At 33.1% G+C, this 60,948-nt stretch overlaps 1 protein-coding gene and 3 long non-coding RNA genes across 8 annotated transcripts; 2 read left to right on the top strand and 2 right to left on the bottom strand.

The window, feature by feature from the left end:
• Positions 1-269: 269 nt before the first annotated feature.
• On the bottom strand, positions 270-1,222 carry LOC117692709 (uncharacterized). 2 transcript variants are annotated; one of them, XR_010709828.1, is made up of 3 exons: positions 872-1,222; positions 601-664; positions 270-328 (listed from the first exon to the last, which is right to left on the bottom strand). It is a non-coding gene; the product is annotated as an uncharacterized lncRNA (long non-coding RNA). The 2 variants fall into 2 exon arrangements; XR_010709827.1 differs by having other exon boundaries at positions 270-664.
• Positions 1,223-6,248: 5,026 nt separating this feature from the next.
• Positions 6,249-6,884, top strand: LOC136271835 (uncharacterized). Its single transcript, XR_010709826.1, has 2 exons — positions 6,249-6,364; positions 6,641-6,884. It is a non-coding gene; the product is annotated as an uncharacterized lncRNA (long non-coding RNA).
• LOC117691853 (uncharacterized) lies at positions 6,487-31,349 on the bottom strand. Of its 4 annotated transcripts, XM_066072379.1 has the most exons (15): positions 31,295-31,349; positions 25,124-25,183; positions 23,516-23,596; positions 21,290-21,305; positions 18,607-18,659; positions 18,333-18,445; positions 14,675-16,400; positions 14,052-14,469; positions 13,365-13,760; positions 12,581-12,676; positions 12,412-12,466; positions 11,376-11,510; positions 8,427-8,666; positions 8,197-8,256; positions 6,487-7,776 (listed from the first exon to the last, which is right to left on the bottom strand). In XM_066072379.1, exons 6-15 carry the CDS (start codon positions 18,391-18,393, stop codon positions 7,580-7,582), a joined length of 3,384 nt encoding a protein of 1,127 aa, XP_065928451.1. In that variant the 5' UTR covers positions 18,394-18,445; positions 18,607-18,659; positions 21,290-21,305; positions 23,516-23,596; positions 25,124-25,183; positions 31,295-31,349; the 3' UTR covers positions 6,487-7,579. The 4 variants fall into 4 exon arrangements, 3 of the variants coding, with proteins under 3 accessions (XP_065928451.1, XP_065928450.1, XP_065928452.1); XM_066072378.1 differs by lacking the exon at positions 21,290-21,305; XM_066072380.1 differs by lacking the exons at positions 18,607-18,659; positions 21,290-21,305.
• A 21,567-nt stretch (positions 31,350-52,916) lies between these two features.
• On the top strand, positions 52,917-57,033 carry LOC136271134 (uncharacterized). Its single transcript, XR_010708975.1, has 4 exons — positions 52,917-53,089; positions 53,517-53,768; positions 53,980-54,162; positions 55,874-57,033. It is a non-coding gene; the product is annotated as an uncharacterized lncRNA (long non-coding RNA).
• The last annotated feature ends 3,915 nt before the right edge of the window (positions 57,034-60,948 follow it).

The raw sequence follows: 60,948 nt of genomic DNA, 5'->3' as shown, positions 1-60,948 counted from the left end.
GACAAGTGTCAGGAGAAGGAGGTATTTTAATGAGACTGATGGACAATCCTTTCGCGACACGAAGTTGCGACGGAAGACCTACTCGTTGCTTTGCAACGAGCTCGGCTCTAGTTATATTTACTATGCTATTATAATTGTAGAATGTCAATCATTGTTTATAATTAAGAATCATTTCTTAAAAAACAAAAAAACTTATTAACCTGGACTCTTCTATAATGTTTATTGCATGTTTATTGTAGCCGGTGTTTTATAAAGGAAAACAAGTCCGGTTGTGGGTTATCTCACTTTATTGCCTGACCCCAGGACTATATTATATATGGGATCAGCCCTACAATAATCAACATAAATATTAATATACAATATGACAAACAATAATTTCATTTGCACGCTAACATGTATTCGTTATATAAGTAAAACACACAGTCCCACAGACTCTAACATTGGTAATAAAATAATTACGTTTATGTTATTGAACTTGATAATTTAAAATGGATATCAGCAACTATATACTCAGTTACTTGCTATAATTGGCTATAAAATAGTGCTCTAGAATTACATATAATATAAATGTAATAATGTGCATATCTAAGGATATCGTACCGATTTATGGAATCGAGCTGAATCTAATCTAACTATATCTGGGCAATGTAGCTGTCACATATACCTGGAACAGTGCCGTATTTCAATTAAAAAGTACATGAAATATTAGAGGATAGAATACAGCGTTACAAGTAAACATTACGTTTTCATTATTTATAAAGTAAAATTATCAGAATACTAAATTAATATATACGTCTGGCAGACTATAAAACTATTCATTCATTCACTCATTCAAAAGAGGAAATATTAGTAGGAGATAAAAACTACTTACTGTGCGTTCTGTATGAAACTATTTATATGTACGTAGTGGCTAGAATATGCTCTGCCTACGCCCTGAGTCGTAACTGGTCTGGTCACTCTCAGAACCTGTTAACTGGTTTTTATAAAATGCACGACCCGCCAAAGTGGCTAGGCCAATCAAATGCGTTGATATTTTTACATACAACTGTCTCGTCGATCAGGTCGTTTAGTTATTAATAGTAACATGCAAAAGAAGAAGATGAATATAGAATGAAATGATGATTTGATGAAAACAACATGAACATGAACACATATTTTATTTTATTTAAACACACATATTGATCTTTTGATTTAATAAACAAACACACGCAAAATCAACACTACCACATTTATGTTGAAAACTAGGCCTAGTGCAGCTGTGATTCTTGCAGTCAGAAAGTGTGAAGAAAAGACCTTCACAAACAGCACATTGATATAAAGTTTCATTACAATACTTATCCATCTTATTCATGATGCGGTAGCAGACGATAGTGACTTACGACAAGGAAACCCCTTGTTTGTAGCACTGAATAACTTTTTGAATCACAGTTAATGCAGAGCCAAACAATGGTCAGATTGTCGAAAGTCTGTTTTTCTCCCACAATTTCATTACTACTTCGTATGCAGCTTTTCCTGTTGTCGTAAATGTACACAATGCATATATAATGAAACCCTAAACGATCGAATATTCCGGATTATCAAATACCTGTGTTATAAAACGAAAATTGTAAATGTCAAAAACAAAAACCTATGCATTGTCATCCATTTTGGATTTTAGCGAGCGCTTGCAGTGCGTTCAGTTAACCAACTCCGTTCGCATTCATATCCGATCGCGAGCGTTCGCTCTGTTGAACACGCCTCGGATCAATGTGTAAACGTTTGTGACGTCACACGATTATTTTTGATTGAAAGTGTACTGAGATGAACTTTAGAGGTAACATTGACTGTATGTCGCTTACATCGTTATTGTTTTTACTGTCTAAATTTGTCTTGCTGATTCTCGTGAGAGTGTGAAGTGATAAAAATTGCCATGATTACTGAGAACTACTGGGACGATTAAAACGATGCATTACTGGTCCGATTTACTGACGCCAAAAAAATCCGTTGAATGAATGTGCAACTAATATGTTTTACGGTGTGACCGTTGGGGCGAGCGCACAAGCAACCACACATCTGTCATCATTGTTAAATGCAACCCGTGGACTTGCCCTAACCAAAAAACTTGGGCTTTGTCTGAAAACTTTTACCGCCACATGGAACCCAAAGTTATTAAACTTTTATTCCAATGGTCCCTTCCTAGGCTTATACACTTAAACAAACTACAATCATGAACAAAAGGACCACCTTTGGTCCTAAATACGAGGACAGGATTATTTCTGGTCGTAAGCTCAGGGATATGTTCAGTAGTGAACTTAAACATGATAAAGGGGGATGGTCACGATTTTGGTAAAATTTTATTTTTAAGTTTTTATTATTTAAAACTCTTTAGAAATGCTTTTCTAATATTAAAATGAAATTTGAAGTCAGTCGTGGAGTTATAAGCAAGATACACGACTCACAAATCTTTGTTATGTAAACAAGACACGTGTCGTGTTTGTTTATATAGATTCAATATACCAATAAAAACTTTTTCCAGCTTATTTGTCTATCTTTTTATTTACTTTAAGCATAAATAAACAGTTCCTATCGTTTAACACATTCATTTTAGGTTTAAACAAAATTGTTTAGTTCATCGTTCAAAATGTAAACAAAAGCTTTGTTTACATAGCGAAGAATTTCAAGCTCTGTAACTCGCTTATTACTCAACAAATGACACTTGAATTTTGGTTACCTATTAAAAATGCCTTGAGCAGTCAATAGACCAGAATATTTTTCTCGAGGTGCAGGGAACAGCTCAGTGTGTTCTACTGCCCGAACCCAACAGATTCCTTTCGTCCTTACGCTACTTTTCGCTCTATTTTATAACACTCGGATTTTAATTTTTTCTTCAAAATCGCCAATCCAAACGGGTTTTTTTCTTAAAAATCATTCTCTTCAATTTTCAGATTTTATAATGAGTATACGATTTTACACCAATTTTCTACCAAAAGTCACAAACTTTGGGGTCGAAATCATGGATAAAACTGCCTTAACAAAAATAAACATTTTAAAAACAAATATCTAGTTGCTTTCTGACCCGCAGCAACTTCGGCGTTATAAAATCTATATTATTGATTCTATGGTGATTTCACTTCCAGAAAAAAAACCGAGCAATTTTACAGTTTACAATTTTATTAACAAACAAAGAACTATAAGCAGCAACTGTTGGATATAAATGGAGTTACTTTAAACTTGGATGAACATAAAAATAGCAATTTAATATGAAGTAAATACGTTAACTTTTGTTCTTTAAACTGGGATGAACATGATGAACATAAAAATAGCAATTTAATATGAAGTAAATTAGGTAACTTTAGTACTTTAAACTTGGATGAACATAAAAATAGGAATTTAATATGAAGTAAATACGGTAACTTTAGTTCGATACATGTATATACCAACTATACTTGTATCATCATATTTTACACAATTTTAAGCTGATGTAGTAAATAATAATAATACTAATAAAAACAAAACCAGTTAAATATTAGTGTATTAACAGAAATAAGATATCCACAACAATGAAACTAAAATTTAAAGAAAAAATGAAGTTACATAAATGTATACATTAATTAAATTAAAGTATTATAAATTGGATAATTCAACACGGCTCAATCATTAACTCTAACCTGTACAAATCAATCCAGAAAGCATTTATTTTTTTAACTTGATTTTTCAGGAATTTTTTTTACGTAGAATTGCAAATCTTCTACAAAAAAAATCTTGATAATTATTATGCTATACTGATGGATTAGCCAATGCATATTTACATGCTTCTCCACATCTGGCCATGTCCTGCAGTTGGCTTACGGATTTTAACCGTTTTAAGCTGGATTCGCACATTAAGACACTCTGTACTGCCCATTATGGTTCTATGGGTTTTCTCCAGAAATTTAAAATACACGTAGAATGTACACATGAATAGCAATATTTCTATCACTATCTTCACACCTACTCGTTATTTTATTAAACATTTCTAAAACACCCATAGTTTTTCTAACAGGCTATGAAACAACTGGTCTTACTGAATATATCAAGTGAAAACTGGTAAGAATCAATAAGATAGCTGTATGGAATGACGTAATATGGACAAGTATCAAAGGTCAAATGTGTATTGGCAATCCATCAAACATAACCATCCATAAACCACTAACTATAAATAGTTTTCATTTACTTTTAAATGCTTTCCTTTTTGTTACAGATTATGTACATACCAACATGAAGTTTCATTGGGGCTTGCATTATACTGTTTTCACAAAGTTCTCTTGCAGATAATGTGAAAATAAAAGAATGACGCTCACAAAGGAAAAAAAGGAGATTTAAATCTTCTTTGTCAACAGAGCTGCTTCACAAAAACCCCACAAAAAACAACAAATAACCAAACACCACAAAATGAACCCTAAAATGTTCACAGGAAATATTCAATTTGATTTTAAAACTTTATAACAACATATACAGAAGAAATTACAATATTTCCATACATGTTACAATATCTAGCCCACAAAACACATTGTCAACATAATGTAAATCATCTTGCATGTAAATAAATCTTGTGATTTAAAAATAAAACAAAGAAAACAGCAACTGTCCATGATATCAGTGTCATTTATATACACATTCCTTGGTGATCCACTGCTGTTTTATTGGAACATATTCCTCACAGTGATACATTTATACAAGTTTTTCCTTGTTTCCATGTATGCTCTCCTCACCATCAAACTGAAGAGGTGAGCCTTAGTTTTGAGTGTACAGATGTATGTTAAAAAAAAATCAAATATTACTCACAAAACATGTTAATTTTCACTGATAACTCTTATACCAGCAAGTACCTCATCATGTACTGGGCTATAAGTACCTCATCATGTACTGGGCTATAAGTACCTCATCATGTACTGGGCTATAAGGGTGCTCATTAGTTCACAGAGTTGTGACTCCATACAAAATGTAAGGCCATTTCACTGTTTTTGAGAATCATAAAAGTCAAACCCAGGTTTGTACATGAAACAATTCGCTACACATAATAAATCACTGAAACACTATAAATAATAGTTAGAGAAAACGCATTTCACAAGGGGATACAAAACACAAAATATTAAACAGAAAATTTTACCTGAAAAATAAACCTCTACTCTTGAATATTAAAAATAAAAGTTGATACTTACCTGGTAAAAACCATCAAAAGAATGACCCAAATAATGTCTATATCCAGCATTTATATTATTTTACCATTTAACATACCAGTATTCGTTGACATTATGATAATTTTTTGCTAGTTCACAAATCCTATGATCTCCAGATAATTGATATTCTTTGATCTCCAGATAATTGATATTCTTTGATCTCCAGATAATTGATATTCTTTGATCTCCAGATAATTGATATTCTTTGATCTCATATCCACACTGCTAACATTCCATGTTTTCTGACGTTGCTTTAATGAAACCCCTACAAAAGAAGTTTCTTTTCTTGTCCTTCCTCATGCAAATTTCCTGCAAATATAACTATCCAATTTTCTAGCAACCTTCACGAGGTTATATAAATATCCTTTCTATTATTCTGTACACTAGCACATTAAGTAGTAATATCATTATGTGTACTCATCAGCACAAGCAAAATAATACAAAAATCAAATTACAAATAAATTTCCATCATAGGTAACAAACATCCAATGCTGTTAACTTGAACATACGTCTTCATTGACTATCATTGTTCTCCCCTCTTGGTGGCTTAAATGTTGAGTAACAGGTGTTATTTGACCTCGAAAGTCTGGGATGGACGATATCCTGATGTAAAAATGTTGATTTTGCAGCTTCCTGATGCTGTTTTAATCCTGAATTACCTCCTTACTTAAATGTTTTCCGGACTTACAGTACCCTGTTGTTACTGTTTAATTAATTTTGGCATTTGTGCCAGACGTTATAATAATCTGCATCCTCCAAACGTTGTTATAATCTGTATCCTCCAGATGTTGTTATGACCAGTTCCCTCAAGCTTTGGTATAATCTGGATCCTCCAGACATTGGTATAATCTGCATTCTCCAGATTATGATCGTAATCCTCCAGTCCTATTTATAATCTGCATCCTCAATATGTTGTCATAATCAGCATCCTCCAGAAGTTGTTTTAATCTGCATCCTCCCCACGTTGTTTTAATCTGTGACCCCCAGGCGTTATAATAATCTGCATCCTCCAGACATTGGTATAATCTGTATCCTCCAGGCGTTATTTTAATCTGCATCCTCCAGACGTTGTTATAATCTGCATCCTCCAGACGATTTCATCTGCAACCTCCAGGCTTTGTTATAATCTAAATCCTCCAGGCGTTATAATAATCTGCATCCTCCAGGCGTTATAATAATCTGCATCCTCCAGACGTTAGTATTTAATCGACGTTATTATAATCTGAATCCTCCAGGTGTTATAATAATCTGCATCCTCCAGACGTTAGAATATAATCGATGTTATCAAAATCTGAATCCTCCAGGCGTTATAATAATCTGCATCCTCAAGACGTTAGTATAAAATCGATGTTATTATAATCTGAATCCTCCAGGCGTTATAATAATCTGCAACCTCCAGACATTAGTATATAATGTATGTTTTTATAATCTGAATCCTCCAGGCGTTATAATAATCTGCATTCTCCAGGTGTTATAATAATCTGCATCCTCCAGACATTAGTATATAATCAATGTTATAATAGTCTGAATCCTCCAGGCGTTATAATAATCTGCATCCTCCCCTCGTTGTTATAATCTGTGTCCTCCAGGCGTTATAATAATCTGCATCCTCCAGACGTTATAATAATCTGCATCCTCCAGGCGTTATAATAATCTGCATCCTCCAGACGTTGTTATAATCTGCATCCCCCAGACGTTAGTATATAATCGACGTTATTATAATCTGCATCCTTAAGACGTTGGTATAGTATACATCCTCCAGTCATTGTTAGAATCCGATAAATCACTGAATCATCTGTTGAATTGTTAAAATCATTTTTTTGTATAATCTGGATCCTCCAAACGTTGGTATAATCTGAATCCATCAGGCGTTATAATAATTTGCATCCTCCAGACATTGTTATAATCTGGATCCTCCTGATATTGTTATAATCTTGATCTGCATCCTCCTGATGCTTTAACCTAGTCTTGCATAAAGGTGGCTTTGTGTGACATGGAGTGTTTTGACGTTGTTTGCTTCAATTCATTTGGGCCCGAGTTATTTATCTAGGTCTAATTCCTTGTTGTAAATTGTCCAATATAGTTACTGCATAATAAACTTTTATGTCTGATCTTTCAGAATCCTAACAACTAACAGAAATGGAATGCAGGGGAAGTTGTGTCTTAAATTATGACGTTAAAATTTGAGATCTATAAGAATATACCCATACCTAAAACATTTAGAATTTCAAAGCATTGATATTTCAGCTGTTTCTCTGTTTCTGTCAAAACCTATTATATCACATTTTGAAGCTCATGAAATGAGGTCTCCCCCCTCCCCTCCCCAAAAAGAGACTGTTATCTTGGAAATAGTTTTTTGTATTTTCTCTATGAGAGCAATTTTAAACAAGGAAGGTTTTGACAGTGCCCCTGACAAACTCCCTACAGATCGGACATTTCCTCATGGCGGGAGCGCAGTCCTCACAGCAGGCGAGATGTCCACAGGGCAGAAAAGCAATGGACACGTTCTTCTCCATACAGATCTTACACAGAATCTGATCCTTCAGGCTTGTGTTCTCTTGTTTCAGGGAAGTCAGTTCTGTTCAAAAGTAAGATTTTAATTTTGCATATTTAAAAAAAACTTTTGCCACAATTCTTCCAGAAAATTCAAATACATAAGGATTAATTACAAAGTCAGACTATCATATATTGATATAATATGTAACATAATGCACCGTGAATGAAAATATTTCAACTCGGGGGGGGGGGGGGGGGGGGGGGGGGGAGCGCACTTAAACTATAGAGTTTTTAAATCTTTCACAAAATATTGATGGCTTCCTAAACAATATTTTTAATAGCTGTAGAAATTAAACATTTTTTTGGCTGATGGATTTGTTACAAAGGGAAAAGATACCATAGTGGACTGTAGTGAACATTAAGAGTAGAAGAGTTATTCCTCTTGAAATTTACACCATCTAATTCATCAGATTGAGGTTCGATATTTCTCTTGAATGCTTACCATCAAAATATGGATTTGGGAGAGAGTTTCTATTTTCATGTTCATCAAGGGATGCTTGATCTACAAAAAAGCAATATCTACAAGTAACGTTGATAAGGAAGAAACATCTCAATTTCTTTAATTTTAAATTGTCTATTCTCTATTTGAAAGACATTTATATTTCTTTATATATTACACCCCTCCCAATTACAAAAATAAACACTCTTAATATTTTAAGATTATTTGTTTACCATTATTAGAACCCTCCATTGCAGAGGCAGCCTCATTTGTGGAATTTTGATTTCCCTCTGGAGCAGGGTCTGATTGGCCCATGTGATGAGCTGTGTTCTCAGCTGTGGAATCTGATTGGTTGGTACTGTTGGTAGGGTTCTCAGAGACTCTTTCAGATTGGCCAACAGGAGTTCCTGATTCTGATTGGTTCAATTCGAAAATGACCTCTAGAATTTCTTGGGCTGATACCTTGTGCTTTCCTGGGAATAAATTATAAAAATAAAGAATGATAGGATGTTTGTAGATGTTAATTGTTTGAGCTCATAATAAATGAAATGCTCATATATGGTCTATAATTATCATTCTGATTTGTATCCATCCCATTACATGCATCAGAGACTACATGTGAGCTGGAAATTGATTAATTCAAAAAAATGAAATCCAGGATTCTCTAAAAATCAAGAAATAAAACATTGAAAGTTTGTAGAAAATAATAAATTGTAGTCTTTATGATATGACTTGATGATCTCATTTCTGACTGCCCCTGAGTGATTCCTCTTGTTGATTCAATCAAAAACTCACTTATGACCTGAAATCCGATTGCTTCAAATGGAAATAGGAAATGGTCTTCTTGAGCTTTCATGTGAATCACTGTTTATCAATACTATATGTCACAAAGCATTAATCGTGTTAATCATATACAAATGAATGATTGTCATAATAATATAACAGAATATCATTCAATTATTACAAAACAAGAAATATGTTATGTAATCTCCATTCTTAGTTGTTTCCTCCCATAGACTGAATCAGTGGAACATGTGTTACAGCAGACAAGAAATTGTCCAAAGGTGTACACCTGTTTGACTGAAAAGAATTAAAAAATTAACTGTTAATAGGCTGGTTGATAACATTGCCATTACAGTTAAATGTACAACACAATCAAATACTGTACAATCATGACCTTCCTATAATCAACCAAAATCATTGTTATTTAGTCCACCTCATAGCCAATCTATTTCATGGTTAAATATACCATTAAATAACAACATATAACATTATTTAGTGCAAATACTCATAAATTTTGTGACATTAAGGTAACTCGGAAGTTTACTGATTATGAGAAAACCTACCCTGAAAATTTGTCCACATGATCCATAGGTTTCAGAGTTTTATTTCTAAATTTATTTGAGATTTGTCTGCGCAGTAATATACAGCATTATTGTAAATAATAGCTGGTAATTCGTATTATGACTGTTTGAAGACCTCCCCTTATTGCCTAATTTTTCTTATTAGCAAAAATAAATGGCAGTACATACACACAACCATGTTTTATATTTTTCTATCAATCCTAGACAGATCAACAATATTACATAAATGTTTTTGTGTTACAAATACAGTGTCGCTGATAATATTAAGCACAGAATTTCAATGAAATATATAGCAAAAATGCAATTAATGTAATGTTGTGAAGAAAAATAGCTAGTTTTCTTTTTATGAAACTTCAAGTCAATCAATGCAAAAATAGTTGCCATACAACTATTGACAGAATAAATTCCTAATCATATAAAATTAATTAGCTTAAGTCAAAAGAATTTAAATTATAGTTAGATTTGTAGTTGAAAATACAGAACTTATATTTGTAAAAGAGGCGAAGTTAATGCATAAGGTTTCATCGATTTACTTATCTAAACATGATTTTAAATGAAGAAGTTCCAACGAATACTCATACCTTATACAACAAAATATGACAATGTAAGTCATATATTTAAATTTTTAGCACTTAATAATTATAAATGTTTGTAGAAACTACATTTAAGCTTTTTGAAATATTTCCTTTTTTCTTACTAAAGATCATTTGTTATTCTAAAAAATTGTACAAGTTTGTTATGACGGTCAACTCTTTATGTCAATTCCTATTGTGACGTCAGAAAAACCTGCGTGCTACGTTAAGAAACCCAACAACCATCTTAATTTATATTTTAAATTAAAAATAAAAAAACTAACTAAACTGCACTTCTTCTAGGTCCTGTAATGAATATATCATTGCTACTTACTAGATCACACCAAGTCTTACAGAAAATCAAAATTATTGTTATTTAACGCCCTAAAACTTTTAATGACCAACAATGTAGCACAATAGAATTCAGCATAAGGTTTGCAAGTCATGAGTTTGAAAACCCACTGAAACGTTCACAATTTTTACCTTCATAGGAGATTTTTGATTAAATATTGCAATTGCATTGGTTAATACTGCAATTCAAAAATTTTTAAATGGAGATTAAATTTTGAAATGATGTTTTTTCACTGACTTTAATACTGAAGTTGTTTAAATTCCACGGTGCTAAAATTTCATGATTTCTCAAAAAGAACCAATCGCAATGGTTTTAATTTCATGCTCCGAGAAAACCAGTTGATCACAGTGTAAGCATTTACACGTTTTAAAAACTTCTGTTAGTATTTACGATGGGTTTAAATTAGAGGCAAGACAATAAATTGCAAACATAGTGAAATTAAAACCATCATGATTATTTGCCAATCTACAGTTTATCATTAAGTGTTCCATACCAATTTAAATATTTACATTTGCAAATATGCTTCCTTGTATGAACCTACATAATAGCAAAAAATATTCAATTTTGTATGAATGTTTTCACGACGTCCCAACGATAACCGCATGCACTAAACGCTTGACGGTTGCAATTATGTAAACATGAAAACACTGTTATATTAATGATTTTGAACGTTTTACCATTCTCAAATGTAAATATAAGTTATAAAAAAGTTCACCTGGATATGAACTTGGTTGGTACGTGACCAAATCTCCTGAGAACCCCTTCCGGCTTAACAGGATTTGATCAGGTGACCAACCAAGTTCATATCCCAGTAAACTTTTTCAATTGCTGTTTATTTCTTAAATAAACCACAGAGACATCATCATTTTAACATTTTTTGACCGACAGTCCTACCTCGGGGTAGCCGGCTTTTGATGGTGTGGATGGCGGCTTTAATCTTGTCCTCGCTGTAGCCCATCTCTTTGATGGTGGTTACCGCCGGCGACTTCATCACCTTCTCTTCCTTTGCCTGGGCGGAATTTGGGTCACCTAAGATAGACCACATCATGTGAATGTCAAAGCAATTAAAAATACAAAAAAATAACCTAGTTAGTTGTAGTATCTATCATAATAAAAGTTGAGTATGAAAACAAGAGTTACGAAACGTAGATGTACTAGAGTTTATCAATTAATGTCTGATAATAAATCATCCTGTACTGACATGTTTTCAGTACGTGTATCTACATGTACATACAATTGTACTTCCTTACCAATCAAAGATAACTCTATAACTTTATCATTGTCAGATGATTTTGATAATCTACATCAATTACCCTTCCAACTAACGGCTCCTTAATAACTTGTCTGTATAATGTACATGCATGCCTTGACTGTTTGTTGTTACTCTAAATACTTTCTCTCACTAACACTATTTTCCAGCTTTTCTTTTTCTACCCCTCTCCCTCTCTGACATTATTTTTCTCCTCTTTCAATTTCTACCCCTCCTCATTCTCTGACCCGTAGTTTTCATTCCTCTTCTCTCTAGCATTGCCACCTTTCTGTCTGTTCTTTTTCTGTCTTCTCTTTCTCATTCACCTTACCCCCCTTCTCCCCCAACCCTTCTTGTATCTTTTTTCTGTCTTCTGCTCTTTTTTCTGTCCCTCTCTCTTCTCTTTGTTTCCTTTTCTGTCTTTTCTCTCTTCTTTTAGTCTCCTCTCTCCTTTATCTGTCTTATTCTCTGGCCTTTGTCCTCTTTTCCTGTTTCAATTTGCTCCTTCTCTATTTTCTTTCCATCCTTCTTTCTGTAACATACTTGTTTTCTTTCTGTCCTTTTTTTCCTCTCTCTCTCTAACATACTTATTTTCTTTCCATCCTTCTCTCTCTCTCTCTCTCTCTCTCTCTCTCTCTCTCTCTCTCTCTCTCTCTCTCTCTCTCTCTCTCTCTAACATACTTATAGCTGTGTTTGTCTGTTGGTTTCCCACTTCTTCCTGATTTCCCTGTTCATCCTGAGTGGATAATAACACAACATATTTGTAATAAAATGATTGAGCAGTTTTCTTGCAACCACAATGACTTTAATATAAACAATGATTTTAGAGAATCTGATCAATGCTTCTTACCAATTCCGCTGCACGTTTCTGCACCAGGTCTATAAACTCCTGCCCACGATTTTGTCGAACGAAAGCACATTTTTTGAACCATCTGGCATGTTCAACCTACGGAAAAGACACAAAAAAGAGATGTTTTATAAAAATCTCAGAACATGACATTATGGAAAGTTACATGTAGGGAAAAAAGATTTCATTAAACTGAATCATCATTTATTCATTAAAATCTCTTTCCTTTCTCCGTCCTCTTGCTTGTCTCTGTCTTTAACTGTCTCTTTTTTCTGTTTTTGTCAGTCTCTATTTGCTAACTGTTGCTCTGCCTGTCTCAGTCTTAAATTGCCTATTCAATATTTTGTTTAAGAAATAATATCTGTCCACTTGTATGTCCTTCTTTCTATCTCTCTACACCAGTCCCTTGCCGGCATCTCTTTATTTGTCCCTCTGTCTTTCTGTTCATCTCTATTCTAATTTGTCTCTTTTCAAACCCCATGAGTTCTTTAATCAGATAACTGGTATGTCCATTCTTTCCCCATTGTTCAGTCCTCCTGTCTGTCTGTCATTCAATTACTCTTTCTCTTTGTCCATGTCTCCTTCAATCTTTCATTTGAGTCTTTAAATCTGTCCTCTGGCTAGTCTGTCATTCTTTATTTGTCATTACATGTATATCACTTTCTCTCCAACCAAGTTTTAAACTTCTGTCCATCCAAGTTTTAATTTATCTCCATCAAACTTTGAGTCTGTCCTTCATCTTTTCTGTGTTTCCACCTCAAGTCCCTCTCACAAACCGGTCACTTACCCAGGGGTCGTCCCCAGCCTCCCAGTTCCTCAGTCCTCCTCCACAGAAGAAACACCTGGTATAATCTCCATATCCAGCGTAGAAGAATCCCGCCAGGGCCATGTCGCGTGGAGTCTGTGTCATAGCAGCGGGCCAGTCAGTGTAGGAACTGATTCTTACTGCTAGGATGGCGTACGACGGGTACTTAGGGCGGTCAAAGTTAATTCCCATCGGGTCCCTCTTGAGGGCCTCTAGCTGGGCCTCTTTACTGTGGGGTGAGGGAGCCTCAGCTGCCGCAGTGGAGTGGAGATTGTCTGTAGGAACCTGTGGGGTGGGGGTGCCAGTGTTTCTGGATGAGTCAGTGTTTCTGGGGGTGGGGACAGCAACTGCTTCACTGGTAGGTAGTCCTGCTGAAAGCTGCAATGCACATGTACATAAACTATCATCATGTAGCATAAAACATCCTGCTTTGTGATTATTTTTTAAACACAAAGATATCATCTCCTTCAAAAGAAATATTCATAGCAAAGAAAAGAACAGAAAAAAAGAATCCCTACATGGGCAGCAGGCTTGGAGCCTAATCTTCAGAACTATGTGATTTCCTTGTAACTTTGTTGCGCTATTTTTGCTGTAAATTAAGGTTTATTTAACAGCAATTTTTATTTCATGTAAGGCACATGCATGGTTACCTGAGCGTTTTTTGCTTACCTGTTGACTAGGTATGACATTCTGGTTTTCAGTCAATGGGGCTGTATTAGTATCTCTCGTCTCCTGGGGTCGAGAAAAGTTCCCCTGGGGTAGAAGGTTGTTCTCCTGGGGTCGAGTAAAGGTCCCTAGTGGTGAACGGTACTTCTCCTGGGGTCGAAAGGTTGTTTCCTGCTGTTGAAGGTTTGATTCCTGGGGTAGGAAGGAATCCTGTTGGGGCCTGTTCAATCCTTGGTCACTTAATCCCTGTACCGGGTCAGGGGGGCCAACAGAGGAGGCCACTCCTGATAAAATCTCTGGATATAACAGATTCCCAGGGGAAGGAAATTGCTGTTGATCCCGTGAAATCTGCCCCAGATTAGGGGTCTGATTGGAGGTCCCACGGGAAATGGGTATGTTGTTTGATTGACCAATCTTAAATCTGAAACAGAAAGAATTCAGTAACATTGCAGAATCATAGGAGTATCATAGCATGCAGAACTACTTGGTACAAACAATGAGATGAGCTGTAAAACCAATTTACAATGTATTTTAAAGTTAAAGATATATTTTGTGCCTGACAAATCACCCTTAGTTTGATACACTTACCTACAGTTAGGGCTGTGGTATTGGTCTGATACACTTACCTACAGTTAGGGCTGTGGTATTGGTCTGGGTCATCACCAAACCTCCATCCCTCGTGGACAACATGACAGCTGTAACAGCGAGCTCTATCCCCCTCCCCCAGCGAAACCCAACCGTTCTTAGCGAGAGTGGTAGAGAAGATGGATTTTAATGGCCAGTCAGAAAACGTCTTCAGGCGGATCCACTCAAAACTAAAAGCTTCATCTTCCCCAACAGAAAGCAGAGACATGCTGTCGAAAAAACTACTGAGAGTCTCTGTTGTCATCAAGGAGAAGCCATTCAATGCGGAGGCTGATAAAAGGGGCGGGAAATATGAGGCGCCGTTCTCTCTGTCCTCCTCCTCTGTCGCTGGTGTAGATTCGTTATCTACTATCTGTGTAGATTTGTTATCTACTATCTGTGTAGATTTGTTATCTACTATCTGTGTAGATTCGTTATCTACTATCTGTGTAGATTTATAATCTACAATCCCATTCTGGTGTTCTAGGGGAATCTCTAAAGTCTCTTGGACACCATTAGCATGGAGGTGATTTCTTTCAATACATGGTTTTCTCTGTCCAGCAATTTGTGGCTGGGCTTCTGCTACAGAACCATTCACTATCCCCCTGCTGTCTTCACAATTTTCATTGCTGCTACTGTGAGCTATCTCATGGAAGGTGGTTCTACCGTCACTGATACCCGGTCGTACATCATACAGTACCGTGGGGTTCCTCCTCAGACTGGTCTGCCAATTAATGATACCTCTCAATGATCTCTGTATTCGTCGTTTGTTTCTTCTTCTTCTACCCTGCCTGTGTCTTTTTTTTGGTTTATCTTTTTTTACTTCTAATCCCTCTGTGCATTCCAGAAAGACTGCAGTTTCCTGTGAATTTGTTGTTTTACATACTGTAGCTTCAATTCCTTTACTCTTTTTACTGTTCTCTGGATCATTTTCTGGCTGTTGAGTTGTGTTAGCATAATAACATACAATATCATTGACCATTACATCAATGTAGTCTCCATCTATCGAATCAGGTGAATTATTCCAAGTTGTGACCTTATTAGAAACATGCAAACTATCATGCATACTTTCATGTTTTAAGTTAAAGCTTGAGCCCACTTCTGGCGACTCTAAAATACTATTGTAACAATAGACATGGCCAGGAACATAAGAATTATAGAATTCTTCATTAATTTTTTCCTGTTCAACATCCACTTGACGAGACTGGCCAGGTACATGTACTTGTAGAGGTGCATTAGACTTGTAACCATTTCTTCCAGTGTTTGATTCTCTTTGCTTCTCACTCAACCAATCATCATCTTTGGTGTACTCAAAGTTTTGATCCATTTCAAAGTTTCCTAGGATTCCTGCTCTGCACCTTCTAATTCTAGGTATCTGACAAAATGATTGCTCCGTTTCTTCAGGCAGTTCAATACTGAATTCCACTATACTATCATCTTGAAGTTCTGTGACCACTGTTTCTTCATCAGATGCGAGGTTATCATCCAAATCAATAAGGTCCACATAATTTATTTTCAGAATATCATCTTCCCAATCCGCAGGTTTCTTTTTCCTTTTAAACTGCCTTTTTGTTTTCGTTTCAATCGAAAAATGACAATGTACAAAGTTAGTGGCATCTGTACAGTCATGTAATTTTCCATTCATCAATTCTGTATCTAGGATTTTCTCCTTTCCTATTTGACTTATGACAAGAAGAAGCAACCCCATGATGCATATGATGCAAACAGCTGAAAAAATAAATACTAGCTGTAAATCAGAGACCAGAACATTTTAAACAGTCACAGGCTTTATCATATACTTTAGGTACAAAAGTCACTAACAAACTTGGTATTTGCGATTTTATATTCTCACAATCTGATACAAAACGGTTTAATCGCAGAATAAAGTACTTGCATAAAATAAGGCATCTACAGTATTTGAAATTGCCTACCAATCTAAATAAATCAGACCTGTAAAATTGCTCCTCTACAATATGTCATACAAGATCTAAAAGCATACAGTACAGGGTCATCCCAAAGCGACCTTCAAAACAGCCAATAAAATCACTGCTGCGGCTGTTGAAATTTCAGCTAGTAATTTGGACATGTGTGTCTTTATCACCAAAGAACATAAATGCTCGACATGTCTTGTGTGGTGAACAAGTGCATGCATTGAATATGCATGAATTAAAGTTTATGGTTTTTTGGGATGATTCATGAAAGAACACTCTATTCAACCAGTTTTATGCACAATTTTTGCAGGAAAACCCATATTAATTGGTATCAATATACACTTTAAGTATCAGAGTTGTAAGATATTATTAGAATCATTCATTATTACAAGTGTGGGATAGTGAAATTCCACCTCGGGGCCAAGATTCACGGTCTAGGACGGAATTCCAAGGTGGAATTTCACTTTCCCACATGAGTTTATAATGAATGATTATTTTTCTCGCATTATTTTACATTAAAAAATGATGCCTGACAACTTTTTGTTACAACATTCAAAGATTACTTTCGGTTTATCCCTCCATGTGCTTCAAATAGTGCAAGTCAAAATGAGAGCATACAACAGTTTTTTCAATAAAGTTATGATAAATTGTAATTAACTAAGCAAAACAATTACTTAATTGATAATTTCAACCAAATCAGACCTTTGATCTGCTCACTTAGATCGCTACACTAGGATCTGAAGTAAGTCAATAAGGGGTCACCTCCGAACAACCTTTGTAGTATCCAATCAAACAACGGTTTGCAAGATTCTGTAAATCATTAGGAATTTAAACACTTTTGAGTAATAGCCGATGCATTACGAAGAGGATTTAAAATGAAAGTAGAAAATGAAAGTGTAGCGATCTAAGTGAGCGGATCAAAGGGTCTGATTTTAATCAAATTGCGTAGTAATACACAGTGTAAGACAGAAAAATCTCACACTGCTGTCTCCCACTGGACAAATCGACCTCACACTGGTGATAATGCGAGAAAAAGCTATCAAAATACTGTATACAGTGTAATTTTTGCCCCCCTACACTTGCAAACAGTTTCAGCCCATCTTGAATTTGCCCAGACACAGTTATGAATAAAGAGAGTTAGTTTGAGACATTGGAATTTTCCCAGTCTTAAATTTGCCCGCTGACAACAAGGGCAAAATGGGCAAAAATAAAAATGGAGGTAAATATTTTCTTGTACTGTGGTTTCATCAATATTCGTTGAACCAATTTTCGTGGATTTCGTTGTTAAGTTGATCCACGAAATTAAATGTTCATTTAAGTTTAATTTCAACTAACATTTTGTATTGATAGGATCATTGGCCACCAAATTACGTATCCTTGAAACTGTGGTTTTCAGAAAATCCACGAAAATTGATACCCACGAAAATTCATGAAACCACAGTATATAGTATCATAAGACTTGTTTACGAAAGCTTTACTCTGATTGGCTAACACAATTTTGTTCATACTTTAAAATTTGTTCCGAGATGACCCATTTGTACTGGGTGTTGATAAAAAAAGACAAATAAAATGACTCTCTTGTTATTACTCAATAGTTTATCCCACTATTGGGATAAATGTGATACATGTATCAATACGTTAATATTACATGATGCATTACCAAGTAATCTGAGTATATTGTGTATCAGTCACCTCCAAAACAAATAGAATAACTCAAATTGTGGCTAACCTGAAAGCACAGAAACTAATACTGTGTAGATAAAAGATGTTTGTTCTTGGACATCTTCCATTTTTATGATATATTCTGGTTTAATCCATTTATTTCAACGTCTGGTCTCAGTCCTGATCAAAATAGAAAACAAAATGATAAAACATCACTAAACAATTATAATAGTTAACATTCATGGATAAAATTTTATATCAGATTTTAATTTCAACAATCTACTGTACATCCAGTTGGCCAAAAATGTAAGAGATATTATTCTAGACAACTTGTAACACACCAGTCAACATAACATCCAGTTTTAACAGTCCAGCTCAATCTTTGTACAAGTTCCTATTTTAAAGAGAAAAACCCACAATAATTCATCCAATTTACAAATATGCATGAATATCAACAATTTTATTAAATTCATGATGTATTAGAACATTATTTAAAACCAGAATTTCCTTATCAATTAACATGATTAACATAATATTAAAATTAGATGAAATTTATATCATTCTCTCTTTGTAAAATCAAGGAAGAACAGACTAGGTTAAAAGAACATTTTCATGATTTGGGTTGAAAATTTTCAAATTCAATTTTCTCTTTTACATGAACATGATGAAAATAAGTAAAAGTTTGGTTTATCTTTTCTAAAATTAGGTAGATGTGATACCATGAAGTTAATATTGAATGCAGAAATCAATTTAATTATGTTTTTGCCAGCCACTCTTACAAAAAAATTTAAAAAGAAGATGACCAGTGATGGGCGAGACTGAATTTCATCATTTTAAAAATCATGATGACTTCTAATCATAAAACTGATTTTTAATTACGACTCGCTGAAACTCATCATTTTCAGAATAATGATGAAAGACAGTCATAACTATTTGGAGTTTATTTTAAAATATAGAGTGACCTCTGAAAATTAATAAATATGACTATTTCATCAGGTCTGGGCATATTTAAGCTGACATGAATTAATAAAAGCATTTGGTCACATTATTATTTAGATTCCATCTGTTCTCAACTGCCACTGGGGTATTATACCGGTCGAGAAAGTTATGGTTAGTTGGTTTCCGATTGAGTCATTCAGATTGCATGGACTTCTAAATAATTGAACAACACATTGTAGTAAATGTGATTGTGAAAAATTAAGAATAAAGTAAACTACATTCAATATATTCTTTGAAAGAATTTTCAATGGGTCTTATTGTAGAGCCAGCTGGCTGTACTTCCTCCAACATAGTAGATTAGTGATAGTCAATCCAAGAATGTTTAAACAGTGTAACATCGCTTTTATCAGAAACACTCTGTTTTCTAAAATCCATGCTGTCACTGCACAATCTGCTTCAATGTGTTGTTTGTTCATATGCAATATTATTTAAGCAATGGATTTTTTAAAAGATATAGTCTCATAACTGCAGCGGTGTGTGCATACAAATTGAGTAACACACATTTTCATTGCTTATATTTACATTTTTTTTAACTTCTTGCCTTGTCTGCAAATGTGATTTATACCTTTAAAATGCTATTTTATCCTAATGGTAAGATCAAGTTAATGGAAGAGCCACTGTAACAGCCACAAGCCTGAACTTTGTTTCTCGCTTGTGATGTTGCATTTTACAGCATTCAACGTTTGTCATGTCATAATAAAACTTGTCATTTTAACCTTTGAATACCCTGTGTGTGTTACAGAGTTATAACTGCAGTAGCTTTCCACACACTTAACTTGCAAAAAATATGTGGAATGTAAATATAACAGTAGGACACTGGAAATGTTCTACAATGATAGTGGATTTTTTAAATATGTGTGCCTTGATTTCGTCTTATTTTTTTTCATATCCTTCAATGGATATTCCTAACCAGTGCAGTGGTTGTCATAATTATATTATATTTGTTCAAAACATGTTCTTACAAATCTTTCCGTCCAATGTAATGTGTTCGGGTGAATGAATACCTGAATGTGGTGAAGCATGAATAGTGCTCTCTGCCATATGTAGGGGGTGTGTAGCGATGAGTGGATAACAGAAATCAAAAACTGGCGGTTACTATGTCTGAGATGAAAGGGAAGTAAAACATACTTATGAATTCATGTCAGCTTTTATTATTTCATTTGTTTTATGGGGCACACACTACTTTATTTTGGTTCAATTGTGGGCCAAGATGTTTCTCTACACATTGGACCATGCAAGGATGGTGTACTTTATCTCATAAATGAAGTCAAAGGGTTGGAAGAATTAATTTTGGAATGAAAAAATGATAAAAACAAGACTTATTAACAAAAATAATAAAGATGTGTATATTATGTAGTCAGGAGATTGTCATTTCTACTTACTACATAATGTACACATCTTTAATTATACATCAGTTATTTTTCAATATGATAGATTTCAGTCTCACCCCTGGGTGATAACTGTAAGCCAATTCTCATTCTCACTAGTGAATCACCCCCCCCCCCCCCCCCCCCTCCCTTGATGTGAAAATACAAAATAAGCAATGTCAACATTTAACAGGAAGTTTACATCCAATATGTTAAAAAATGAATCTCACCATGCCTAAACAAAAAGATTCTTAAAATTTTAGGCATCTGCAAATACTATAGTTGCTGAGAAATCTTTGACAAAAATACGATAGAATATCAAGAATAAACAAAAAAAGAAATTTAACTAGAAGTTTATGTCCGATTTGTACAAAAATAAATCCCATCATATAGCATACCTTAGCAAAGAGTGTGTTAGAATATCAAGCATCTGCAATAAACAGTTGCTGAGATAAATGTGACAGAAATTTGTTAGTGATGGTCAAACAGAAAAACAAGGGTAAAACAGTATATCCCCTCTCCTTCAGAGCGGGGGTAAACATTTGAAAAAACATATGCATCATACATTACAAAGGTAAAGGTTGATCAGTCAGGAGAAAAACAGAAACTACTGAAAAATCTGCAATAGACTTATAGAAGATTAAACTGTCATATTTACCTTCAAATATTGTACACTATATTTAAGTAGAAACTTATCTATTCTGATAACCCTATACACATTACATACGTGTTTCATTATTCATATGACAAGTTTAAGGACAATGTAATGATAATGACACTATTCATATATAAATACTGAGTTGTTTCAGCACAGGATAATTGGCTTGGCAATCTACTTTAATTTATACAAACTGTTACACTAGTGACTAATTTTCATCCCTAGATGAAATAACATTTAGAAAATAGTCGGAGGCTCATGTAATACATCACTAGCTCGAGCAAGAATGACTTTTGACCAAAGAATACTGCTTACTAATTTTACTATATTAAACATGTTAAAGCTGAACACCGCTCATCTTTTATCACCACTATCCCTACAACCCCTATATATGCTGCAGACCTCTTACACCCCTGCGAATGTTAGTGTCATTTAAGGTTTTATTTGACCCTTAAGTTTTAGTTTTGCAGTAAAAATTGTGCCTCGTGTTTAAAGTCTATTTCCTAATATCTAGGTACTTGTAATCTAACATAAAATCTAGAGGTTTATTGATTTTAAACTTTTATTATCTTCCTTATTTGGTGGATAAAATGTATTCTAGAAATAAATGTGACAATATAGAGAATATATGTTTTTTCTGGTGTTGCAACAATTAACATGCTAAGTAGCAATCCCCCCTAAGGATTAATTTTTAATTCGCGCCTGACCTAGTAATATAGCATCAATTAATATTAAAACAGACTATATTATTTTTTGCAAAATGTTACTTGAAAATGGCTCTATATACTAAGTTTTTATACAAAACAGACATCGATTCTTTTTTTTTAAAAGCATGATATTGCACATCAGAAGCATTAAACATGGCTATGATTTTATCAAGCAACCCAATGTTTACATTTTCAACCACGTGAAGAGTGGCTGAACACGAACGATAACTCTTCTGAATATCATCATTTAGTTAAAATAACCTCTAGATGATGAAATAGACATATATGTTAATAGGTTTTCTTGTTTTAACATAAATCAAAGTAGGATATGATATGAAAAACGACCAGTACTTATGTATTTTTAGATTATTATCTGAACACTATACTTCCGCTCAAAACTTCACAGGAACTGAACAAATCTCGGTGAAGTCTCGTGAAAGTTCATTCGAGCACCTCTGGATTTATTACATACTTAGCAACGATAAAGAAAACATTTTGAACACATTCCATGGGTGTCTTAGCAGTTTAAAATATTTGGCTGTAGAGGTCTAACCTGTGTGGATGTGCATCTTGCCGTGCTATTCTGTCCCGATGAAATTATCAAATTTTAGGCATTTTTTTTCAAGCCAGAAGAATACCAACATCAAATAAACAGGTTAATGCATTATTTACAAACAGAATATGCACATAAAATAAGAAACAAATGCAAAAAAAGACAATAAAATGAATACTACACGTCGGCCACAAGTTTCAGGTGTGCAATTGGGTGTAACGAAATCAAAGGGTTTATATACCTGTGTTAATGCATTGGCTATTTGCGAGCGGTGTTCAGCTTTAACATAGCTCGCGGGTTTGCTGATGTCACAATAGGAATCGACGTAAAGAGTTGACCGTCATAGTAAACTCATAATTTTTTTTAAAATGACAAATGAGATATTTAGAAGTATAAAAGAAAATATTTTAAAAAGCTAAATGCGGTTTATGACTGTTTATAAAAAGATTTATACTATCAAGTGCTGAAAATTTAAAGATGTCACATACATTTTCACATTTAGTTCTATAAAGATAAAGAATGAGTGTGCGTTAGTGCATTTAAAGTCATGTTTTAAAATAGAATGTATGCATTAACTTCGCTTTTCTTTTTTTACAATTATAACTTCCGTAATCTGTACTACCGATTAAATTCTTAAATTTCTTTTGGCTTGAGATAACTGTTTTATTCGATTACTTACTTATAATGTCAGTAGTTGCCTGGCATTTTAATTTTGCATTGATTGACTTAGAGTTTCATAAAACAAAAATAGCAATTTTCTGTATCTTTACAGCTTTACATTAATTGCATTTGATAACATTCACAATAATAATCTCCTTTGCACCAATTTGTTCAATGCCTTTTTGGCACTGATCATACTTTACATTTATAGACTTATTCAGATTTGCTGGCCTCTGTTCATTATACCTCTACACACTGTCCGTTTCTCACACCTTTATAATACATGATATATATACCGGTACTTACTTGCTTCATGCTCCTAGCAAATTCTTTTTCAATTCTGATAAGACTCTGTGGTTTATTCTCATTGTTTAACCTTAACATATGCTAACAAAGAGAAAAGTAAATCAGGCTGTTACAATATGTTAACTATGAAATATATATACAAATATAATAGTGTTATCAAAATAATTATGTAATGCGCAGATAAACTATTGTGAAAACTTGATAAAGACCGCCTCCACCCAGATTGTTCCTACTAATCTAATCCAACTAATTTAGAGGTGGATGATATGTGCCTTTTAATTATTAATTGTAATGATTGGAGTTCTTATTTCATCACATAAAACAACATAGCCAAAATTTGCTTAATGTTTTTAAACAATCAGAGTCAATGACTGTGTATTTATAGGATGTGTTGCCTTTTCAAGTGACAGATGTCAAGATTCTGAATTTCTTCAGGTAAGGTTTGGGCTCGCGTTTCTTTTCATTTTAAGAAATTGCATCAAAGATACATATTACCATTTTTTTCACAATATACTAAAAGTCATTCATTCAGTTTTCATTTCAAAATGAGTACTTAGTACTCATAAGAACAAACCATTCTTTTCTCGACTTATATTTCTTAAAATCAGAGGAGTTAACTTTCTGTATGTATGCAATTAAAATACAAACTGCTCTGTGTAGTGTGTACAGAAAAATTAAATACAATGCAAATATTTAAGTAGAAAATACATGACCAGTTCATAACAAGTATTCAGTACAGAAGTTAACAAATAATAGAACCACTCCCCCCCCCCCCCCCCTCCCTTTTTTTTTTACTGAATAATTCAACCTTTTAAGGACCATAACTCTATCAAAAATCACCTAACCTGGACCAAGTTTAATAACTTGACCTGTATTTTCTGGTAAGATATCTGTATATGCAATTTTGACTTTATATATACACACCCCTTCAAAAGTTATAGCGCAGACACTGAAAATTTCTGATTTTTTTTTTCAAAGTTCAAAAAGCATTTTAAATTTTCAAAAATTGTCAGATCTGGACTAAATTCAAACTTGACCTGTATAATATCCATATATCAAATTTGAGTTGAATGTGTGGAACCATTGCCAAGATAATGAACAGAAAGTTAATTAATAATGACAGATGTCATGGAACAAGGTACATGTAACACTGTATGCCTTCTGCCATTTTACCGAGGAGGCACATAAAGAACATTTGTATTCAATTCACCAAGTACAGAAAACTAATCAAAAACTAAAAATAATCAAATTGAACAGTTACTTGCTATAAGCAAATGTGAAGTTATCTTCCATTGAAAATGTATTATGCACATGATGCATAGTATGATATATGAAATGTCTCTATAACAAATATTGAAAATATATTGATCTCTTACCATTTTCCAATAATTTATTGTTACAGTTATGAGTACTACTTGTAACACTGACTGTACAATCTCAAATAGTTATTGTAAACCAACTTTAATTTGCATGCGAGAAACATTATAACTGCTCAAAATAATTTGAATAAAAAGTGCAAGTAGATTGGGTACAAGTTTTCTTTTCTTAATCAATAAGACTTGATCATTCATTAAATGCTAAAATCGGGCCATATTGATATCAACTTACTATATCTATTGCTAGATGTGTCCTCCAAGTCTCTCCCTATAAACTGTACATCAGCTGTTTCTGAAACAATATATGAATTATATTCATGATAGCATTTAAAATGACATTTATTTTCAACTATACATGAACAATCTGTTATAAACATGCAACATTTGTTCTCCAACTTTCAAAATCAAATCTATTGAAAGTAAAGAATTATGTACAGTTTCAGACATATGTTGCCCTGTTTTAGAGTGATTTTTAGAAATAACACAAACAAGAGGCCCATGGGCCACATCGCTCACCTGAGGAACAATAGGTATGATAAAATCAGCTTAATGGAGTCATAATACAAACTATCTGGACAATGTACAATAATACATGTAGATCCCGTATAAATAAAATCCATTTTCCCCTGGATATTCTTATGTTTATAATCATTAGTCCCTTTTCTAATAGGACGATTTTATAGTCATATCATATGTTGAGTATTGCAGTTCTCAAAAAGATCCTTAACAATTGTTTATATATGGGATATAAACGTACATAAACTCTGAACCTTATTGTGAGGCCAAAGAATTGTCCTGGGGCCAAAGTCTTAACAATTATAAAGAATCATCTAGCTGATTAGTTTCTGAGAAGAAGATTTTTAAAGATTTACCATATATATTATTTTGTTAAACTTTGAACCCCCATTGTGGCCCCACCCTTCCCCTGGGGATCATGATTTTCACAACTTTGAATTTACACTACCTGAGGACGCTTCCACACAAGTTTAAGCTTTCCTAGCTGATTAGTTCCTGAGAAGAAGATTTTTAAAGATTTACTCTATTTATTCCTATGTAAAATTTTGACCTTCCATTGTGGCCCCACCCTACCCCCGGGGGTCATGATTTTCACAACTTTGAATCTACACTACCTGAGGATGCTTCCACACAAGTTTCAGCTTTCCTGGCTGATTAGTTTCTGAGAAGAAGATTTTTAAAGATTTACTCTATATATTCATATGTAAAACTTCGACCCCCCATTGTGGCCCCACCCTACCCCCGGGGGTCATGATTTTCACAACTTTGAATTTACACTACCTGAGGATGCCTCCACACAAGTTTCAGCTTTCCTGGCTGTTTAGTTTCTGAGCAGAAGATGTTTAAAGATTTACTCTATATATTCCTATGTAAAACTTCGACCCCCCATTGTGGCCCCATTCTACCCCGGGGGTCATGAATTTCACAACTTTGAATCTACACTACCTGAGGATGCTTCCACACAAGTTTCAGCTTTCCTGGCTGTTTAGTTTCTGAGAAGAAGATTTTTAAAGATTTACTCTATATATTCCTATGTAAAACTTCGACCCCCCCCCCCATTGTGGCCCCACCCTACCATCGGGGGTCATGAATTTCACAACTTTGAATCTACACTACCTGAGGATGCTTCCACACAAGTTTCAGCTTTCCTGGCTGTTTAGTTTCTGAGAAGAAGATTTTTAAAGATTTACTCTATATATTCCTATGTAAAACTTCGACCCCCTATTGTGGCCCCACCCTACCCCCGGGGGTCATGAATTTCACAACTTTGAATCTACACTACCTGAGGATGCTTCCACACAAGTTTCAGCTTTCATGGCTTTCTGGTTCTTGAGAAGAAGATTTTTGAAAATTTCTCGAAATTGTTCATGAATTTCTAATTATCTCCCCTTGAAAACGGGTGTGGCCCTTAATTTTCACAACTTTGAATCCCCTTTGCCTAAGGATGATTTGTGCCAAGTTTGGTTGAAATTGGCCCAGTAGTTCTTGAGAAGATGTTGAAAATGTGAAAAGTTTCAGACAGACGGACAGACGGACGACAGACAAAATGTGATCAGAATAGCTCACTTGAGCTTTCAGCTCAGGTGAGCTAAAAATCAACAGACTGAAGAAAAAAAAAATCTCGGGCTAAAATGATAATTATGTAGGGGTCAACAATATGCTAAGGACAAACTGTTAAGTGAAACTTGGGAAGCAACGCAGCAAAACTATTTATATGTTAAAGACAGCAAATATCTTGCTTTAGTTGAAATTAAATTAAATTGAAAAGACAAAAATGCATGTCTTGGAGTCAGTTTTAAAATAACATGCCTGACTGAAATCACATATATATGTGCTACAACTACAAGGTGTGCTCAGTGGTTACACTGTATGGTAACCTTGACCTTTATCTACTAAAGATAACTTCTACCTCTTTCCTTGGACAGACAGACAGAAGCACTGTACACATATTCCCATAAAATATCCATAATTATTAAATGTAAAATGCTTAAAACAGATAGTCATATTTCTGTTTAATTACAAAAACAATAATATATATATATATATATATATATATATATATATATATATATATATATATATATATATATATATATATATATATATATATATATATATATATATATATATCCAGTATAAGTTTCCAGTTCCAAAACGATCTTTTCCTGTTGAGTGTATATAAATTGTTTATTGTTTAGGTTTCCTGTAAACTGTTGATATTTATTATATACTCTATACTCTAAAAATAATGTGGCTTAATATCAGAATATTGTAAAGTCTAATTTTTTGCAGAATGCTGTAAAGAAGGATAATCCTACTTTCTTGTCCATATACAAGTACTGACTGGGGGTTTGAGTTGTCTTTCTCTGACTTATTTCTACTGTTTACTCTTAAACCATGCAATCAAATTGTAAGTACTGGTACACAAAATTGCAGAGAGTATTATCTTAACTAATTTTGTTTATATTAGGCATACATAGAGAGAATAATTATCATGCATGTAGAACTAAAGTAAGAAGTGTTAGCTTAAAATGTGTAACAGGACAAACTAAAAGAGGCTATTACAAAAAGTGAAAGTGGACAGTGGTTTGTGTCTACTTAACTCATGTGGTACTGGTTGTATCTTCTCAATATTAAAGCAAGGATTTCTATCCACTCCGCTCTCTATATAGAAAAGAGCGGATCAGAAACCTTTGCCTTACGAAGGTGGACTAGCAGTTGGGGGGTTGATCATTTCCTATCTAAATATGTGGTGTCAGAAGAAAGTCTAAATTCTTTAAGATCAGTTCAGATTTAGTGAATGCGGGGCTTACAATAAGGGGCTGCTTAGGCAATTTCTCCCTGTTTTAATAAAAATTCAACACAGCTGCAGATTTCATAATTCATTTGGCACAGTAAACTAAAAAAAATAGTTCCAAAATGTGGTCCTTGTATAAGCAAACTTCGAAAAAATATTGAATTCTAAATAAAAAGTTATATTTAGAAATTATGCAATAAATCAATATACATGTAGGTTAAAAAAAAACTTTACTATCTGTCTCAGGAATATCATTTTATATATTCTTATTAAAATCATATACTTACATTCTTAAATAAATTTACAACTCATACATGTAGTTCCTAAAACAATGTGTATAACAGCTGTTGAAACTGAAATGTACTCATTGTGTAATAATCTACTTGTAACTATGGACAAGTGTAAAGTCCAATGCTCAGTTTTTATTATTTGCATTAGTAAATCAGCTATTAAGCCAATTTATGCTGCATGACAATTCTAAACTTTGGTCAGAGTCTTTATCTTGTGATTATGTACAGTATCACAAAAGCACACATTATTTTGTTAAATCTAACCATATTACACCAATATTAAGCTATACATTTTTCATGAACTTCATTTCTATGGGCCACTTGATAGTGCAGTTACTGATGCAGAATCAGATATCAAAACATGAAAATTTTGTGCATCAAAAACTCACTATAAGAAAAAATTTAACATGCTTCCCTGTCACAGTTTTCAGTTACTTTATTTCTTTAACAAATTTAGAGTTCTAGAATCAAAATAGGTACTACATCTTCAAAGACATAAATACCAAATAAGGAGCATTAACAGGAGTTAGCGGTCTTTTACTTCCGAGCCAGCTGATGCACTTAAACAAGATTTATCAAGATTTGAGTGATTTAAATGATATATTAATTTCTAAATCACTGTGTCTTTTAAAAAATGTAATTTTAAGAAAAAAGAATGTCTACTTAATTTACTGATGTGAACATATTTCATATTTTGTCATGCTTTCAATATACAATCAAGGAAAGTGAGAGGCGAAAAGTTGATACACAAATCATAATTAGTATGTTTTCATAGGAAGAAAGTGAGAGTTTGCATGAGATTTAAACAAATCTGGAATGGGAGATGGGGGAAGGGTCCCATGCCTAACGTGCCTGTGGTGCAATGAGAAGTAGCAATCAGTTAAACCGAGAGAAATATTCTGTAATGTAATTTCTCAGTGTCCCATTATCTGTTCACAACAGAAATAAAATAAATTTGCTTGAACTTATTAGTCACAGTTTTTAAATGTAGCCAATTATTCTACTTCATTTCATGGTGAAGGTGTTTAAAAAAACCATCAGATGCAATTCAATTCTTAGTGATGACATAGATCTATGAAGTTAAAATTCAAAATATTTTTTTCTGTACTATTGAGACATAGGTACCTGGTCAAAAATAGATGCAAACTAGTTGTGTAATATCAGCTACCATGTCTTTAATAATTTGTCCGGAAAACACCTATAATGCTCAGGTTTACACACATACTAACCCAATACCTAGTTAAGTTAACAAAAGAACTACTCAACAGAACCTTTGTGTTCGTCATTGTCTGCCTCACTGCTCATATGTTAATTTAAATTCCAAATTTGACATCGTTGCAGCATGAACAACACCACAATTCATTTCAATCTACTATATATTTACATCTATCAAGTAATTTCTCCTCTATTTACTGCACAAAATAGACACGATGATGTCAAACTCAAATTATCATATAAGACAAAGTGGCGATTTCTTTTATCTAACGTAGTGATGTACACTAAGGCCTAAAAAAAAAATACTGTGTTTAGGGTAACACTGATGAAAAAATTAGGTTAGGTAGGTGGGGATTTTTTTTTATTTTATCTATTTTTTTGCCTGAATCCTAAGAATGTTTGTTTGTTTCATATTTAAAAACGTATTTTTTATTGGAAATAAGATAAAATTCACAGTCGGATAAAATCAGGCATCTAAAAATGGTAGGATCGGGCCATTTTTGTAGGTTAGGTCGGGTTACCCGAAACACACAACTTTTTTTTTTAGGACTAACAATAACTTTGTTACTTTTACTTTCTCTTTATGATTAATTCATTGATTTGTTAAAAGATAGATGTAAATATGAACAATCAAATGCTTTCTTTGATGATTCATGTGGGTAATGAAGGTAGCGATTATTGCAGAAAATATTTAAATAACCCGCGTGATGGGGTTATGCATTTTACAATGACGCTACCGTAATATCCTGCATTAATCACCATGAATTACCATGCCTACTACAAGTATTAATAACTAAGCAATTTATTGTTTCAATTTCCCAATTTAAAGCAGACCTTTTATTTTTTATCATTGAAAGGCAGTGACACATAAAGACTTGACTAGGGAACAGCTTGATCAGTCTGACTTTAGGTCTTTTTTTCAACTGACAACTGTTATGAGGTTGGATTTAATAATGGATGTTTAATTTTCAATGCTAAACATAGCTTCTAAAAGGACGATACAAGGAATAAACAAACACAGGATCCTGGAATGAATCTTAAATTTTTTTTTTTTTTTTTTTTTTACAAAATTCAACCCAATTCGCGAATGCTTATTATATGTATAGGATATCTAATAGCTTAGAATGAATTGTTTTGTACAATTTTAAATATATTGAGGATCATTCTATAGTGTGAATTTTTTTTTTTAAGTCTATGTAAAAGCGTACACCAGGTCCACAATTCATTTTAACCATGCATTGAGGTGGTTTTTATCATATCAGAGATCGGATAACTTGTCAGGCATATGCCTATTTATGAGTTAATGGTGTTCAGCTTTAATCACTTTGCTTCTCTCATTTTCAAAACTTGAATCTTCAATAAGGCAACCTTTGAAAAATATTTGTTTTTCTTTGATATCTCCCTACTAAAAGGTTAAACTTTTGATCCATTTAAATAAAAATAGTTCTTTATTATTTTTTAAAAAGAAACAAGACTAAATATTCACCAGTCAGATACGATTGATATATAAGTCAGAATAGGGCAAGAGGCAATTTTGGGGAAGGGACCGGATGTGCTGTTCCCAAACTATCGTGTTAATACTCACGGTCACCAGACGGTACAACTCCATTTCACTGCACCTTTAATTTCTACACCTGTACAAAATGTAACAATAAAATCTATATCAATGATCACAAATTCAAGTAAAATATCAAAAATAAGATTTTATCACCCTTCTGACAATTCAATTTCATATAGTGATATGTCAAAACGATGTACAGCATTATCAGTAATGATTACTAAGACATAGGTCAAATGGCTGTGTGCTTGATTTATGTATATATATAATCTTCATTGTAAAAGAAACACTATAATAAGTAAATAATTTTATCATGATCTATGAATATATATACAGAAAAGAATTGTTGTTGCTTTGTAGTTGTTGTTGCTTTGTAGGTATGTCCTTGATCTGCCCTTGGCAACTATAGTCTTTACTTCTTTTTTATCAGAAAGTTACGCTTTGCCTATTTTCTCAAAATGTTATAGATAGACCCTTTCTGCTTTATTATGCTTTCATCTTAATATATCAGAAAGAAAAGCTTGTAAAAGAATACATACTTAGATTTTTAACTAAGTCTGCACAACAAATTTTTCCTTTATCGTCTTTCTTTTATGTTTTTAAAAATGAAACATTTGTTTAACTACATATTATAACACAAAAGGTTAGATTGACCGAGTTGACTTAAAAATGTAATGCAGACATACCAAATACAAGAGTATTTATTTCATTTGCATGACATATGATTATGTTACTAAGAAAAGGCACAACGAAACTTCAGATATCGTGATACGGAACAACATTTGAGCCAAATTAACATGATTGTAGACATACTGGAAGTTCGGGTTGTTTTTAAATTGAATTTGACGCTAGGCCTGACATAAAAGCTAAAGTACAGGAAATTAACATTGAACATTTACATGACTTTAAACTATATTTCCCCTTTGTCAAAGGAGGAAGCTCCGTTTTCAATTCAACTTTTCAGTTGATTGAATTCCACAAATGACACAAAGAAGATCATAACCATCTGTATACAATTGCCACCCCGCCAAATTTAAACAATGCTAAATAAAAACTTTGTCAGGACATGCATGATAGAAAGAGCGGTTACCAGATGTTTCCCTGTGTTTCTTTTTTTTAGAAATATCTTCTTTTTTTTTATTTACTTGTTTTCAATTGGATTATGAAGAATTATTTTCTTGTTATTTTTATTTAACTTTCCTTTAAATGATGCCAATACAATGACTACTGATACAATTACATCAGCGACCTAAATACTATTTCTCTATCAGGATACAACAAAAAGTTGTTTCACTTTCTTTATAGTATATTTTCAAGAGAAATTGCATTTAAATCGGGTCCTTTCGAACGAAATAAAAAATACTGGAAAAACTGGAACTGATTCACATGAATACATAATACATAAGATAGTCTACAGAATTTTTAGAAATCTGGGGCGGGTATTTTACGTTTTATACTAGCTGATAATGTTGTGGATGTGCCCAGTGACGTACTACATAGTACATGTACATATTAAGTAATCTACAAAGTGAAAGTAATCAGCTATAAAGTTTAGTTAAAAATCATCCTAGAACGTTATTTTTCTCATGAACATTTAAACTGATACATTGTCTAAACATTATCCAGACATCTTTTTAAATAAAATGAAAAATACCGTTGTTTTTTTTCCAGCTCGATATAACGGAAGTCATTGGGTGTGCTCATTGGCGCATGCGCTCAAAAAAGTGTAAGATCTAAAATTTTCTATGAGAATCTTTAAAATTCCAAGTTTGTCGCAACATTACGATTTTGTATTTAAAAAGAAACAAGAAAACATTTTGACGCAAGTGTCAATTGGGCTGCAAAAAACATAATTGTTAATATAATTGAATTATCATGGCTGTTTATACATTAAAAAAAAACCACACACCATTTATAAAGAAGAAAATTACGAGTTGGTTGCACTAATTTTGATGGTAAATTTTAATATATGTTCAGCAACACGTTTTGAAGCTTCGTAACGTAAAGGGATATCATGAAGTCCTCCAGCACCTTAGGCATTTCAACCACAACACTCATCTGTGTCTAAATAATGTACTATATATTCTCTTTTTAAAAGTCGACAGGATGAATTTAAGGCTATACCTAGCTGTCAACGTCCACTTCGTTCTCAGAAGAGAATATGTCTATACAAAACTAAAAGAAGAGTGCTAAGTAGAAAATGTGCGATTTTCTGGTTTCACCTTTGGGTATAAAATTAATATTGTTTGGTACAGGTAATGTCCAGGTCATGTTCAAGTGTAGATGTTACCTATTTTGTATAGTTCTTCACATTAACACCCCTTACTTGATGCGAATAATTTTCGAAGTATATTCCACTTATGATTTACATGTAGCTTATCAATCTCCTCTACTCATTCCTTTTGGTCATTATATCACAATGAGCTATAAATATAGCTTTCAGGGGGTGGAAATTACTGGAAACACACATTATTTGGGTATTGTTTTCATAACTTTCCAAAACTGTTAGTTGTTTTCTATCACGCTGGAGGAAGGTCCTCTGTCCACTGCAATAATATTCCCAAAACTCCGTGGCGTTTACTTTGGTTTTCAAATAATGTGGAGGAGGCGGATGTACGGAAATTTGTGGAATGTCTGGTATGATATAAGCCATGCAATCACCAGTCTGAAACATCATACCCATGTTCTAGCTAGGATATTTAGTTGACCACGGACGATCTAATTGAAATTCTGTAGATTTTCGAGTTATCTTTGATATATTCCTAGCTTGTTGCTCACCGAAAACGCCATTATGATGTTTAAACTTGTCCCTGCAGATGGTGCGTTTGGTTTTGTGTTGGACAAGCAATGGGTGTTATAGAAGCTAGATTCAGGTATTTTATTCCCTTCATAGCAAGGTGCACATATGTTATCTTATGCATTCTGTGGTAAAATCATATCATGTGACGGCAGCTGAAAAGTCTGTAACTTCATACGATTGACTAAACAAGCTATTATGTACACCCTAAAACGCCATTGAGAGGGCAGGTGATGAGAGTTGTGAATTAATGATCGAAATTTTGAGATCGATAAAAAAGATACACTTTACAGAAATCGTAAGCGTTTATATATTCATAAGTTTGTTCTCGTTCACTGAATTGATTTTAAAAATTAAGTGAAATCATTTCAAAATATCGAGATAGGCGCCGAAATGGCGGGATTTGTTTTTTTACCTTCTCAAAAAACTTGATCTTTGACTTAGAATTGATATAACAAGTCGACGGAGTTAATTTTTTAATAGAAAAATGGCCAAGCGTACATGCAACCGAGTAAAGCAAGCATTTAATTTCATAAATTCGATATGAGTTGAACCCCGCCATGCAGCTGGTAGACATGTATATCTTTGTATTATTTAATCTCGAAGTCACGTGCAGATTTAGAGCTAGGGGGTGGGGTCAAGGGGTTTGGACCCCCCCCCCCCCCCCCACGCCCCATTTCATCTTATTAAATTCAGAAAGTAAAATAGGCCTGAGACATCCACGCAGCAAAATTATCCTTATTCGGACTCCCCCCCCCCTCCATTAAATCACATGGTTATAGTAAGATTCTACGGACCGGTAGATTTACCTCGCTAGTTAAGCATTGAATGCATATTTTTGGATGTCGTCGGTCCTGTAATACACCAGGCGATGCAGACAAATTATATACATGTACCGCGCGACAGCCAAAATAAACATTCAGTGCTTAAATTTATATTTTAAACTTGTGTCTATTTGTATGAAATATGGTGTATCGCCGCTATAAAGCTAATTTTGCGCTCTTAGTCAGGGATATGAAACATACATGGAACAGCAATATTAACATGCTATTTAGTTAGCTTCCGCGACAAAAAATATCGTGCCAGAAACTTTGTGGAAAAAAATCTTTTTAATTGAGTAGATAGGGATTGTTCTTTGGAAGTACATATCAAATTGATTATGCAAGATTGAAAGTTTCATTTAATCTTACAAGAATAAATATACTCAAAACACGTGTAGACGCGTGGCGCATGAATTAGCGAAGTGTATTCTTGGAGAATTAAACCTCGCAGATTTCCAATGTAAACATAAGCCTAGGGGAAATATACACAAATATACACTGAATGTAAATATAGCTATAAACATGTCCATAATTTGTCGTGTATGACATCCGGACGTATATAAAATATAACGGTTATCACATGAGTTAAAGTTTCCTGGTATGATAACCTATCAATATTGACTATAATAAATGTAGGAAGTCTAGTACATGTATAATACAAGTTGAAAGTGTTTATGAATATATGCTATAGTATATATCGACCAACAGAGTGTCCTGTTTTCTTTTTCAAGAATAATTGTCATTCACGGATGCATACACTTTGATAAGCATCGAACAATTTTTTGCAACAACGGTGAACATATTTCCTTCCTGTGGCTTTGCCAAAATTCCTAAAAGGGTATCAAGAAATATTAAGCCTTCCGTGTATTTAGAAAGACATCAACTTCCCTCATGTACACTTATTTGAGCACGCAGATACTTCACCAAAAAGACTATTTCACAACACTTGTTATTCTAAGTAGTGTATATACATTAAAGTGGATAGAAACACTACATTTATATATAAAACCTTGAAGTTAGTATTTAGGTAATATTCTCTTCTTGACATGCGCTATTAGTAGTGTGCGAAAGAATAAATTGAAATTATAGCTAGCAAAAACAACCAAACTAACACAGCCACATAATTAGGAAAAAAATGCTGTTCAATTTTGGCGGCACGTAATTAAACTAAATAAAAATATCAAGTGAGAGCGTTAACAATACGCGTATTTGATAGTAATGAGCACATGCGCATTTTACTGAATCAAAATGATGTCAGCTGACCCCAGCCTTACCCACGCCGAATCCAGACAAGAAACCTCCACTTCAATTCAATTCAGTTTTTTCACTCAAACCATAAAATGGTATATGAAGTCTTAACGTATATTTAAAAAGATCAAAAGTCGGCGGTACAATATAAAATGAAAGATATGTAGTAAATAAACAGTAAATAAGCATAAATATACAATATATAAATACAATAAGGAAAGTGAGAAAAGTACAGTTACATGTATGGAGGACAGACTATTTTATCAGATTGTATAATTTGATAAAAGAGTAACCAAAATTTTCCAAAGTTATAATTAGTACAAGACATATTAAGCACGTAGAACTTAATATTATTTGGCGCTGAACAGTATTTATCCTCAAGATATTTATGCCTTAACGTCAGTAATTCTTTACATTTGAGAATATAATGAAATTCGTCAGCAATTCGACCTGAAATATATGGTGGCATATCACTGCCCCTTGTGTGCAAGTTATTTTTCCATCAAATATGTCGACATGCAAGATAAATATGTTGACATGCAAGATAATTATGTCAACATGCAATATAACTATGTTGACATGCAAGAAAATTGCAATCAGATAAGAATTATACAAAATCTCAAAAAATCTCAAATATCGCCCACTTGTGACATCCAAGATGCTAGATGCTACCTTTTTATGTCGACATGCAACTTATTTATGTTAACATGCAAGATAAATATGCTGACATGCAACTTATTTATGTCAACATGCAACTTATTTATGTCAACATGCAACTTATTTATGTCAACATGCAACTTACTTATGTCAACATGCGAGATGAATATGTTGACATGCAACTTAGTTATGTTAACATGCGAGATGAATATGTTGACATGCAACTTATAAGTTGTATGTCAACATAACTTAGTCGCATGTTCACATAACTAAGTTGCATGTCGACATAAATAAGTTGCATGTCGACATAAAGAAGTTGCATGTTAACATAAATAAGTTGCATGTTGACGTCAATAGGAAGCGTATCTAGCATCTTGAATGTCATATGTTGGCGATATTTGAGATTTTTTATAACTCTTATTCGATTGCAGTTTTCTTGCATGTCAACATAGTTATGCTGCATGTTGACATAACTATCTTGCATGTCAACATATTTATCTTGCATGTCCACATAATTAATAGAAAAATAACTTGCACACAAGGGGCAGAGATATGCCACCATAGAAATATAATATAAACAGAAAAACTCAAGCAACCCCCCCCCCCCCTACCACCCCCGGTTAAGTCATTGATAAACACAACATATACTATACTTCTGATTCTATTTATAAAGGAAATGTTGTTTTTATTGTTAATAAAAATGACATGTACATGAATTCTACTTTAAAATGACAAATATATAGAATGTTGACAAAAACTTACATGTACCACTACTTTCAAGAAGGAAGTTAGAAACATAAGGAAGTATTTAACAGCTATGTCAAAAAAAAAAAACAAAACCCAGAACAATTTAGTACAATGAAAAATTGCTCTCGAAGCATGCAACTTTAACAGGTCTACTACTTTTGGTGTAATAAAATGAAAGAAAGTGAGACCCCATCGCAAATGAGCTCGGTTAAAGTTACCGAACATGGAACTTGTGGGTAACAAGTGCTTGAAAACAGGGACTATTTCATGTCACTTTTCGCGCAGTAATTAATTTCATAGACGGGACATATAGACCCATGTGCATATAACATACATGTATATATAGCGCTCAGCTGACATAAGGTAAGTGGATATCACTTAAACTCTAACTTAAAGTATTTTTGTCTATTTTTTAAATTTTGATAAAAATGTTTATCAGATTGCTCTATTCGCATTTAATAACTAAAGGATCGGCGTTGAACAGTTTGTTTGCAGGAGTTGAATCTTTTCCTTACACGTGATTAAGTGAAATGAAAGTTGATCATTATACCCACGAATTTACAAGTCTTACTGGATGTGTTAATTTTATTTTGTGAACATATATACGGCTATTCAATGAAACCGCCGCCCACGCGGTATAGGAAAGATCAACAGAGCGATATAGTGAAAGACTGTGTTGGTATAGAACTTCGGTATACCTGTAGTTAAGTGAGTGTTTCTCTTTTTAATAAGTTATTACTCATATATAAATGTTTATGAAATATAGTAATAACTTTATTGCAGAGAGAAATTTGGATATAATTTAGGTAAATATGTATAAATATGCAATAAAGCATTGCTTGCTGTCTTCTTTACTGTGTCCTTAATTTACCTTTCTTGATTTCAAAAAATATATTCTTTTTTTTTAAATCGACAAGCTAAACTCAAGTTTGTTTTCACTCTTGTATTACATGTACATTGTATGACTTGCCTTGGACAACTGATGAAAGTATATTCGTGAATATTGAAAAGTTGAATAATTACTGTTTTTCATATACCCAATTATATTCTTGCAAATGACAATGAAGTATTATAACCATTGAATTAACTCATTATATTTGTAATTAATTTTTTCTGTTAATGAGTGTAGAAAATAAAGTATTTGACCTTTGAAAGAAAAATGAATTGTCAAATATTAAAACGTATAAAACATTAGGCGAGTACGTTTTTGATGGTTGTTAATCTTATTGTGACGTACGATTGCAATTACTTCTCGGGCCTTTCCGGCAGACGCGAGCTCTGTCGGACAGGCCCGAGACGTGCAATTGATACATTCAAGATGTTTTTCCGAGGTTTAGATAATTGCCGTTGCGATTGTGGGCGTACAATAATTGTATGCTAGATTCTTTCAAATATTAACAATCATTTTTCTGCCAATCAAATTGCACATTAATTGGTGATTACATTACTAAATCGATGCGAAAGTCATTCGAAACAATGCATTTTATTTTATACATGTATGAACCTCTTAATATAAAAGAACTACATTTTTGCCATTCTTCGCGTAGTAATGTGTTGGGTATTTAAACCGATTACGTTAAGATTGCAGTAACCAGATAGGAACCAGCGTATGTAGGTATAACTTTATTGTCCCATTGCATGACATAACTTTAAGCCTTAACTTGTGTCATAATCTGAACATTTTTCAAATGTAAGGTATGCTTTCTAGCATGCAGTTTACAAGAACGTAACCTTTTCTTGAACTTCTGCCAGTGTTAAAATGCTTATATTATGGTTCTTATACAAGTTTTTTTTAGGTTTAAAGAATTTAAATGCCTAACTCTTTTCAAGTGTATAAAAGCACTAGAAGGAACATAAATTTTCATAGGTAATGGTTCATTCGGGTATATGTAATATAATCATCGTAAAACCTGTTCATGGAAAATTTCAGTATCATAGTGGTTAGAGTATTACTGAATGCACTTATAAACGCCGATCGACACAGCGTATCAATTTATAAGATATCAAAATATCAAAATCAATACATGCATGCAAAATAAATACGTCAATGCAACTGCCGCCTAGATACATTACTATATCGATTACTTTTTACAAAAAAAAAATAGTTTCAACGCATTAAATCGACTAAATTAACATACGTTTGAAATTATACATGTCAGTATTTCGTAAAATAAAAAAAAAACAACAACTAACAATTGTATGCATCTGAACGAAGGAATATTAGTGAACATCTACTGCTGGAACTTACAGTTCTAGAGGAATTTACGCAGTCAACTTGACACATATCCACCGCCATTTTACATATTAATATAATCAATATATTCAACGGTCTGTTTTTTTGTTATGCACATTTAAATCAATGAATGTGCTGAAATTTTTTTCCCGTATCGTCGGCTAGAGAAACACGATAGCCAGACACTCGTATTGGACGACGCGAAGCAGACACACCAACTAATATAGGAGCGTCGATGTCGTCAAAAGTTTGAATGTTTATTAGTCGATGAATCGAATCGTCGCTCCGTCGAACGTTGAGACACAGTTTGATTTTGACGGTGGGGCAACTACAATTTCGACATTGCTGAATATCCGCAAGTATAAACCACGTGCATGGCATTGCTTTAAATAATGGAGGAAAAAAGTCTGGAGCATGGCGTCGTCCGCCTGGCCGCCGTTTATCGACCGATGAATGATAGATGTCTAACGTAATCCGTCTACGGTCCATCGGTCGATTTGTCAAATTCGCCAGATAGACCAGTCGACCCTAGGATTCAATCGGTGTCTGTCGGCCGACATTCAAGAAATTTCCAAATGTCTCATAGTCGACCGACCGGCGACAGACATAATAAACTGTCTTTATTCTGAAGGTCGGACTCTGATCGAGGGTTGCTCGACGGAATATTTAACGACTGAAAAAATCGGCCCCTGACACAGGGAAAGATATCTTTGCCCGACAAACACGAAATAGGTCGGCCAAAATAAGGAGTCAAAATAGGTCATGCCAACGGCCGATGAACCGCCCGAAGAATTCCATTTTTGCGTTTTTGGAAATGTGACTGGGGTTTTGAAAAACCCATGTCACATTATTAAATTTAACAGACTTCCCATTTCTTTGATTCACCATTTTTTGTTCGTCTGGCTAAGTTATAATTATTCGTCGTCTGAGGCCAATTCCTGCAGGTGAAGCAGTTGTTGAATAGTTTTCTAGTAACCCTCGATCAGCGTCCGACCATCGGCTGACAGTTAGAACTTTTTACCCTTCGTCCTTAGGCCCAAATTAAGATATTGGGATTTTTAAAAATGTCGGACGACAGACACCAATGGCATGGACGTCTGTAATCATATACCGTACATTTAAACCGCCTAAAATAAGACTGACTAATTCAAGTTTAAGTGAGTGTTGAAATAGAGGTACATGCTTTATCTAGAACAAAGAACCATTCGAATAAAAAGCCGACATAACAGTATTAGGAAATATATATTTGTCCAACAACTTGGTATACGATATCTTTTCTCTATTAAACTTGCACATGTATTGAATAAAATGCAGTTGGTGGAATGTCCTTGAAAATGGGATAGAGACAAAACAACAACACCTCATAGGACTGTTAAAGTTAAGGAAATATCCGTACATACATTTCTGTATGTCTGATTTAGTTTCGGTTTCACATATTACTCAAACTGCTTTTGGATAGTTTGATAGAAATTAGGATTATTACAGAAACTAACACACTTACCGGACTAGTTTCGCGCTTGGTAACAGGGAATTCAATATTTAAAACCCTAACTGAAAGAAGTCATAAACAGAAGATTGCAAATGGAATTTAAAACGAGGCGTCGTTCAAGCACAACCAGGGTATTTTTTTTTTTTTTTTTACATATATTGAGTTGTAGGAATGTGATAAAGAACTGGCGATGTTTACATTCATGTAAAGAGAAAATGGATACCGAAAGACAAAGAAGATGAAGTTGATATCTCTGACACTAAACAGTCATCTGTTGAGGAACACGCTATACTCTGTCCCGAGTTTTTGCTTCCACCACTTTTTGCTTGATATTTCGATAATCACAAATACCTTTGTGCTCAAAATACGTTCATCCACTAATATGAAAATGTCCAGATTATCTGATTTGAAACGCCCTTTCTACTGCTTCAATACACATCTAAAAAAAAGAAAGTCTACGGGGATTTTGCATTGCATCAGCCATATTATAAATCTCCGCAAGAAATTTGTGTTCGTTCCTGTGAACTTTTATGAGTGAAAAATGATAATTGTTCGTATTCCTGTTACGGGTATGTGTATTTTTTTTTTTTTTTTTTTATAAAAAATCATCAAAAAGTGATGGAAGCAATAACTTGGGACAGACTATAGCATAGATCTTACACAACAACCACTAGATTATACTCTGCATCGTGCAATTTGGCAAAGCAACAGGTAAAGCGTTAAATGCGTGCGTTAAAAAAAATATTTCTCTCCGATTCTTTATGTTCCGTCAACAGTCAGACGAAACTCGCTTGATGAATTTGTTCATGCTGACAGAGCGAAATGACTTAAGTCATTGCATCCAACATTTTCTTTGTGTTTTATTCCAGACTGGGATAGAGGGCATCTTTCCAATCTGGGTTGTGATCAACAACCAAATCCATTATGTCTATCTAAGTTAAAATGTTCCCCGATGGGTTCTTTAATATTTTAGTTTTGATGGTGAAACGATTGTTATCTGCGGAGGTGGCCTGTTTCCCCTACGTATTGTTTTTGACAGATTTTGCAACTGATGTAATATTATACCCCCTTTTTATAGTCTTTTAACTTTTATGAGGCTTTAAAACTGTTTATTATTTGATACTCCATATTGATAACATTAAATCTGGTTTCACCAAGTACTAAAAACATCGTCTATGTACAGGAATTGTACAGGAATATACAAACCCTGAGAACTATCGAAAGGATGAAACATTAATATACACGCGCTCTGAAATACGTTGCCGGTTCAATAGATCGCATTCCTTGACAAATAAATAATATACAATAATACATGCACTTGGTACTCATCCCTTTGTTTAATTTGATGCTTTCTAAGCATTACCGCATGATCTCATATTTGTGCTAGCTCTATTTATCCGACATTGTATGTACAGAACATGAACATTACGTAATTGTTGTCATTATTTAAAAAGTATAAGATATTTTTCTCATAATCAATAAAAAAACAAAACACATTTTACTTAAAGGCAAATGAATTAAAAATAAAACGCCGTCTATACGATTCGAACACCCTCTCCATTGAGAAGGATGGACTACGAGGTTCCGCCTATCACAGCGAACTAGGTTGACACATAAGAATACGGGTGAATAAATCTATCTCTTTGACAATAATTAATAAAGTAAAACCTTTTTGGTTAAAATCACAAATTTGACCCATTATGGTTCTAAACTCCATTTTAATAAATCAATAATAAAAATCAAAATAAACTTATTCTTTAAATAAAAATATTTTTAGGATGGAGTCAGCACCCATTCATACCTCATTTTGCAATTAAGAACAGTGAATGATTCAAGATTTAGGCAAAAGAATGAAAGCACAATATTGACTGCCATTGTGAATTTTTTAATGAAAACGATGCATAGTCAAAAATTAATATTCTAACTTGAATTGAAATTCTTTCGTCTTCATTGCTCCGAGTGGGGGATATGCAACGCCTTGTACGCCCCTGTTCTTTATATATCTACAGCCTCAATCAAGTTAACTCCATTGTATAAATTCAAAGCAGATAAACTGAATGATTAGGTAAAAATCCCTTTTCTACTACGTCTCTTAGATGCTTTTTTGTATTATAATGACCTTATTAACATTTTTCAGAACATTAACAAAGGTAGAACAAAAATCCCAAGAAAATATTATTTTCCCTGCAATATTCGATCTCTGGACTCGCAGTTTGGCAGACCGAAGCTACACCCATTGCGCCACAGAGATATGCGATACAAGCTGTTGCACAATACGTTAAAATCGCCATGTTCTGACGTACTGTCATAAAAAGTAGAAATCACGGGGTGTCGAGAATACAACGACCTTGTCAGCATATACAATCTTCCACTCACTGGGTCGCATGCTGACAGACGTTTTTCATACTAATTGTTAGACCATAATTAATCACCTAATTGTCTACTACAGACTTTTCAAATTTTTTCCACCCATAACGACAAAGAGCACACGGCGGGTGTGACTGGTCAGCAGAGGATGCTCAGTTCTCCATGGTACCTGATCACACTGTCCTTTCCGATATATTTCATTTTATCAAATAAAATATACAACGTTACTACTTCAGTAATGTTGTATATTTTATTTGATAAAATGAAATATATCGGAAAGGACACTACCTCTATATCTTTAGAGGTCCGTGTTGCTCTGCTTTAAATTTGTATTTCGTTTTATGGATTTTTGAGATGGTTGACAGTTTGTTATTGTCATTTTTTCAACTAAAGTTAAATTATCGTTACATGTCATAAAACGATTTGCTAACCGCTGTAAAAATTGCACAGAAACTAAACAAGGTTTCTTATGAAATGGGATGATAACGAAAAGTGTTCAAAGTCAAAAGTCTAAAGGAGAAATGCAAAACAGGAGCAGAGCAAACACGGACTTGTACAAAAATTACAGGTGCCATGGTGGAGTGAGCATCCTCTGCTATCCGGTCAAACCTGCCATGTGCTCTTTTTTTCCTAGTTGGGAAAACGGAGAAATCCATAGTCCATTCGGTGAACAATAATGACCAAACAATTAGTACGAAAAACGTCAGTCAGCATGCGACCCAGTGGAAGATTGTATTTGCTGACAATGTCGTTGTATCGACCATAGAACTTAATAAATCATGATGACTTTAATCGACACTATTGATAATCTTGTTTTATCAACATGTTTTTCAGTAGCTTGCCTCGTTTCAGAAATTGATCATACGTAGAGAATGCCCTTGCCTATCGAACAAAACTCCATATGCAGATGATGGGTTTAACGTTTTCCACATCACACTCTATAATGATGGGTTTTATATGCTTTCAAGTTAAAGAAAATTTAATAAGGGAGAGCATTTGATCAATAAATAAAGGCTTATCCATATTACATAATTATCAAAGAACAACATAAAATTATGTGTCCTTTTTTTGTTAAAGAAAATTTCATATCTAACTGGGGTTTCAAACTATATCAGATACATATGAATTCATTCTTAATGCAAACACCATACTGTTTTCTGTTATAGAAGTCTTATTATATATAAAAAAAAATGGGACAAAAATGTCACATTTGTGATACGTTTTTGATGAGAAAAATAAATTGATCTTTCAAAAAGATACAGGTAAAAATATTTTCGAATTGATTGATAAAATGTAAATAGAGTCTAAGTTCACATAATTATGTTTTCAAATTACAATTAGCAGTTCTTACTTTGGCCAGTGTTCTCAGTTCATATTTTATGAAAAGAAAGCAGAAGAACATTCTTGAAAAGGCGTTTAAAATGTTGTCCAAATTCATATTTAGATCACAAAGAAAAGTTGACATGAAAAATACAGGCACATTTCAATATATTTATGGATTTCATAAAAAAGGTGAAAAGTTATTTTCAAGAAAAAAATATAAGATTAATAAAATATTTTATGAAATTTTTACCTCTGAAATGTTATGGCTGATTGACTGTATATTTCCTATAATAATCAACAATTCAACATTATGTTCTCAACCAATTCTACGAAAATAAATATCTAAACCGAAAGTCTGAAATGTTTAACATTCATTGGTCATTATGTTCAATTCAACGAATCTTCATGTAACCCAATATTCGGAAAACCAAAACAAATATATGCAGTTCTAGGAAATGTAAACCGAAACCTATAGATGACTAATAAATAATTTAAAGTCATTTGATAACAATACAATAGTATGGGCATGTTGAAGCAAATTTATTAGTCCCCTAGCGGTTTTCACCGGAGGGGACTATAGCTTTCCTCTGCGTCTGTCAGTTCGTCCGTCCGTCCGTCCGTCCGTCTGTCCCACTTCAGTTTTCCACACTTTTTTTCTTTATGCGTTTGAGGAATAATACGAAATTTGCTGAACAGCTTCAAAATGTCAAACTACAGATCAAGTTTACACTTTTGTAGCGTCTGGTTGACATATTTTCGAGAAAATTAATTTTTTATATTTCAATTTTTTAATGATCGGGTTCGGTGTGTATTGAATAAACGAGGAAAGTATGTAGTCAGTAATAATATCGTGCAATACTTGGGCCATTCCTGTTATTGTTTTATTGTTTATTGTTTCCAACAAACAAATAAGTTCTGAAAATAGTGTCAAGCATTGTGTTGTAAATTCAATTGACAGGTTTTTTTGTGTAAATAATTACAATCGGGTTCTTTATCGGGTTTGTCTGTTGTTTCGGGGTACAGAAGACAGTAAGAAATGATATTCTGCATCTACAAACCGGTAGGGGACGTGTATTGCTTATGCAATACTCTCAGAATGCTTGTTCTCTATCAAATGATCTCTTCGCCAATGTGATAATTGATTATTTCAAAAGCAGCGCTCAATATACACAACCAAAGTGACCAAATAATTTTAAGTAAAGGCATATGAACATCACTGAAATTTTACAAAAATAAATCATAAAAACATTTACAGACTGTATGTTTTGGATGAAAAAGTTATTAGACAAAAAAATTAGGATTTTTTTTATTCAGACGCTTAAGTAAGACTACACTGATGAATGAATAACAAGCTTCTAGTAATTCTCAAACTGGTTAAAAAATTTATTCTGTCTGTGAGGTCAAGCAACATATCTATTTGATTGGAAAAATTGCAAATTCATAAACAAATTGGGCGCACTAGATTGATAGTTTGCAGGAACCATCGACACGAATAAATTGTGATTTAATTAAACAATAAAATATTTTCTTTGTTAATTCATTCGGGATATGAAGGTAACGACATTGCAGAAAAACATACATAAACCGCGGTAGTGGGTTACGTTAGTTTTTTCTGCAATGATCGCTCCCTTCAATATCCACATAAATAATCAAAATATTGTCTATATTAACATCTTTCTTTTAACTAATTAATATATTAATTATTGGCTAGTAAATTTCACTAAATTACTGTTAACGTACATAAGTACGTTAGCTAAAAGAAACAGCCAAATCGTCTCCTGTGAGACTTTAAGTCTGACATCATCATGATTATTTCGCGCAGTCCATGATTTTTCTGAGGTCGCTGTAGGCTTAGACAAATTGATAGACAGGGCTTGTCAATTTCAGTCCTGTCAGTTTCTTGTCAGTTACAGCTTCTGTATATTTCGACTATTCGTAGCCGGGGCGTGTATATTTTAGATTGGCTGTTTCTATAGGGCTATAAATTAACTATTAGTTTTCGTAGAAGGAATATTACCTGGTAGTCTTGTTGCTAAAGCAACAAAAAGGTCTTCCGTTCCGCGTGTATTAATCTGTAAAAAAAATTGCATTTGTCTTGTTAAAAAAAATTGATAAAATATGCTGTGAAGAAATTTTTCAGTAATTAATTCTATGTAAAACAAAACAAAAAGACACACAATCAATTTTTGACTACATCCTGTGACAACAGGAAGTTACGCCATATCAAACAGAACATGGTTAACATATCTTCATACATTGTTCCGTATTTCCTTAAAGTCTGGTTGTTCAATTTTTTGTCAGTTTTGAGATCTCGTGAAAAAAAGATTTTTGTCACGGGAGAGGAAATGGACAAACGGAAATGATCAAAGAAACTAAAAATAAGTATTTTTAGTACATTTACCCACGATAAATAACTGTTCATCAGACTAAATAAAATATTCAAAGAAATTTTTAAAACTAATTTACACCTGCATATGCTTGACGCTTCTGGTGAGAACCGGAAGTGACGGACGACAAAATGCAGCCCGTTACACACATCGTCAATCAAATATCTATCCCCCATGTAAGTTTTATGTCTTGATCCCTTACAGTTTTTGAGATCTCGTGGTTACAAAATTTGAAATAAAAAAAGCTACTTGAAATATTTGAGATATCTCACTGGAAGTATAATTATTTGTTCATTTCACATTGTGTAGATGACCTATTGTGTTTCTACATTTAACTTATATGCTAAATAATATAAAAAAATATTTAAAAAAAATGAATTTTGGAGTTCTTTCTGTGATGATCGGAAGTTACACTGGATAAAACAAAATTGCTTAAACACATGTTCATACATAGGTCATTCATTCCATAAAGTTTGTAAGCTTGAGATCTCATTTTTCTATTTTATCTGCAACTTCTTTAGGGAAAATTAGCATAGGAACTGCAACACCTTCTTTGTCTAACGTACATCATTGTTTATAAAGCTAAATAAAACTGTCAAAGAATAGCTGTTAAACTCATTAACAATTTGATTTATTTGAACTCTTCCAGTGAAGACCAGAAGTAACGGTCTACAAAATAAAGCCGGTTAAACATATTTTTATTCCAATGTCTATCATCCATGAACGTTTCATGTCTTAATCACTTATATGTTTGTGGGAACAAAACTTGTTTTAAAAAAGCTATCTGAGATAATTGAGATATCCCACCGGAAGTAGAATGTTTTTGTGTATTTAATATCGCATAGATAACATATGTCAGAATTTATACTATCATATTCATTTTCTGTAAAGTAAATTAAATACTTAAATAAAATAATTTTTGAAGTACTTCCGTCGCCGACCGGAAGTTACGACGAACAAAACAGAATACTTTAAACACATCTACAACTATAGGTCTATCATCCCACAAAGTCTGGATGTTCAAGTGTTTGCCATTTTTTAGATATATATCGAGGGAACAAGGGTTTTTGACGCGGGACAGGAAACGGATGACGGTAAATAAATTTTGAAAAAATGAAGAAAAAAAACGCCTTGAGATATTATTATTCTTTATCATCCCTGAAAATTTCAGGGAAATCTAACCAGTCATATGTGAGAAATTCTGCCGACAAAAAAGGAGAACAAAAATATAAGAAGAAAGAAAGAAAAAAAACACTACAATCACTGTATGGTCTTCCGTTGGAAACGGAAGACCTTATTTTTTAAAGATTTCTCAGTTGAAACGCCCCATTTAGCTTATCAGGTTTCAATGCATGGGAAAATTATGATGTTTACGGGGATTTTGTATTGAGGCAAGCCCGGAAGATAAGGTTGAAAAACTGCAAAACGGACGATCAGTCCCACTAGTTTTTATTTAATTATTTTTATTAAACTATAGCTACAGTAAAACTATTTTAAGAGGTCTCCTTAGGGGAATTTTGAAAGTGGATAGTTTCGACAGGTAGCCTTCTTTTCCAGTTTGCTTCCAAAAAATCAGTCGATCATTAAACATGTAGTAACAGAACTCACCCATAGTGTATTCCATGACTCAAAATAATGACATTTTCAATAACTTTTCAAAAAGACTCTATATACATTTTGGTGTTTACATATGTATAACTTATTAAACACAAAAAATGGAAATAAAGTCAAAAGAGAATCAATTTGAAATACAGTACTTTTTTATCAATATCGTTTACGCCGATATCGTTACATGTGTATGTGGGATAACACAATTTGTGTACGTTTAAGTAAAAGAAAATGCTATCGTGATTACCGTATTTGTAAATATGATGAAAATTCTATTTTCTAGACTATTTCTATATGAGAAAGGGGTGCGTAATATATATTACAATGTACGATGGATTTTTCTTACAGGAGAAGCACGGGCTGAAACATGCACTTCTGTTTGTTAAACGCAATATATAAACTTAATGTAATCTTCGTTAATGTCTAATATCTATTAAATAGAAGATGACTACAGTTTATGAAATTCAGGATATAAGTTCTTTTAATGATACTTCATAAGAATAGCTTTGTTTGAAAGGATGGAGTTTTGTCTATTTTTGACTAATGAAAGCGATCTAGAATACCTTCAGTCTCTCCAAAAACGGCATCAAACAAGCTCTTGAAATTCAAACTGAATATAGGTATCGAGAATACTTTTCTCATTATTTAAAATAAAGAATGTCAAGGAACAGTTTCACTTTCTACATAATTCCTTAAAGCCGTAAAGTACTGTACGAGAAAAGATATCACAAACCAATAGTGACGTCATTTTTAGCACCAACAAGACAATTTGGAATCATATACCAAATATATTCCGAAAAAGATTTGTCTATAATTCGTTGATAAATGAATAAATCGTTTAATAATTGGCTATTTTCACTCAATTTGAGCTATTTATTAATTCACATTAAGATGTGTATTTGCCGTCTTCGCGACTGCCGCTATTACAAATTACACATTATAAATGGAATGGTTCGTTATTGTCATTTTTTCATGCATTATCCGGGCCTACTAAATTAGTTTAATTTCTTTCTTATCGTAATAGCAAAATTTTAATAGCATTTTAAGAATTATTTGTAATAGAATAAATGCAAGTAATGTTTAACAACACTATTTAATAGCGTATCTTTTTATCTTCATTGTGAATGACCCTTTCGAGTCCATTGTTTGGAACACGTGCGTCTGTCTCTTATTATCTCAGATATCGTCTTGGGACAATAAAATTATCAAGATATTTATAATAACCTTTTTGTCCCTGTTGTGTGTCATAGGTAACCATATTATGCAGTTTATTACGATGATAAATAAAATAATGAAATGTCATGAGAGAATCGCTATCAAGTGGCAGTGCATAAAGTGTTACTTATAAGTTAGGTCAATATTTGACTGGCCGCTCATCCCAGGATAAGTATATAAGAAATCAAAGTACTGAAGAACCGACGGGAGTTGATTTTGTCGATGGTTATTTATTTTGAAATTAATAATATGTTATTTTGCATGACAAGTACATGTAGTTTCTTATTTGTATTTGAATTACGCACATTTTTATAACATGAAATTTTAGACTTTTTCGACAAGAATGTCGAGAAACCCCCATTTGAATCATGTTAAATAATATTTAAAGAGAAAATTGTATCAATCAAACTATATATCAGTAAAAGAAATATTTCTCGAAAAATTCTAAGGATCCAAACAATATTGAACCCTAGTCTCTTTCAACCAAACGCTCGGCGGACACCGTAAATCTCCAACAAGCAAGACAGACTCTCTGCTTGTCGGAAATTTACGGAGACAGCCGAGCGTCGAGTTGAACGAGACTATATTGAACTCTGGCGTAGGAATACATACGACTACAAAAAAATATCTTAATTGTTCGTACCATTTTAAATCTATTTTCAAGGTATTTATAAAAAAGTTTTCCTTGAAAAACAATGCTTTAGCATACATTACATATACATTACATCGAATTTATCAATTATTTTCAAAAACTATGTCTTGTCAGCAGCGATGATTTGTGCTGAGGTCCAAACACTGTTTTACTTTCGGTTTGTCTGGGTAACTGCATAGGGGAGTTGATTAAAATCAACTCCCAAAAATCATCCAGGGAAAATAAAAGTGGTCGCTGGTCAACAGTGGTCATTAATTTTAGGTGGCATCTTAGACAGTTTTGAATATATACAACATACTGTATGAAAGATAAAAGCCAAATTTAGATTGTAAACAAAAGACTTTAATTATGTTTATTGAAAGTGTTCAAGGAAAGATCCTGAAAAATACTTTGATTTGCTATTATGTTAAAACCATAATTATAATGGAGAGAAAATAACGTGTCTGTAAACCAGGATTTAAAAGAAAGGCAAAAAAAACCATGAAGGGACAAATAAATTATGGAACACGACTTCGAGTCATCCAGCATCTTCATCTAGTTATTAACAGGTTAAATCCAATGCGTGCACGTTTATGATATCCGGATTGCACAACACTTCAAGAAGCAAACACTGGCAGGATAAGGGTAAACCTCACACAAGGAAAGTACAGCTTTGGAATTCTTACACATAACGGACTAAATGACACATGTGATGTCACTTACCGCTTCAACAAATCAGTAAGTACATGAAATTATGTCGTTATTACTCACGATCATTCAACGGAAGTCATATAGGAAGCCATGTACCAGAACGTCCTTTATTCATATTTATTCATGTTCTTCACTTTAACCTTCTCTATATAAATCATTGCGGACTAATCAATTTGCTTGTTTAAATTCAATTTGATCACATTATTTAAAATTTGTTTCATTTGCGTGATCTCCAAGCGGCCAACTAATTTGAATTATTCAGTTTTCGATTCAATTATATCGATTTAACGTAAATCTTATTTTAGGAATTGATTTAAATTTCCATTTGTGTTATACTACTAAAAAAGTTGAAATAATTTAATCTTTTGATAAACATGTTTAGAAATTAAGACACTTTAAAACATTATATTGCGACGTTGCGCTCAATATAGATGTAATGTCAAGTCCATTTAAATTAATACGATGTGCCAGCGCGTAGTTTGGTGATATACATAAATTATATAATAGGGATTATTTTCTTAGGCCACCCAGATAACGCAACATTTAAAGCTACGCACAGACTGGATATTTGATATTTACATACATGTATACCCACTATTCACCGATTGAATGTTACACTTTATGAGAAAGAGTTTGTGAAAAATATATGACATTACTTGATATGCTTTTTAACGTTTCCAAGGAAATAACATCCATTAAAAATGAAATCATTATACTTATATAATATTAAAAAAGAGGTATTTAGTGATGAAACTATTATGAATAAAATCAATTTGCTTTTTTATGAAGAATGTTTCCACAATATGAGTGCTATCTCGTTTGAAAGAGATCGATTTACAGTAACATTTATGTTACTAAACTATTTACATCATCTTCATTCCAAATGAATTGGCTTTCCTTAATTTGTTTTGTTTTTATTACATTGCTTTGTCATTTTTGAGTTAGTGCAATATTTCCTACGTGCAATCAAATGTATCTCAGCTTTAATTCAAATGTGTTTGCTAAAGATATGAACAAATTTGCTACAAAAATAATACCTTAAGGTAAATTATAGAGCCAACATGTGCGGAATAAACATTGAAATATATTTTAAAAGAGTTAAAATTTACTCACTTTTAGTTCTTCATACATATAAACTTTAAACAAAGTGAATTTCCTGTTGTTTACCTCTGAGCAACTTCTGCCAAAACGTTAAAACATTAAACTACTACAACAATACTCATTTACATTTAGTAGTCAATTAATACGAGGCAAAACAATACAGCTTTCTTGTTTACATCTTAAGGATGTAGTATCCACTGAAGATGTGGTTATAACAATTCAGTAGGGAAGTATAAATGATGATTGTCGATAAATACAACCTTTATCCAAACCGATTAAACAGTGTGATGCTTTAATATTTGATAGGGAGTAAACACGGTTTAATAAATAAACATCTGACTGCGTAGAAAGTGTCTGTGGACAATGCTAGTGATATGTTCTAAATTTTGTTGATTATTTTCAATATGATGCTGTGCATAAGGCATAAGGTATCGTAAGGAACACAACAGGGAATATTATAAACGACTGCCGCTACTTCCGAAACATGGTAGATATAAAGTATTCATACTGTAAATTTAAAATTTATCAAAAGCATTTTATTACCAGTTTGCGGGAAATCTTATTTCTCCTATAGATAGTTAACAGCGTGTGTAAAGTTTGTGACTTTTGAGAATTGTGTACTGTTCTTTTACATATTCTATAAAGAAGCATTGTTTTATTTGAAAGCATTGAGACTTTTTGTAAGAACAGTAATCATTTGACTTTTCATGTCCCAATAAGTTTATCTATGTATAATTTATAGTTTTAAAGATATTTTGAATAAGATTATTTAAAGACTGTTTTTCTATAAATAAAAAAAGTGTATATATGTTGTTTTTTCACCTGATATATAAATCTTCACGACATTACATTATGTATGTAGGTCAACACATTAACAAATATGGTTTTCATTTTGTTGTTTCTTATGTTTCAAGTAATACGAGTTCGTCAATATGGCAGCACTATCGCTTTAAGTGTGGAACACATCAACAGAAAAGTCAACAAAGTGATCTGGGAAAAGGATGGAACAAAACTTAAATCCAAGAAAAAGAAATTTAATATTGACCATGATCTACCACGATCGACAACCTTGATATTACATGACGTCACAGAAAAAGATAGCGCCATCTATCAATGTATTCTGAGATCTGAAAATGACGTAGAATGTAGTGATCTTACTTCCATAGGTAAATCATTTTTATGTTTAAATGAAATAAAAAAGTCAATAATTGACTTTGAAGAATTGTTTTTGATTTCCATATTGTAAGAATATTCCTGTTCTTTCTTTCCATCTTCAATGCATTTTTAATTATACATATAGTACGTCTGTTTATTTTAGTATTATACTATATTATCCCTCAACCAAAGGTAAAATTATTTTTATTTTCATTTCAGTAGAATTCAATACAATTAAATTGAACAAACAATTCAGCGAATCAAAGGCGGAAGAAAACAGAAAAGAAATCAAAGCCCGCCTTTTGCATCAGCCAACCATCAATCCCAGCAGTTGTCACCGGAATGTCGTCAAGTACGACATCATCATATCAAAACAAATACAAACAACGGATATAGTCAAGGAAGGTATATAGTTAATTTTTTCTGTCCATGCCGAATGTCCTAAACTATGACTTTTAAGTTAATATTGCATTTTCGATCATATGAGGGAGAGTTCTTTATTTTTCTTGTTTGATCTAGTTTTATGTCCTAGACTTTGACATTTTGATTCAATTACCCCCTTGAAGTTAAAGTAATCATACTTTCTTCTTTGTTCTTGACTCGTGTCCTAAACTTTTACACTCTGAATATAACTGTGAGTTACCCCCTTTTTTTACCACAAAATACTCATATTATTAATTGATTTCCTGGGTCATACAGCGTTCACTTTGATTAATATAAAATGTATCGTGTGAAATAAATCGTCATTCACATTAATGCACGTTGCCAAACATTAGCGAATTAATAGATAACAGATATTCTCCTTCTTTATAAGTTCTATAACTAATGCAACGATCTTGTCAATAAATACAATCTTACACTAGGTCGCATGCTTACTGACGTTTTTCATACAAATGGTCAGACCATAATTAATCACCCAATTGTCTACGGACTTTTCCGTTTTTTCCCAATTACGACAAAGAGCACACGGCGGATGTGACCGGTAAGCAGAGGATGCTCACTCCTCCTAGGTACCTGATCCTACCTCCAATGTAATAGAGGTCCGTGTTTCTGTTCCAGTCTGTCCCAGGATATTTATTCAGCATGTTTGGAAGATTTAAAAATATACACATACCTTTGAAAGAAGTACAATCGAAATAGGTGAAAGGAAAAATCTTCAAATAATTCCATTTATACATTATAATTTTTCACATTAAAAAATAAACAAGAACAAAAACAGACTTCTTACATAGATTTATGAGAATGGATCTTGATATATTCGGAAGTCACTCGGAATACCTCTCACCATTTTCAACGTTATCATTAAGGTTTTTTGCAATACAATATCTCTGTAGACATCACATTTTTTAACCTTTTATGAAACCTGATAAGCTAGAGGGGCGTTAAGAAGTTTTGGAATTTTTCGTTTGGATCCTGAGCTATTTCTGATCATCGAATAACTAAACAAATGTTAATCGAAGATATCCTTAAACATAGTATAGGTCGTTTTTTATTCTTGTTGTTAGGTTATTATTAATTGCCGAATTGTCTATGGATTCTACCGTTTTCCCGATTACGACGGCGAGTGTAACCGGTCAGCGGAGGATCCTCACTTCTCCAGGTCACTTGATCCTACCTTTAATTTTTATTTTTAGGTCCGTGTTTGCTCGTTCTGTTTAGTATTTTTTCCTTTGGACCACTGTTCCTTAATACATTTCATTTGTAAAAAAAAAATGAAAAACAAATACAAACATACGTGAGTAAAACAAAGTACAAAGTTTTAAAAGTAGAAACGATTGTGTTGTTAATATTGCTTACGTTGCTTATCCACAAAATATATTGTTAAAGATTTTTGTAAGCATAGAAAATGAAGCCAAATAAAACCATTGGCTATCGCGAACAACATTGTCACATTATAATAAAGGCATGTACTACGTCATTAAAAAGTGAACCTGTGTCGTTTATAAAGGGTTCTATAGGGATGACATTTTTGATAAAGTCATTATTTTTCCTCTAATTTTACATACCTTAAAACTGAAAATAATAACTTATCAGACTGTTATCAAAGGAAACAAATGTATTTGAAAGGCTAAATTATAACAAAACATATCGCACCTGTTTATTTATATTTCATAAGATCATTTGCTCTGACGACGGAAACGGACATTAGGCGGATTCTCCACTACGGCGTGTTACTGAGTGAGAACTCGCGTCTACACTGGCAGGCTCTGAATGGTCACTCCGTGTTCAAGATATACCAAAGATTCCACAATACCAACATCCGATCCAAAACATCACGAGAATACAAGAAAAAGTGCGCCAATATTGGCAGTCTACAGTGTACAGACAGACACGTGACATTCATTTCTGGGGACGTCGAGTATTCAACGCTTTGCTCATATCTGGAAAATGGTTGCATCACCAACAAACTAGAAGCTCTGTTAGAGAGTAGAAATCTTGGAATCATTGAAAAGTATTTTCGAAAGAATGGGCGTATACCGAATGCAAAGGAAAAATGCATCTGTGTACCTAAGACTTATTTTGAAACAATGCAGGCTAGAATTTCAGAATGGCAATTTTGTTTTTAAATTGATATCGAAAAGTAAGAATGACAATAATAATTATAGATTTATTATCACGTACATAAAGTATACATCAAGTGTAAAAGGCATCATAATAAGCTATAAACACCGACAGAGAAAACCTAGCAATTAATTTTGCAAAACAACCACCTGTGCAATTAAATGTAATTCTGTTGTTTTTTAATGAACTGCCTGTTGAAATTGACATACAGAAACACCTGATGAATTTTTGCACTAATTCAATTCTGTATGAACTTTTTCAACCATGCAAAAATATTTTTTTGCAGTCAATTACCCAATTTTTAACTGAGGTTGTCTGCACCTACTTGTCTGCACCTACATGTATCCAGTGTAATTAGATTAAACTATATTTAAATAGGGAACTTTCAAACAAGATTTTAATTATGCAATAACAAAGCTGTAAAAATTGGGAGTTAACGGAACTACGAAAAGTCTTCAAACCAAAAAACCATCGAATTTAACAACAAATAACTTCTTACTGCCCTCCGAAACTACAGTGTAGCATGTTGTTGTTGCTAGTTGAGTTTTCAAGGTACGGGTATGCTTTGAGAAAAGATTTCTTTTTTGTCATAATTAGCCATAAAATATTGTTACTTATAGCTTGTATATATTTGAACGTGTTCAATTGACATATCTTTTATTTTTGATATAAAATGAAACTCATAAACACAATAAATAGTCATAATAAACTGAAGTGTTGATATGTACTTTTTTATGTTAAGGTTTTAAATTTGAGTACTACCTCGTTTCCTTAATGCAGAGTTTTGGATTGTTCCGTTCTTCTGAAACTGAACTATTTATTTTACAACGTTTGATAAAAAAGTTCTACAACTCTTATTAATATCTCTCGATGACACAGATGTTAGCGCGAGGGGGTCATTGGTATGGGAAGAAGCCGGAGTACCCGGAGAGAACCCACGTGTCCAAGCGGGCGACCGCCATACCCTATCACATACAGCCTCTGTCGATCACCGGGATCGAGCTCCTGTCGCAGCGGTGACACGCGAATCGACTACACTACTTGGACACCTTGTTCTATGTGTACGCAAATTACAGTTTTCATAGTGACTAAATAATTTGATTTAAAGGCAGTAGTTGTAAAATTTTCACGTATATAAATTTTAAAACAATTCCCACAAAAGACAACTGAAAACTGTTTTTAAAAACAGAGATATCATATCAAGTAGGATAGGAGGGTTTTTTAATGCAATTGTTGTCAATTACGTCATGCTTGATAAATTTCATAGTCTATTTGTAATGCTTTAAGTGGACCGATGACATGTTTAGCTGTTAGATTAATGTTGATAAAACAAGACACGAAATGGATACAGAAAATGTTTATTCATTGGATTTTTAGTAACGTTTGAACAATCTTATAGAGACAGAAGGTAAGTTTTACTTTTTTAACCTTTCAAAGAATCTCTAAATATAAAACTTTAAATATGAATTACGTGGGCCTTAATATACCCGATGGTAATCCCCAAAGCTATATTTAGTTAATAGGATATAAAAGAATGCAAGTAAGTGTCAGCTATACCTTTAATAATCTTAAAGGTAAATAATAGCTTTTTTTCTATTTATTGGCATATATATGTTTATACTCTTTTTTCAAATATATACATGAAAAAATATTAGAGTTGTGCTTTGATAATGATCGGCTTCCTTCCTTATTGACTTTTCTCATCGTAATGGATATCATTAATAGTTGACAAGGCATAAAAAAAGTCAATAACTGTAATTCAGTAGTATGCACTGCATTATTCTACCTGCCAGAAACGTAATTACACTCCAAACCAATGTTTGTGTTTGATTATAATTAGAATGAGGTGCGATAAATAGTGGAAACTTGGTTGGGATATAGAAGAATAACGGATTACCGTCTTATGGTTGTCAGTTTCTTTGCTATACATAAATAATATCTTTATTTTTTTAATGTCTTAACAGCATAAAATCAAAAATGCAAGAACAATTACATGTACATGAAGAATCTGCATGTTGGTCATTATCATAATTAATATATCAATGTTTTTCACCCAAATACAAAACATTTGAAATTGAACATACATGTCATTAAAATAAATACAGGTGAATCTCGATAACTCGAACTTCGGGGGACCATGATTAAACTTCGAGAGGTCAAGAGTTTGAGAGATCGAAAGTTTAAAAAAAACCGGAAATTTTTGTTCCGGTCATTTTGGCTCTAAAATTATGGTAGCCGGAAATTTATATTTATAACATGGAAGGATAGTCTGACATGATTTCAGTCGTATTTTCTGCTACATTACTTCAATTTAAACAATACAGAACTTACTTGTGTGGTTATTGAGTGTATTTTTTTCACGTTAAAAACTTTGAAGCATATTATGTTTTCTAAATCATTACGTTAGAATATTTTAAATAAAGAGCATTTTCCGTAACATTCACAAGTTGTTGAAATTATTAGATCACTTACAAATTACTTATCTACCCTTTAAAGGGAGCAATGGGTAGTGTCACTCACGTAATCAACCAATTAACACTACCACGCTAGCCCCCAGGAGTTCACTAGACCATCCAGGTAAGGTCCACATGGAGCTATAATTATACGCTTGATCGGCCGCATGTGTACACAGCAACCACTTCGAGTTATCAAGAGTGAAAAACTATGAAATATGTATAACGGTACCCAGGTTTTACTTCGAGAGATCAAGAACTTCGAGAGATCGGAGTTCGAGAGATCAAGAGTAAATTTGCTTAGTTATATAGAGAAAAAAATTGGGACCGTGAGTTCACTTCGAGAGATCAAGAACTTCGAGAGATCGAAGTTCGGGCCATCGATATCCATTAAAATTGAAGTAAATTAACTACAAACCGAATGAAAGTTAAACTGATATTCAAATTTGTAAAACTATTCTATAGACCATTATTACTTTTATGTTTTTTTGTTTTCTGAAACGTTAATGCTACATTATGCATCAATACAATGTGCCTATATCCTTTCTCTCTTCACATCTATCTAATACATTACAAAACAAGTAATTTGAGTATTTTTAACATTTACATTAGCTCATGCAGGCTATTCTCAATATCGTACTTTATCTAAACTTTCTAGCATCATTCAAAAGGTAATTTTTTTTTTATAACTACTATTAATACATTAGTTATATACGTTTATATATTATATAAATATTATATATTATATAAGTTTATATATTATATATCTTAATATATAATATAAGTTTATATATTATTTATATATTAGTTATATAACTCTAAAGAATTTTTGAATCCTTTAAGGTCACAAATTATTACCAATATCAACAGCATTAAAACGTATGATTTTTCAACGCTTTATACAAGCAATCCCCATGAAAATCTAAAATCTAGGCTTTTTGATATCATCGATAGTTGTTTATTAAAAATGGAGGTCGTAAAAATGCTTACCTTGTCATTAGAAATCTAGAAAAGTATTTTGTTAAAACCATTCTGATTGCACACACAATTACATATAATTTAACATTTAAAAGATGCTTGGGTTTCTAATAGACAACATCTATGTAGGTTTTGGAAATCAAGTCTTCCAACAATCTGTTCGAATTCCAATTGGTACCAATTGTGCCCCATTGTTAGCAGACCTATTTTTGTATTTTTATAGAGCAGAATTTATTCAAAAACTTGTACGTAAAAATAAATCTGTGGCATTTAACTCAATATTCAAGTATATCGACGATGTATTATCAATTAACAATTGTGATTTCCATACTTTCATCGACTCAATATATCCTAGTGAACTTGATATAAAAGATACCGCAGAGTCTACGTCATCTGGTTCATATTTGGATATTTAACTGGAAATAAACATTGATGGTAACCTTACTACAAAGCTTTATGGTATACATGATGACTTCAATTTTTTTGTAGTCAACTTTCCTTAGTGATGTAGCAATATACCTTAATCACCCGCATAAGGTTTTTTGTCTCTCAGTTAATTCGATATGCAAGGACATGCTCTTCGTATCAACAGTTTCTTAGGCAAGGCAAGCTACTGACAGACAAGTTAATGAAACAGGACTATCAACAGTCTCGTTTGGAGTCATCTTTTCTTAAATTCTATTGTCGATACAACGACTTTGTCAGCAAATACAATCCTCCATTGAATCGCATGCGGACTGACTTTTTTATACTAATTGTAAGACCATAATTAATCACCTAATTGTCTACGGACTTTTTCTCCCCGATTACGACACCCTTGTAAGATTTGTTACCAACTAAACGTTTGACATTGACGTCAAACTATAGATAATAAACAATAGAAATTTAAAAATGAAAATAGCATAACGCTTGTGGATAAACTAACAGGCGGAAACAGGAAAGACCACTGAAATAAAACAAAACAAACACAATGCTGAAATTGCAATGTGTATTCAATTTAAAAATATTTTAATTGCATGATAATATACCTATGCATTAAAAAGAAAATTATCACATAGTGAAGAAATGAAAAACCTTGAATAAAATATCAAAACTATCATTAACTAGGTACAGTTTCAGTCATATTTAACCCTGTTTGAAAGGAGAAAAGTATTATAACTGAGCAGAAGACACCTATTCTTAAATAAAAACTATATCT

This window comes from Magallana gigas, chromosome 9 (genome assembly GCF_963853765.1).
Source record: "Magallana gigas chromosome 9, xbMagGiga1.1, whole genome shotgun sequence".
NCBI classification, from domain to species: Eukaryota; Metazoa; Mollusca; class Bivalvia; order Ostreida; family Ostreidae; genus Magallana; species Magallana gigas.
The sequence above is the reverse complement of the archived record's forward strand: the minus strand, read 5'-3'. Positions and strand labels throughout refer to the sequence as shown.

Bases quoted from the DNA above. Each gene is read 5' to 3' on its own strand.
- LOC117691853 (XM_066072379.1), bottom strand. From the start codon at position 18,393: ATGGAAGATGTCCAAGAACAAACATCTTTTATCTACACAGTATTAGTT. The intron at 16,401-18,332 runs GTTAGCCACAAT...TTATTTTTTCAG, and splicing joins ATTAGTTTCTGTGCTTTCAG to CTGTTTGCATCATATGCATC. The intron at 7,777-8,196 runs GTAAGCATTCAA...ACTTTTGAACAG, and splicing joins CCCAAATCCATATTTTGATG to AACTGACTTCCCTGAAACAA.